Here is a 71,388-nt window from a genome sequence, read left to right as displayed (position 1 = left end):
TTTAGTGACTCAGTAGGTATTCAGATTTAGTTATTTATCTTTGGATTTATTGAGATTTAGCCAGTTATCTTTGGGTCTTAGGCTGATTTCGTCATTTATCTTTGGGTTTTAGGCTGACTTAGTAATTTATCTTTGGGTCTTAGGCTGATTTCGTCATTTATCTTTGGGTCTTAGGCTGATTTAGTCATTTATCTTTGGGTCTTAGGCTGACTTAGTAATTTATCTTTGGGTCTTAGGCTGATTTAGTCATTTATCTTTGGGTCCTTGGCTGACGTAGTAATTTATCTTTGGGTCTTAGGCTGATTTAGTCATTTATCTTTGGGTCTTAGGCTGACTTAGTAATTTATCTTTGGGTCTTAGGCTGATTTAGTCATTTATCTTTGGGTCCTTGGCTGACGTAGTAATTTATCTTTGGGTTTTAGGCTGATTTAGTCATTTATCTTTGGGTCTTAGGCTGATTTAGTCATTTATCTTTGGGTCCTAGGCTGACGTAGTAATTTATCTTTGGGTTTTAGGCTGATTTAATCATTTATCTTTGGGTCTTAGGCTGATTTAGTCATTTATCTTTGGGGTTTTGTTTCATTTGAACGATTTATTCTAGGTGTAGCTTACAGAACATAATGCAGAATAGCTCTACTTTTAAAAGTTTTTAATTAAATCTAATTGATGTTATACAGTTGAAGTTCATAACTATATAAAGTAACTGTCTCCCTGTTTGGTCTCTTTCTCTCACTCAGATATCAATGAGCTGAACCTTCCAAAGACGTGTGAGATTGTGTTTCCTGATCAGGATGATCTACTGAACTTTAAACTCATCATTTCACCAGACGAGGTCACTTCTACACTTCTGTCACTCTCAGTCTGATCAGTGTGTTACATTGCGTCTTAGCGAGGCAGCAGTAATGATTAATGATGCCTGTCATTGTCCTTAGTTGTGGTGAAATAGTGACTGCAGTAAAAAAATCAAAAAACTAAAAAAAAGTTAAGTGCTGAAGAACTTACAGAACTGCATTGTAACTTCTTAGAACATCCAACATCCTTAGCACAGGAACTATGTGCCTGAAATTGGCTTTTCTTTCGAATTTTACATTTCACTTTAATAGGTGCTGCTGTTAAAGGGAAATCCCACTATTTTCTAAAATTAACTGGTTAACATGTTGTAAACAGAGAGATTCAGAGGGTTTGGTGTGAAACGGTTCAGACGTCTTTACAGTGGTGGTGATGGGAACCAGGCGTCGCCATGACTACAACACAGATATAGACACTTTATTTACCATCCAGAACCACTAGAGAACCTACACGGGTCTTCTGAGCTTATATGGAATGTTGATGATGGACAACAGTGGAAAATCTGGAATACTGAGTTTTCTTTGGGGACTATTTTGCCGCACAGCGCCCTGCATGTTTCCCTCCACCATGAATGGAGTTGAAGTTCTCTAAACTCTCATAAAAAAGCGTCTCAGTCATCAGGCAGGGAATTCAGAACCAGTTCATGTAGGAACTTTCTGTGAGGAGCTTTTAGAGGGGGGCGCCTGGTTCCTATCACCACCACTGTGAACAGCTCTGACTCGGTGAGTTTATCTAGAACAGAGCGTTTCACACCGAACTGCTCTGTTTACATCTATACGTCTTTTAATTATGCAGAAGTTTAGAAAAATCTGTGGAATTCCCCCAAATGTGAGAAAGCTATGCATTTCGCCAGAACTGATTTGCAACCAATACATATAAATATGAAGCTCTGTTTTTATATTGATACCATTCATTGCTAAATGCGACCTTGATGATGGTCTTGGTTGGTGCACCACATGGACATTTAGGTGTATTTTTATATGTATTTATATGTATTTGCTTTACAGGGCTTCTATAAAGGAGGGAAGTTCGTGTTCAGCTTTAAGGTAAGAATCCCACGAGTCATGGACAGAAAAGCAAGTAAACGAGCACTGCTTCTGCAGACAGCATTCTCCTGTGTGTTCTCAGAGCCACGACTCTCAGAACTTGTCTAAACTTACCCACATGCGTCAGAAAAAGCAGCGTTTGTGGCTGATTAAAAAATAATATCTTGAAAAATCATTCCATTCAGATAAGAACACAAAAATGATTTGAAAACACTCAACTGTGAACATGTATGAAGTGGAGTGATGGATGTGATCCACAACTAATCAACTCACAACTCTTGTGACTGAATACAATCAAATCCTCACAGCAATGTTCCAACATGCAAAGCTGTTCTAGAAGAGCAGAGGCTGTGAAGTTTCTAGCTGGATCTAAAATGTTAGAATTTGTTTTCAGCATTTATCTTTAAAACGTAACCAACCTTAAACGTCCCATAACACATTAAACGTACGTTTAAAGCTGCACTACGTAAGATTTTGTTGTCAGAACCAAAAATTCCTGTTTTGATATAAGCGGTAATAAGAAACCAACACATTTACATATATCTGCCTATTCAGCGCTTAGCAGTTCAGCCCCTCCCACTCACACTGAGGCTATAAGGAGTGTTTCAGCCCAGATTGCTTTTTGAATGAGGCTCAATACAGGACAGCCAATCAGAACAGGGCTCATTTGCATATGTTGGTCTTAAAGGCACAGTAACAAAAACGACTGATTAATTCGAATCGATACGGCAATGGTGGAAATGGTCATGTAGAAATGAATTACGACTTTTGTTACAAAAAACACACGTTACAAGTTGACCCTGGAGAAAAAAATAAAATACATGAAAGATGTAGATTATGGGCCCTTTAACGGTAACTGGAATCCCTCATTGTCTGCAGTTTGAAATGAATATGTTATAGCAATCTGATATAACATATGGTCTGATAGTTGCTAAGAAGATCACTTTAAGGCTGTGGAAGTCGACCATCCCACCTACTTTTAAAATGTGCCTCTCAGAAGTAGCAAATGTGTTGCATGTTGAGGGGCTCAGATATGTGTTGTCTGGTATTTTGGAAAATTTTTTTAAAAGATGGAACCCTTTTTTGGAGTACTTGGCCAATGTGCATAACCTCTAGCTGCTTTATTTACCTATTATTTAATCCATCTTATTCATTTCCACTGCTCAGTTGATTCTGTGGCTGTTTGTGAGACTACTGTAGTGTGCCCCTTGTTTTTACTGTGTCTGTTATTTTATTTTATTATTTTTATATATTTTTTTTTTTTCTCTCTCTTTTTATCTTTAAAAATGCTCAATCATTGTTAATATTATGGAAGCATGTAAAGTGAAAATCGAATAAATAAATATATTTTAAAAAATATATTAAAAGCCGCATGAATTCCTAGCTGGCTGTTCAGACGGAGTCGCACTGCCGCACATCGGTGACGGATCGGTGTGTTTATCTGTTCACACTGATGCTCAGACACACGTCTGTGTCACACATGAAGAAGATGATCAGATTTGGGCACTTTTACCTGCTGTGTGATCGAAGCCAAAGTTAGAAGAAAGTGATTCATTTACATTTATTTAGCTCAGCGCAGTACAGTATGATTTACATAATCTAATTACTGTGGGAAATAATTGCTACTATAATAAATAATTGTGATTAGGTCAAATAATTGCAATCAGGTGATTATGTAATAATTGTGACAGGCCTACCCGCAGGACCAAAAAATAAACAAATAATGTGCCCTGTGCGTAGAACCATCGGCCGCAGAACTGCAGATTTCAGTCTTGGCTCCTAATAATAATAGAAATATGTTTTTATATACGTTATTATATATTTTATATTTCTCAAACCTGCAGTGGCTTTACAGAGGGGGGAAAAGCCATCAGTGAGCAGAAGAATGAAAGTGCTGAGAAAAGAGATTTGAAGGAGGACAGTGAGCAGTACTGTATTCCCGAAGTTCCCGTGACGCTGAAAGATTCCGATCCGTTTTCCGTCTATAAAGTTACTTGCGTTTACTTTTGCAGCTGCAGCTCTTCAGGATTACTTCTGACCCCGTTTCTTGCTTTCACAGGTAGGACAGGGCTACCCTCACGACCCACCTAAAGTGAAGTGTGAAACAATGGTGTATCACCCCAACATCGACCTGGAGGGAAACGTCTGTCTAAATATTTTAAGGTACCCTCTAAAGCACATAATTGCAGATATCCTGTTATACTGTTATATCTACTGTATCCTCAGTGAGTTAAATTAAGTAATTCGCCTGTTTTCTTTCCTCTTTCAGAGAAGACTGGAAGCCTGTGTTGACAATTAACTCCATCATATACGGACTACAGTATCTATTCTTAGTGAGTGGACCTTATAAATCACTTTTTTCCCCTTTTTTCTCTTTTTCAGTTCAGTCCAGGTTTGTTGTCAGTAGGAAAGTGTCTACAGTAATGAAGTTCGTTCAGGCTTTTCTCAGGTGCATAATAATAGAATAAAACACAGTGTGTCCTGCTCACTATGTCCGAAGGTTCACAGCCTCACAGTGTTGAGACTTTCACATTTGTTTACTGTTTTTTTTGGTGATTTATAAGAAAGAACAGTCTTTGTTGAAGGGACAAATCATTTTCTTTGAAGACATTAAGATGAGATGATACTGATGAATCCCAGCTTAACCAGGGGACCAGCCGTATGTCTGGAGAAGTGAAGTTTATTCGATTGCGCGCAGGTACCAGACACCCAGCCAGCCCGCAAGACACTGGGCTGATGCCAAGATTAGGCTCATAATCTGATTGGCTGAGTAGCGCCACATGTGATATTTACAGCGCATGTGATTGGCCTGAGAGTCTCCCGGCCTTTAAAGCTACCATAAAGGCTAGAAAAGCTACACCGAGTAAAAAAAAAAAAAAAGACCACCCTGTCTAAATTAAATAATCCTCCATAGTTTATCAGTTATAGGTCCCGGTCCGCATAGGACAGCGTCTGGGTCTGGACTCGAACCGTGGTCTGCCTATTAGTACCTCTGATCTAGTGTTTTTTTTTCCTTATATTAAGTGAATTATTGTACTATTTTAAAGGGATAGTGCAGTGAAAAATCTAAATTCCCCAGTCCCTCCCTTTACTACAAATGCAATTGATCCGGCATGTTCAGTTTTGGGAATGTCCTTTAGTTTTAGTACTGGAGTTATAAGTAATGGAAGCTTCTACTTCACCAATTAGCATTCATCAAAGCATGTGGAGGTGTTCAGTGTCTCTAGATTGTGTGACTCTGGATTCTGACTCTGTAAGAATCACTGTTCTCTATAAACATGGACTAAAGTACATTAGCATAGCTAAATGCAGCAGCAGCCAGCTGGAAGCCTGAATTTGTCCACCCTTTAGTCCATGTTTAAAGATTACAGTATGTTCTACAGCAGGGATTTGGGAAGGTCTTTTAGGTTGGAGGTGTAGAAATTTTAAGCAGTGAATTTATTTACTTTTTTTCTCTGAAAAAGTTCTGAAATGGCACAACTTGCTATAAGAGGCGAGAGATGACATACCCGACACTCGATCTGGAGAAAACTTGTTTAAAATGTGAGATGCTATAACATTAGATAGAGATACTTTATTTATATTCAGAAATTAGGCTGCTAATATCGCTTGCATTTTAGAGACACCCCCAGAGTGACCTCGTCGATGAGGTAAGCGAATCAAAAATGCAGCGTTAACTCACGGTGCACGGCTACGGCAGATTAAGTTAAGTGATACTTTATTAATCCCAAAAACAGGGAAATCCCACCTCCGCATTTAACCCATCCGTGAAGTGAAACACCACATACACACTAGTGAACACACACACTAGGGGGCAGTGAGCACACTTGCCTGGAGCGGTGGGCAGCCCTATCCACGGCGCCCGGGGAGCAGTTGGGGGTTAGGTGTCTTGCTCAAGGACACCTCAGTCATGGACTGTCGGCCCTGGGGATTGAACCGGCAACCTTCCGGTCACAGGGCCAGTTCCCTAACCTCCAGCCCACGACTGCCCCCAATATGAATATCTTTATTCATTATGAATAAAGAAAAAATACAAACCCTAAAATTCACCCTAAAATTTGTTACAATTTTTTTTTCAAGAAGTATTTTTAGCGGTTGCAGTTAAATAATCCTGAAATCTGGAAGTGCTTCAGCTCCCTCAGCACCCCCATTTCCCTGTCCCCGTCCCTGTCCCTGTCCCTGGCTGCTACTGATGTCACCTGTGCTGATGTACTTTATTAGAGATACTGAACAACATCTCATGCTTTAAGGAGAGTAGATCATTTAGGCCATTTTGGAGAGGTCAACATCGCTGCTGGACTGCATTCAGTACCATTACAGAGCGGCAGTTTAAGATTCAAGAGTTTTATTGTCGTGTGCGCAGCAGAACAGGCAGTTACACTGTACAATGAAATTCTTACTTTGCTGTTTCTCCATTCACCATATATACTCTTAAGAGAATAAAAAAGAATAACTCTAAAAAACAGTAGTAAAAAGTAAAAGTAAAAAAGTGTACAGTGTGTGCAAAGATGAAATAAAATTAGCTACACGTACGTATGTGCAAATATGTGGAGCAGCTGTTCATAAAGTGCATCAAGTGACAGATGTAAACAGATGTAAACAATACTGTTCTGTGCAGTAATAGATGTAAACAGTATTGTTCTAACAGCAGCAGTGCAGTGCAGGTAAGGTGCAGTTATTGAGTGTGAGGTTAAATCAGTTCAGATTGGGAGGGGGGAAGAGGTAGTCAGTGAGGTGTTCACCAGCCTGATGGCCTGTGAATAGAAACTGTTGGTCAGTCTAGTTGTCCTGGACTTCACACTCCTTTAGCGTCTGCCTGAAGGTAGGAGTGTGAAGAGTCTGTGCTGGGGGTGTGTACTGTCCCTGGTGATGTTTTGTGCCCTTCTGATGACCCTGGTGTGATAAATGTCCTGTAGTGAGGGGAAGGCTGCTCCTGAGATGGACTGGGCAGTTTTGATCACACGCTGGAGAGCCTTCCTGTCCTGAGCAGTGCAGTTTCCATACCAGACCGTGATGGAGCTGGTAAGAACGCTCTCGACTGTACTCCTGTAGAAGGTGCTGAGAATTTTGGCTGGCATGCCAAATTTCCTCAGTCTTCTCAGAAAGTACAGTTGCTGCTGGGACTTCCAGGTGGGACCAAGTGAGATCCTCACTGATGTGGATGCTGAGGAATTTGAAGGTTTTCACCCTCTCCACCTCAGTCTCACCAACATACAGGGGTGTGTGTAGCTCCCGCTTCCTCCTTGGATCAACAATCATTTCCTTGGTCTTGTCTGCATTCAAGGAGAGATTGTTGTTATGACACCAGGCCACCAGCTCAGCCACCTCCTTCCTGTACGCTGTCTCGTCCCCACCAGTGATCAGTCCAACGACTGTAGTACCATCAGCGAACTTGATGATGCTGGTGTTGTTCTGGGAGGACACGCAGTCATACGTGAAGTGTGTGTACAGAAGGGGGCTCAGCACACAGCCCTGGGGGACCCCTGTGCTCACTGTTTTTGTGCTGTTCTTAGGAAAGACATTGTCCAAAATGACACTATTTCAAGAATATTACTCTCAGAAAGTGGGATAGGATTCTATAACAGAGGGAACGCAGTGCCCCACGCTCATGTCTCTGTGATGTTTGTGTAGATATGGCCGTGTGGTTAATGAGGCCCAGAGAACCTGTTGCTGTGATTGTTTTTCCTCTGGTTTTATATGAAGCTTATTTCATTTAATAGTCTATTCAGGGGGTCTTAACTTTATGTAGTCATTATTTATTTACAGTGATGGTTAAAGCTTTGTGGCGGTCAGTTACAGCATTCCTTAATGTCCGTGTAGATTCATAATAGATTAAGCACCTTCTTACACGAAGCTGAAGTCAGATTCTTATTTGCCGGCTTCTTGTTCGAGGTTTCCCGTTCCACCTTAAATGGTGCAGCAGTTACTTTCTGGTGTCTGAAGCTGCGCCATTTAAGGTGGGACGGAGAAAATTTGAACAAGAAGCCGGCAAATAAGAATCTGACTTCATTTTCGTCCTTCTGAATGTGTTTTGGGTGTTTATTGTATCTTTATGTGTATTAAGTTTAGAAGTGATTCCCACATTGATGGATTTGCTGATGTGTCTGATTATTAGGGCTAATTATCACAATCAGTTATTAAAGAAATAAAAGCTACCGAGAGCCGTCCATGCAGCCTAGATTAGCACCGTACTAATTGCTAAATATATCTTTTATTGAGTGTTGGTTACGTTAGCCTCGGAGCTCCAGTGCTAAAAAACTATAGAAGCAAACTTCAGACACCAAACACGTCTGAACTGATTGGAGTAAGAGGGGGAAAACAGCTGAACTGTCCCTTTAATGTTGCCAGTACGTGAGTTTCAGTATTTGACTTGCTAAACTACTCCGTTTTGTCCTTCTGCGCCCCCTACAGGAGCCAAATCCCGAAGACCCGTTGAACAAAGAGGCTGCGGAGGTGTTGCAGACGAACCGGCGGCTTTTCGAGCAGAACGTCCAGCGGTCGCTGCGTGGCGGATACGTGGGGGCCACCTACTTCGAGCGGTGTCTGAAATAGTGCCCCGCCCGGCCGGCCGGCGCTCCATACCAAGACACATTTATCGTTTACACACGCTGACTGACACTGACGGAGAGCGGAGGGGGGGCAGGCGGGGGTGGGAGGGGCTTTTTTGGAGGTGGGTGGGGTTTTAAAGACAGGTGAGGCTTGAACAGTCAGTTAAAAAAGAAAATAACGTTGCTCGGAGATGGCCGAGGCGATAGATATGCCACTCTGCTGGTGCCCACTGTTTTGGTTTGGATTTTTTTGTTTTGTTTTGTTGTTTTTGGCTGAGCTGAAACGCGGCGTCCGATCGACAGGTGAAATAAAACGCAGACGCTCCAGTAAGTGGAAGAAAATTCTTTTTTGCTTTGTTTTGGTTTTGTTTGTTTTTTTTCCCCCTCTCTGACATACATTCTATAGACGTTTCTTTGCGGAGACTGGCCGAGCTCGGCAGACGACTGAGGCTGAGCTCCACCGGGGCAGAATGGCACACGTATTCGACTACGCATACGTATGTATCGATAGGAGGACCCTGACACACACAGACGCACGTCCAGGACAGACTGACGGACTTCTTGACTGACTCAGAGACACATAAACGGCGGACAGGTTCAGTATGCAGGTTTGGCTCTAGAGGATTGGGAGATCATTTGTTTTGTTAAGGTTTTCTCCATGTGTAATAGTGGAGGGAGGGAGTGTTGGGGGGGCGGGCGCATAGTGTTGGATTTTTGTGAAGAGGGTCCGGTTTGGGTTGGGGGGAAGGGGTTGGAGGTGTGTTGGGCAGGGTGGCAGAAAATGTTACAATTCTATTGTGTATATTGAAATCCCAGCTGTTCACAATGACTGCAATATGAATTATGTTAAATAAAATATGGACTCAAATGCCTACATATGTATACACACATACACAGACACCAACATCCATGTTTGTCACTACAGTCACGTGTTTCCTTTCCATCATGGTTGCTAGCTTATCTCTACACTGCTGGAACTACTTTCTTTGGCGGAAGAAGCCGCTAATAATAAAATATGTATGTAAAACAACATTTTGGGCTTTTTAAAATGTTTTTCTTGAACATTTCTGTGTGTCATATAACTAAGCAGTAGAACACTGGAGGTGGAATAAAGTCACAACCGAGCCAATCCGGGACCGAACCACAGCCGCAGTCTTATCCGAGGTTTTATACAAAGCTTCACAAACTAAAAAAATGTGTAGCATCATTTTAAATGTGTTTCACTATGAGCCGTTTCTTCCGCCAGAAGAAGTAGTTCCAGCAGAATAGACCCCCTGTAGAGCGGAAGGTTGTGAAACTGCAGGAAAAATGCTTTTCAGCCAATCAGGCGCTGTCGGCGGGGCAAACGGATGAAGATGACATGGCACACAGGTTCTCCTGACATAACTTCTTGTTCTAATCCAGTTCAGGTTCTAGGTGTTCTGCTGGTATGTTGGAAGCAGGAACAAGAATAAAGATAGAAAGCCTGGATAGAAGCGCTCTGGAATGTAACCAGATCACTGCGGTAATAATGGAGAAAAGTGGAGAATTAGGAGTTGTTCCGTCATTCAGACCAAAAAATAAATAAATCTGATTCCCCCCAGTTACCTTAAATATCCTGGTAGCAAGCATGTACTGGTTCACTGGCTTGATAAGGTCGGCACCCCGCTGACTGTTTACCACTGCTGGTCCACCCTCGGACCACCCAGATTACAGGCCTGCATACAAAGCTGTAACTGGTTTTTAACCTTCTCAAGCTGGACTGAGACTTATTTTGGAAAATGCCTGATATAAAATGGTTTTGTAGAAAATGTTGACACTGAACTGGATTAAAATGATTTACTCAACTAATTTCCCAAGCGTAACTAAAGAAAGGAGTGAAATATGAGTGAATTGGGCTGAGTGATCAGTGGAATTTTGTCCAATACTCTGCATAATTACTGGTGGGCTGCCCAGAAAATGCAGAGCAAAACACCAGTGGACCACCAGCTCTGCCATCAGTGGGCAAACAGTGGTCCACTATCCTCACACATAGTGGACCAAGACGAGTTCTTATCTGTAGGATGGAGGAAAATATAAATGAAAGCTGGTGCAAAAGTCCTGACTTGGTGCTACAACACCTTCAGAGTTTGGGCCGTTTCTTTTGGCAGGTTGGAGCCTCCATGTACGAATCCCTGCTGGAGGCATCACATATAAATGAAAATAACACGTGGAAACAAGATAAGTCGCTGCCACAACTTGATACAGTGTGGGCCTTACTAAGTTGCGGCCACTTATTAGGATCTCGCTCCCACGCCTTACTAAGTCGTGGCCCTGACTTAATGATCTCATTCCCACACCTTATTAAGTTGTGGCCATGCATTATTTTTATTGATACAGAAAGTCGCAACCAGGGCTCCTTAGCCATGGATAGCCTGCTGAAAAAACCAGCAGGGCCCAGAATGCATTTCACACTGGTCTAACTGGGCTGTCCAGCTTTACGCTGGTCTGGTGCTGGTTTAGCGGCGTAATCATACAAAGCAGGATTTCTCAGTTTAGCCAGATAACTTGAGCCCAAACTCAAGCCTGTCCTGTAGACGAAGAATTGAAGGACATTATTGGACAGTCCTCATGTTCCTGGTTAGCTGAGAAAGCCTGCTTTGTGAAATAGCCCAAGAATGCTAGTCTATGCTAGTTTTCCTTCTGCTGCTTCAGACTTGTTCTTCGTGATGATTAGATTGTTCCTCAAATAAAAACAAATTATTACAATTATTTATGTGACATTTTATTAGCTACAAGTTTATGATTGTGAGATTGTGCGGCATCTATTTAGCTTTGACAAAAAGTAAATAGGCTGCTATTGTTTTTAGCTTTGCTAACGTACTTTAGTCCATGTTTGCAGGTATCGGGGAGCCTTAAAGTGTCAGAAACCACAGAATCAAGACTGCTAGTGATTATTAAACAGCTCGACACTGTTTGAGGCATGTAGTTAGCGCCATGCTAATTGGTATAAGCCTCCATCACTCGTCAGCTACAGTCTCGTAGCTCCAGTGCTAAAGCTAAAGAAAACAAACGTCAGAAACCAAACAAAGCCAGTTAATGAAGACAGCTAATCATCTGCTCCAGTCTTGTTCTTCATTGCAGACATTGTATTTTAAATAAAGACCAATTATTAATCAATGATTTATGTGACCGTTAATTAGCTACAGTTTTAAAACATAAACAAATATTGGTTGCTACTGTGTTTAGCTATGATAACGTACTTTAGTCCAGGTTTATAGGTGACAGTGAGTCAGAAACCTCATAATCAGGACTGTTGGAGACACCTGAACACCTCCACACACAGTCTGAGGTAATCTGTGTAGTTAGCGCCATGCTAATTGGTGTAAACCTCCCTGAGTCATTAGCTAGCCACATTAGCCTTGTAGCTCCAGTGCTAAAGCTAAAGAAAACAAACCTCAGAAACCAAACAGCTAATGAAGACAGCTAATCATCTGCTCCAGTCTTGTTCTTCATTGCAGACATTGTATTTTAAATAAAGATGAATTATTAATCAATGATTTATGTGACCGTTAATTAGCTACAGTTTTAAAACGTAAACAAATATTGGTTGCTACTGTGTTTAGCTATGATAACGTACTTTAGTCCAGGTTTATATGTGACAGTGAGTCAGAAACCTCATAATCAGGACTGTTGGAGACACTGAACATCTCCACACACAGTCTGAGGTAATCTGTGTAGTTAGCGCCATGCTAATTGGTGTAAACCTCCCTGAGTCATTAGCTAGCCACATTAGCCTTGTAGCTCCAGTGCTAAAGCTAAAGATGCAAATTAAAGAAGACCCAACGGAGTAAATTTAAGGTAAACAGTGGGGAAACTAGACTTTCCACCAAAATGTCACTATAAAATATGAGGTTTTGTTCGGAAAATGCTTTAAACGTGGCTTTAAAGTCGAGGCAAGTCAGCTTTATTGTCAATACTACTGTACAGACAGGACATACAGTGCACTGAAACTGCGTTACTCTCAGACTCCGTAGTGTAGCGATAACATTAGATGGTAAACAGGAAAAGTGTGAATTTAAATAGACACTAAAAAAACACTAATTGTAGAAAAATGAAATAATAAAAATGTATACAAATATAAGAAGGTCCTGAAATGAACACTAAAGTGACATAAGGCACATTCAGATTAAGGTCTGAGGGGATTAATAGTGCAAATATAAACAGTCGTGCAGTTAGACTGAGTTTATGGAGCAGTTAAAGTGATGTTCAGTATTGGGGAGTGGGGGGGTCAGGAACCTGAGCTTATATGGAATGTTGATGATGGAAAACAGTGGAAAATCTGGAATAATGAGTTTTCTTTGGGGACTATTTTGCCGCACAGCGCCCTGCATGTCTCCCTCCACCATGAATGGAGTTGAAGTTCTCTAAACTCTCATAAAACAGCGTCTCAGTCATCAGGCAGTGAATTCAAAACCAGTTCATGTAGGAACTTTCTGTGAGGAGCTTTTAGGGTACAAACCACTGTGAATGACTCTATTGCTTATTTATTTGAATTATGCAGAAATCTTTGAAAAAAACTGTGAGATTCATGATGGAAAAAAATTAGCTGAGGTTTTACGCAGTACACAAAACAAATTTCTAAAGGCCTTCTCCCAAGCCCAGTAGTCTTTCACCTTCAGGATACATCATCTAAAGGGTGTTTTAGTCTCACTCCAGAAATACCGCTGCATCGCTGTAAGAGGTGAGCAGGTGTGTTTACAATACATGTATCATGATGTATTATGTATTATGACAATGTAAAGAATGTAAAGATGATGCAATGCATTTGACATAATGTAAAATAGATGTAAATAAAGTACTGATGATGTGAAAAAATAAGTAAAAATATGATGACGTGAAGCGTATGATGTAATAAACATATAAAGAATGTATCAATTGCGAAGTAAATAATGTAAGCATGCTGTAGTACATATGATATAATGTAAAAAATGTCAAGAGTGTAACTTAGTGCAAATATTTGTAAAAATTCTCACAGAATTATGGAATTGTAAGGTGTAGAAAAAATGAAAGAAACTCATGATGCAAAGCATATAACATAGTATGAAACATGTAAATAATCTAACAATGATGCAATCCGTATAATGTAAAATAATATATTAAGAACGTAATGATGATGCGAATCATATAATGGGAAGAAATGTAAAGAATGTAAAAATGTTGAAATATGTATGATGTTATGTAAAAACATGCAAAGAAAGTAATGATGACATAAGTGAACAATGTAAAATATAGTTTAAGATTGATGTTTACAATATCATGTAAAAAAATCAGACAGTAATCAGATAATGGGGAAACTCCAGGTCTACAGGAGTCAGACAGTAATCAGATAATGGGGAAACTCCAGGTCTACATGAGTCAGACAGTAATCAGATAATGGGGAAACTCCAGGTCTACAGGAGTCAGACAGTAATCAGATAATGGGGAAACTCCAGGTCTACAGGAGTCAGACAGTAATCAGATAATGGGGAAACTCCAGGTCTACAGGAGTCAGTAATCAGATAATGGAGAAACTCCAGATCTACATGAGTCAGACAGTAATCAGATAATGGGGAAACTCCAGATCTACATGAGTCAGACAGTAATCAGATAATGGGGAAACTCCAGATCTACATGAGTCAGACAGTCATCAGATAATGGGGAAAATCCAGATCTACATGAGTCAGACAGTAATCAGATAATGGGGAAACTCCAGATCTACATGAGTCAGACAGTAATCAGATAATGGGGAAACTCCAGGTCTACATGAATCAGACAGTAATCAGATAATGGGGAAACTCCAGGTCTACAGGAGTCAGACAGTAATCAGATAATGGGGAAACTCCAGATCTACATGAATCAGACAGTAATCAGATAATGGGGAAACTCCAGGTCTACATGAGTCAGACAGTAATCATATATCGGGGAAACTCCAGGTCTACAGGAGTCAGACAGTCATCAGATAATGGGGAAACTCCAGGTCTACAGGAGTCAGACAGTGATCAGATAATGGGGAAACTCCAGGTCAACATGAGTCAGACAGTGATCAGATAATGGGGAAACTCCAGGTCAACATGAGTCAGACAGTAATCAGATATTGGGGAAACTCCAGGTCTACATGAGTCAGACAGTAATCAGATAATGGGGAAACTCCAGGTCTACATGAGTCAGACAGTAATCAGATTTCTGCTTTACAACCGGCCAATAAACTCACAGAAGAAGTAACATAGAACTCAGACATCGTACTGCAGCTTTACCTAAAAACATGAACTTCATCATCTCCAACAGTGTTTTACTGTAACTTGCGACGTCCGCTGTCTGATCTCACACAGACTGAGAAATCCGATAGAAATCAGAGTCAAAGTTTACAGCACTGAGAAATCTGATTACTGAGCTGAAATCCAGCCTCTTTATCAGATTCTTAATCAGATTTCTAGATCGGAGTGTGGTGTTTACATGACCATTTGAATAATCAGATAACTGCAGAAATTTGATTATGATCGGATTGTTGAGTGCATGTATGTGCACTCCATGACACAATGCGTGTGACAGTGTAAAACATTACTGACTGTAAATAAGATGTAACGCCTATGATGTAATGTAAAAAATCTAGATTGTAACAATGTAACAACGAACTAAGATGTGAAAATATTTATAAAAATTCCCACGGAATTATGGATTTGCAAGGCGTGGGAAAAAGTAAGAATATTTTGCCATGATGTAATTTTCCCACAGAGCTGGGGTTGGGGTGGTGGTTGGGGTAGCTTGAATGCTTTCCCATGATGCATATGATGTAATGTAAAAGTATGTAAGGAATGTGCTGATGCAATGCTGATAATGCAATGGCGAGGTGGAGGGATGTGGGGGTGCATGGTTGATAGACAGTGCTTGATGCGTGACTAACAGGTGAGTAGGTGTCTGAGGTTCTCTTCACGTAAACAATGTATAAAAGGGAGGACCGTGCAGCGGTCAGACTATTACAACCCCTTGTTCCTGTCTGTGGGAACCATGGACCTACAAGATGGACGACAATGGTCCTTCAGGCGGAGACTCTTTAAGAAAGTGGAGCTACCGTTCATTCATTCAGAGCACCCTGCAGAATGAGGGAATTCCGGGTTTCCTGTGGACAAACAGTCTGAAACGACTGAAACTGAAGGAGCTGCTTCTCACAGCAAGCAAAAGCGTGATGACTGCATTTCTACAGCATGGCATTCTCGGGTCCTGCTGCTCCAGCATCATCCAAGAAGAGTGTACAAGTGTTGAGGAGGGGAAGGAGAGATGCATGCCTGATGGAAATGCCAATGATTGCAAAGTCGGGGGAGAAGAAGAAGAAGAAGGAGAAGAGGAAGAAGAAGGTCTGACTGACTGTGAACAGAAGACAAAGCAAAAAACCAACACATTCCACGCTGCAGACAGACTGTCCAGACTGCGCCTGATGCAGGGATTTTTGAGAGTTGTTGTTTTCTGTCAGTGTTGGCTGCCTGTCTTCAGATGTGTTGAAATGGAGGAGGATTGCCGTTTCTGAGGAGTTGTATGTGTTAAATCAGGCCGTCCTGAAAACAAACAAAGTAGATGAACTGTGTTCAGTGGTCCTGCAGACGAGACATCCTGAAGAAGAATATGAGAGCGTGAGCCCTGAAGAAGACGATGAGAGCATGAGCTCTGGAGAAGACAATGAGAGCGTGAGCTCTGGAGAAGACAATGAGAGTGTGAGCTCTGGAGAAGACGATGAGAGCGTGAGCCCTGAAGAAGACGATGAGAGCGTGAGCTCTGGAGAAGATGATGAGAGCGTGAGCCCTGAAGAAGACAATGAGAGCGTGAGCTCTGGAGAAGACGATGAGAGCGTGAGCCCTTAAGAAGACGACGAGTGCTTGAGCTCTGGAGAGGACGATGAGAGTGTGAGCTCTGGAGAAGACAATGAGAGCATCAGCTCTGGAGAAGACAATGAGAGTGTGAACTCTGGAGAGGACGACGAGAGTATGAGCTCTGAAAAAGACGACGAGAGCATGAGCTCTGGAGAAGACAATGAGAGCGTGAGCCCTGAAGAAGACGATGAGAGCGTGAGCTCTGGAGAAGACGATGAGAGCGTGAGCCCTGAAGAAGACGACGAGTGCTTGAGCTCTGGAGAGGACGATGAGAGTGTGAGCTCTGGAGAAGACAATGAGAGCATCAGCTCTGGAGAAGACAATGAGAGTGTGAACTCTGGAGAGGACGACGAGAGCATGAGCTCTGAAAAAGACGACGAGAGCATGAGCTCTGGAGAAGACGACGAGAGCATGAGCTCTGGAGAAGACGACGAGAGCATGAGCTCTGAAGAGATGACGAGAGCATGAGCTCTGGAGAAGATGACGAGAGCATGAGCTCTGGAGAAGAGAACGTCCGGCTGGTTGAAATGGCTCTGCAGGAGCCCGGACTCGACATCTATGATGTGACCGGTAAGGGAGGCATTTTGTTATCCCTTGTGAGCTGAACACACTGATGTGTCTACACTCTCAGAAATAAAGGTACTAGACTGTCTCTTGGTCAGCTCCCCTCTCGTCACTGGGATGGAACCATCAAGGCTCCATCTCAGTGCCTTTAGTCAGGGAACACAACTGAACCATAATCCACTGAAATGATCTGTTCTAAGCTGTACTGACTCCACACACCCCACCTCGCCTCCAGGCTTTTATTCTACTGTTTTGTTTTAAAACATTGGAAAAAACTTATTTGAGAGAGAGAGAGAGAGAGAGAGAGACAGACAGACAGACAGACAGACAGAGGGAGGGGACATAGAGATAGAGACAGGAAGGGGGGAGACAGAGAGAGAGAGAGACAGACAGATAAAGAGGAGGAAATAAACAGAGAGACAGAGCGAGAGAGAGAGAGAGAGAGGTAAAGTGAGAGATGGAAAGACACAGAGAGAGGGGGAGAGACATAGGACTATTGAAGAATGACAAAAGGTTCTATTGTTTGAACATCAGAGAGAAAAATATTCTGAATGAAATTAAACTAAAACCCAAAAACAGAGTGAAGAAACCTCAGCAGAGGAAACAGCAGAGGTATTGGATGTTCTAGCCAGCCAAGGAACTGGATGTTCTAGCCAGCCAAGGAACTGGATGTTCTAGCTAGCCAGGGAACTGGATGTTCTAGCCAGCCAAGGAACTGGATGTTCTAGCTAGCCAGGGAACTGGATGTTCTGGCTAGCCAGGGAACTGGATGTTCTAGCTAACCAGGGAACTGGATGTTCTAGCTAGCCAGGGAACTGTATGTTCTCGCTAACCAAGGAACTGGATGTTCTAGTTAGCCAGGGAACTGGATGTTCTAGCCAGCCAAGGAACTGGATGTTTTAGCCAGCCAGGGAACTGGATGTTCTAGCTAGCCAGGGAACTGGATGCTCTTGCTAGCTGAGGAACTGGATGTTCTAGCTATCCAGGCAACTGGATGTTCTTGCTAGCCGAGAAACTGTGTGTTCTAGTTAACCGAGTCAGATACAGGAGATAACACGAGTGAAAGCCAGTCAAACACAAAGACAAAGACATTACATTGCTAACGTTACTACAGGCTCATGGACGGGGGCTAAGCCTGTATGTAGGGGGTCTGTGGTCATGGACCCCAGCTGATTTTTTCAAATGACCCCAAAATGTTCATCTTCAACCTTTAGAGCAGAAACTCTCAGAAAATGTATCACAAATGGCTCTTCGGCCAAATCGGCTCACGGTAGATCAGCCAGTTTGCAGTCTGTATTAAACACAGAGCCAGTGTGACTTAATCACCGTGTCCATCCACAGGTCAGGCAGAGGGACTGGGGTCAGTGCTGTCTGTTCACCTAGTCCAGCTGCAAGGCCTGAAAATCTCACTCAGATACACAGATTACAGTTCAGTCTCAGACACAGAGGGATTTGCTCTGTAAGCATGTTTAATAAGCTCGGTGACAAGTTCATGATCAAAGAGACAAATATTAATTAATTAAATGTAACATCAATTTTAATTGATATCTTAAACAACTCTCCCTCGCTTCCTCCTTTACCGCTAACCTCCATCAGTCCTGCTCCTTCAGCTTCTCTCTCTCCCTCGCTTCCTCCTTTACCGCTAACCTCCATTAGTCCTGCTCCTTCAGCTTCTCTCTCTCCCTCGCTTCCTCCTTTACCGCTAACCTCCATCAGTCCTGCTCCTTCAGCTTCTCTCTCTCCCTCGCTTCCTCCTTTACCGCTAACCTCCATCAGTCCTGCTCCTTCAGCTTCTCTCTCTCCCTCGCTTCCTCCTTTACCTCTAACCTCCATCACTCCTGCTCCTTCAGCTTCTCTCTCTCCCTCGCTTCCTCCTTTACCGCTAACCTCCATCAGTCCTGCTCCTTCAGCTTCTCTCTCTCCCTCGCTTCCTCCTTTACCGCTAACCTCCATCAGTCCTGCTCCTTCAGCTTCTCTCTCTCCCTCGCTTCCTCCTTTACCTCTAACCTCCATCACTCCTGCTCCTTCAGCTTCTCTCTCTCCCTCGCTTCCTCCTTTACCGCTAACCTCCATCAGTCCTGCTCCTTCAGCTTCTCTCTCTCCCTCGCTTCCTCCTTTACCGCTAACCTCCATCAGTCCTGCTCCTTCAGCTTCTCTCTCTCCCTCGCTTCCTCCTTTACCGCTAACCTCCATCAGTCCTGCTCCTTCAGCTTCTCTCTCTCCCTCGCTTCCTCCTTTACCGCTAACCTCCATCAGTCCTGCTCCTTCAGCTTCTCTCTCTCCCTCGCTTCCTCCTTTACCGCTAACCTCCATCAGTCCTGCTCCTTCAGCTTCTCTCTCTCCCTCGCTTCCTCCTTTACCGCTGACCTCCATCAGTCCTTCTCCCTCGCTTCCTCCTTTACCGCTAACCTCCATCAGTCCTTCTCCCTCGCTTCCTCCTTTACCGCTAACCTCCATCAGTCCTTCTCCCTCGCTTCCTCCTTTACCGCTAACCTTTATATATAATATTTAGCGTTTATATTTAACCTTTAGCGTTATAATATATAATTATACAATATAACTTTATATTGTACTAACACTTTGTTTATATATCCATGAATATTTTATATTGTACTAACACTTTGTTTATATATCCATAAATATTGCATATTACACTGACACTGTGTTTATATATTCATAAACATTACATATTACACTGACACTGTGTTTATATATCCATAAATATTGCATATTGCATTGACACTTTTATATATCCATAAATATTTTATATTGTACTAACACTTTGTTTATATATCCATAAATATTTTATGTTGTACTAACACTTTGTTTATATATCCATAAATATTGCATATTACACTGACACTGTGTTTATATATTCAGAAACATTGCATATTACACTGACACTGTGTTTATATATTCAGAAACATTGCATATTGCACTGACACTGTGTTTATATATTCATAAGTATTGCATATTGCACTGACACTGTGTTTATATATTCATAAGTATTGCATATTGCACTGATACTGTGTTTATATAGTCATAAACATTGCATATTACACTCTGTCTGTTTATCTATCTGTTTGTTTGTCTAAATACCCGAGGGCTGATCATTCTGTGCCGCAATAATATATAATAATATTATATGTGAGTGATTTTAAATATACGGTATGCAAAATATGAAAAACACAAAGATGTATTATCGCCTGAATTTTTATTGTCCAGGCTGGGTTTCATAATGTCGACTGCACTGTCTGTGTGGAATCATGACTGAATGTCTTTCAGTAAATTAATGATCATGGTAATAGTAAATTAATTATAGTTAATTGTAGGTTTGCTGCCACCATCAAGCGAAAGGAAGCTCCGCAACATATTGGCTGGAATATCAGTTAATCGGGCTCCCAGGGCTCGAGCGGTGTGGATCTGTAGGGCTGTTCAGACTAAACCGACGCCGTCACTGTGCTGAGTGTGATCTGTGGCTCGCGTTAGTGAATATTTTGTTTCTTGTTTGTTTCAAAGCCGCAGACTCTCACACACGTGCATGATGCACCCTCATACTGACCACTGTGCTCTTCTAAATGACATTACTCGTTCAGTGTTATTCAGGTTGTCTGGTGTGAAGTGTCATCACATCATAAATACGCTGTCTAAATAAAAATGTGCCCTTATTTTGTTCACTTTTCCTTTTCTACATCATCAGAGCGAGACAGCTGCAGTTTACATGACATTCAAATTTCATGATTGGACTGATAGAGATTCTCCACTATTGCTTGGAATAATATTTACATTAACTTATTAGGATGTTGCTACATGTTTGCTATGGTATCCCAGGCAGTTGCTAGGGTGTTGCTATGTGGTTGCTATGGTATCCCAGGTGGTTGCTAGGGTGTTGCTAGGTGGTTGCTATGGTATCCCAAGTGGTTGCTAAGCTGTTGCTAGGTGGTTTTTAGATGGTCAATATGGTATCCCAAGTGTTTGCTAAGCTCTTGCTAGGTGGTTTTTAGATGGTCACTATGGTATCCCAAGTGTTTGCTAAGCTCTTGCTAGGTGGTTTTTAGATGGTCACTATGGTATCCCAAGTGGTTGCTAAGCTGTTGCTAGGTCTTTGCTAGATGGTCGCTATGGTATTTCAGGTGGTTGCTAGGGTGTTTCTAGGTGTTTGGGATAGTATCCAAGGCTGTTGCTAAAGTGTTGCTAGGTGGTTGCTATGTTATCCTAAGCAGTTGCTAAGCTGTTGCTAGGTGGCTGCTAGATGGTTGCTATGGTTTCCCAGGTGGTTGCTAGGGTGTTGCAAGGTGGGTAGTATGGCGTCTCAGGCAATTGCCAGGGTCGCTGTGGTATCCCAAGTAGCTTCAAGGGTGTTTCTAGGTGGTCGATGTGGTACCCCAAGTGGTTACTAGGCTGTTGCTAGATGTTTGCTATGGTATCCCAGGTGTTTGTTAAGGTGTTGCTAGGCGGTTGGTATGGCGTCCCAGGCAGTTGCTAGGGTGTTGCTAGGTGGTTGCTATGGTATCCCAGGTGGCTGCTAGGGCGTTGTTATGGAACTCATTCAAACTCGCACAAACTTTTGCACCCCACACAGTCTTATGGGAAAAACATTTATCATTTAATGATGATTGTGTGAAGCTCACACAATGAGTTAGCGGACAAAAATCATCGTCATCATCATCATCATCATCATCATCACCCTACAAAGAAGAAGTATATACTGTGGAAAACAGTTATGAACAGAGAGCATTAATTATATAATAATTCAAGTCATAAAATATTAAATAAACAAACATCAAATAAACACATCAGCATAGATTATTATTATTATTATTATTAATAATAATAATAATAATATAACGTATTTATTTTCGAACACTTATTCAAATGAATCGTTAAATCGCCTTTGAGAACCAATCGCCGCCGCTCGGGGAGCGCGCACGCTGAGTCACGGGGCCGCGCGCGGAGGGCGTAGGGTTCAATTATTTATTTATTTGTGCCGCACCGCGCATGCGCGTGATCGTACCGCGGGAGTCTCGCGGGCCTTTTTTTCTTCCCTCCGCACGCGGGGCAGAGCGCGAGCTGCTGTGAGCGAGGAGCGGAGCGGAACGGAGCACGCGGAGCGACGAACACCCAGCCGAGCAAACCAGCGGAGAAGCGGAGAAGCGGCCGCGAGCAGAGAGCGGAGAAAGGGCGGGAGATTCCCCGAGTGTGCTTTAGTGTCTGATCCGCAGCGCGTTAGTGCCGCTCGTTAATCCGGGATGGAGCTGATAACGATCCTCGAGAAAACCGTCTCTCCAGGTGCCGCTTCAACTCACAGCCTCTCGAGTCCCCTCCGGGCTGCTCCGCGGCGCCACGTTCGCCGAAATCCCGCAGAAATCGGGGCGAAATTCCCCGCCCGGGCGGCTGACAGCCGGTCTTCGGGCTCGGCTCCGCTAGCAAGGCGGCTAATGCTGCCGCTAATGCTAATGCTAATAAGCTGAGGCCCGGCTCAAGTCCGTTTCCCGTTCGCCAGCTTCTCGTTCAGAATTCCGCCGTTCAACCTTAAACGGCGCGGCGGTTGCACACCGGTACGCCGGGCGCCGGAATACCAGCTGCTCCGTTTAAGGTGGAACGGGGAAATTCGAGCGAGAAGCTGGCGAGAGCGCTGTGAGTAGGCTCGGGGCGGATGTGCTAACTTGGCTCCGCTAGCTCGTACGCAGAGCGGGTTGGGGTTGAACTTGTTGGGTAAAATAACCACATAACTCGGGATTAATAACCTGTTTAAGTCGGGAAACTTTACATCTAGGCTGACTCGGTCGCGGTTACTCGCGGTAGCTGGCGTTAACTGTGAGGTCGCGAACGCCGGCCCGTTAGCATGTTAGCCCGCTATGCTAGGCTAACCAGCCTAGCGCGGGTTTTTTGCTTGTTAGCCTGCAGGTTTGGGTTTATGTTGCAGCCGTGAGGCGCCGTGGCGGCTCGGTGGCCTCGGGAAAAATGTCCAGATGGTCGTTGGCGCTTCCTGGGCGCTGTTTTTGTGGTGCAGGGCGATTTAACGTTTATCAGGGAAGTTGTGTCGCCAGCCGGTGGGCTAACGTGCTAAAGCTAGCGGCTAGCCGGCTAATTAAAAGTTTATGGGCGCCCATTCGCGCCGGTTTTAGCCTCTAAAGGAGGATCATCGGCCCGGTTCGATCGTCCGACCCGGTATCTCCTTCATGGAGACCTCTGTGTGTGTGTGCGCGTGTTTTAACCGCTGTGTTTTGTGTTGGGATGTGTTGGAGGCGCGGTTGTACCGGGTGTGTTAACGTTAGCGGATACCGGGGCAGATTGAGCTCATAGCCGGCGGGAGGGAGGGAGGGGGGGGGCGGAGGAGAGGGAGGGGGTACAATGGGTTACAATGAGATCTAGACTCTTTAAAAAAAAAAAATCTTTAGTAAAGGGAGTGGTTCTCTTTAGAACTGAGTTCTACACTCTTTAAAGGTTTGGTTCAGTGGTTCTGTAGGACAGGGAGCGGTTCTGTTTGGAGCCGGGAGTTTTATATAGAACCATCTGAGTGCTTAACTTAAATGGGTCCTTGCATGGTGAAACGGTTCTTAGGGTTCATGGAGAATGTGTTTGTGTATGGTTCTGCACCAAAAACCGGGCTTCTGTTGTTGCGATGTCGAGCTATAAAAATAGTGTATATATATTCTGTATTGTAACTCACTCATCAGTCTCAGGAGCTGTTTTACCGTGTAAAGAACCGTTCTCCTCACTAAAGAACCCCTGAGGAACTGTCTTTTTATGAATGTAGATGGCAAAAATATGACTATGCATGACGGTGCGATGCTTTTTTGATTTTGGGGTCAGTTGGCACAGAGAAAAAGAAGCCGATGGTGCTACAAACGCCACCAAATGCAGATTTTTATTAAATATTTGCCGTACTTTGTTGCACTAAATCAAGTTAAATGAGGCTGATGTTGCTCTCTGTATAATGAAACTTGCCCTTGCTCAGTGTCTACAAGTGCTAACAACATACACGATCAGTTCAGAAAAGCATGTTGTATTATATTCTGGCGTAATTCATCACAATAACATAAATATTGCGATATTTTCCAACTCTGTATTTAATTTTTTAAAATTATATGACTAAGAACACTGTAGCTGGTCAGCCTGGTGAAGTTCAGACTGCAGATTTGGTTTAAAGTGTCTTCTGTCTCATTTCCTACAGATCGAAATGAGCTGGAGGCTGCGCAGAAGTTTTTGGAGCAGGCGGCGATCGAGAACTTGGTAAGTTTCTGATGTTGATGAGAAGGTAAAGAGGGTATTTTTGGCCACAGCGTGTGGAAAGCAGCCTCCACACTGTTGCTCCTGAATGGAGCCTCGTCGTTAGCAGACCGCTGGGCCCCTGTTAACACCCATATCACTGTGATTGCTAATCCCCTGAATTTAACCTCGGATCCTGCTGCAGATGCCTGTGTGCGGTCGATGTCTGCGGTGATCCATTAAACCGGTCAGACTGGAAGCTTTATTGTTCAACATCGTATAAAATATCAGATTTTTCTCTTCTGAATGCCAAGTCTGTTGTTTTCTGGCCTTTGAATTTGTTGCCAGGTGGATTGTTATGCATTTTTACGGTTCAGACGCTTGCTCAGTGGGTTGATTTGAAAGAGGAATGATCTATTAAAGCCTTTACATTATTAACATCATTACTTTTGTGGTGACAGTGGTGCTCACCCCTGCCAAGGTGGTCCGCACTGACCGGTGTCTGAGCTTGGTTAATTTAATTAGATGCTGTTTAGCTGCTGCACGTCATTCCACACCATTGTTATCATTTAAGACCTCATTCTGGTGATTATCAAAGTTTAGCCAATGAAACAGCATCTGATGCCAGGTGGACCAGCGTGGCCAAGATGACCAACACAGACACAAGTAGCCATCTAGCCCTTGAGCTTTGTGGTCAGAGGCACCGGACATTAGGCAGTATTGACCCATGTTAAACTATCATAACAGTAGCTGCAACATCGTAGTGAGCATAAACAGTACATAACATAAACAGTAAACATTTTTCAGGGTGTGTTGCCTGTGAAATAACTTCTGTCAGCAGTAATTCAGCTCTCGTTCTTCTCCCCTGCAGCCCACGTTCTTGGTGGAGCTCTCCAAGGTGTTGGCCAATCCTGCTAACACCCAGGTAGCCCGAGTCGCTGCTGGCCTGCAGGTGAAAAACTCCCTCACATCCAAGGACCCTGACGTGAAAGCGCAGTACCAGCAGAGATGGCTGGCCATCGACGGCAACGCCCGCAGGGAGATCAAAAACTATGTAAGGAGCCTCTTCCTGCGGCGTTTTAAATGTGGACGACGTCATTTCTTGCTTCTGTTCCAATGTGTGGCGTTGTGAAGAGGAACTGTCGTACAGATAGACAGTACAGAGTACATAAGGGTCCTGCGGGGGTCTGTTTGATTCTTTTCTTTGCACAGCATTCGAGGTATTTCGATTGCTCCCAGGTCTGAATGTGCACGGTAAGCATGGTATATAATAAAGGGTAAAGCAGGAGGTTCGCTTACTATGCAAGTTACAGTAATGACATTAAAAATGTGGCGGTGATCATAAACTACTGAGAGTTGAGTGGACAGTGCTGTAATTCAGGAATGTCGTATTGCAGTTCCTGGTGACGTTTTTTTCATTTCAGTTTTGCTAAGGCGAAACAGAGAAAAGCCACAGCAGTGTCGTGATTAAAGTGATAAACTATAAATACAATGACTTCCATTCTGTTTCAATCACTGCACTGCAAGCCCAGCTACATGGGACTTATGCTCCAAGTTGGTTAGTGAGCCGACGGTATCCAGAGAATGCTCAGAAAAGGATATTATGATAAATTATCAGATAAAATTGCCTCATTACTCACCAATACAGTATACAATGTGTACAAATTGAAACGTAATAGCTCTGAGAGTATCCAGTGAGTAAACTAAACACACTGGTTCATTCTATATATTTATGTATTCCTTGCATCAATATTGCATAAATGAAAGGCTGAGAATGTGCTTTACGTTAATGTTTGTTAATGTAAGTTGTGCCCGTTTGATGTCCTCTGTACAGTTGCTGTATGTTCATGTCTCTGATCTGTTTCCTGTCTATAGCGTGCCGTGGGATGGGCAGTATGGCAGATAATATAATGTGCTGTTGTGTATATTTTCAATTTCCCAAGATATACATCCTGATATTTAGTTTTAAGGTTCGATTTATCAAAATCTGCGGCACTAAATCTACTTAAACGGGGCTATTTATGCTTCTTTTATTTGTTTCTTTTAAAATGTGGTAAGAGTCAAAAGGCAGATGTGAAATGGATCAGAAGTGCAGTTGAAGATGCTGAGCCTGTCTGGTAATGGATCGAGATGTTAAACGTTGCAGGATTCCTTTTAATGTAGGTAAATTCTCTCCAGCTCACCTTTTTCTCTCCGCTTTGCTCTGCAGGTGCTGCAGACTCTGGGCACAGAGACGTACAGGCCCAGCTCGGCCTCGCAGTGTGTGGCGGGCATCGCGTGTGCCGAGATTCCAGTCAGGCAGTGGCCGGAGCTCATTCCCCAGCTGGTCGCCAACGTCACTGACCCCAGCAGCACGGAGCACATGAAGGAGTCCACGCTGGAGGCCATCGGATACATTTGCCAGGACATTGTAAGTGCCCCCCCCCCCCTGCTTTTTTAAAGCCCGAAATCGCTTAATCATGCTGCTCTTCTGAAATACAGGAATTTTTATGACCACCTCAGGCATTAGCCGATAATCACCGGGGGTCGTGTCGCAGGAATATCCTACCTCTTATCTTTTTTTTGGTCAAATATAATTTTATTTGTAGAGTTCCTTTTATATCAAGCATAGTCACAAAGCAGCTTTACAGAAAATCTGGGTTTGAGCCCCGAGTAAAACTCCCTCAGAGGACGAACCACTAAGAGGATCCATGGCTCAAAAGGGGAGCCCATCCTTTTCTGGTCAACACGAGACGCCGAACACAAAGAGCGGTTTGAACATAGGATAAGATTTTGCAGTTAATATAAAGTAATAAAAGTATAGAAACGGAGGGGGCAGCCTGTCATTGGAGAGAAGTGTTTCAATGTTAACTGAGGGCTTAGAGGCTGATCAGAGCAACACTGAGAATCACTCACTGCTACCAGTGAAAACCAGTGGCTGCTGTTAAGTGTATTCATGGTTTTTGACTGAAGACACTGACCGCTGTTAGCAGCTTATCATGATGATCTGAGATGCCTGAGAAGCTCAGTGACGTGAGAAGCAGCATCTGTGGTGAGTTTGAGTCTGCGTAGCCCCAGAAACACCAGGTCATCATGACACACTAACTTTAGGATAACCCCGTAATCTTCCATTTGTCTGTTCAGGCAGCTGTGACAGTCAGAATAACTAGTCAACTATAACTAGCCTATGATGCTACATAAGTTTATATTGCGTACTAGTCAGTTTGCCAGCTGGTTTTAATTTCTGCATTTTAAGTCCCGGACATGTTTTCCCAGTTACCTTTCATGTATGTGTTAAATTTGCTGAAAACCAGCCTGTATATCACACTGATGGCAGGGAGATGCTACAGAGCGGAGTGTGTGCTTGGGAAATGGAGACTGAAACTGCGACGCGGTGATGCCTATTAAACAGCAGGGGGCGCTCTCACAGTATTCATAACAAAGTTTCACACTTTAGTTTCACTAAATTTTCAATGTGTTCACTTCTCAGATGGGCGCGTTTCGTGCTTGGTTGTCGACTTCAGCTGAATTATTTACCATTTCCTAACTTGAGAACATTCTGTATGATAAACTATAATTACTAATGTAATAAGATTCTTTAATATAAGTTTGTGAAATTTTATCTTGACCCATCAGATCTTAACATAAGACTAAAGAGATGAGGTTTCTGTAATGAGACTAGATACGGCTGATTGTGATGCACTGCGTTCACAAGATAGTGGTGACTGTCAAATGCCCCTCTTGTGGTTGATTACGTGGTGTAGTTTTAGTTGAACTTTAAAAGAAGGTCTAGGGTGGGGCCCAAGTCACGTCAGTGTGGAGGAGAAACTAAGTAACTACCGTCAAGTCAAAGTTTATTTGTGTAGCGCTTACAAGTTGCCACAAATCAGCTTTACAGAAAAATCCATGTCTAAGCCCCCATGAATGGCAAGGGGAAAGCTCCCTAAGAGCGAGACTCCAAAAGGGGAACCACTCATCCTCTGATTGACACCAGATACCAAGCGACGTTAGGATAAAATATTAAAATACAAAACGGGGGGAGAACAAGTGGAGCGATGGTTCTTATCCAGAGCTGCACAGCCCAGCTCTAAAGACCCAGTAGAACCAGAATGTTTGTTTAAATCACACACATTTTTTTTCCTTTTAAAATTGCTGGTATTAAAAAAAAAACCAACTTTCACGTTTGAGGTTCTTGCTTACACGATTTCGTCATCTTGAATAATTAACACTGATCTCTCTCTGCCTGCAGACTCCCCTACAGTCGTTTACCCTTAGAAGGTTTGATATTGAAAGTTCCTGATGCTCAGTTTGTCATTAGTGAGGTCAAAAAGGGGACAAATGGATGACTGTAATCTGTTGTCTGCTAATACAGGCTATTAAGTAAATTTACTCCCATCTTCACGACATCTTTAGCCTGTCGTAAGGCGAGTGAATTCATTTTAATGAGCAACTACAGGAATGTTTTCTTTTCTCATTACAGCACTCAGCACTGGCCGTTAATGCACTCTGCAGGGTGTTTATACTGCAGAGGGACGCTGCAGACTACAGTGGCAGTGCTTTTCTTTTGGAAATGAAAAGAACGATCAGCACTTTCACCAGCAGTTGTCTGCTGTGCTTCGCTGAAGTTATCTGATCTAAGCTCAGGAGTTAACAGCTGAAGTGTTTGAGAATAAGCAGTGTGGCGTTGGAGCTGTAGTGATGGAGGAATTGCTGGCTGCTGTTCTTGTTTGATGGTTTGGGTCCGTCATTTTATCGTTCAGCAGGCATCAAAAGAACGTTGTAATTCCCGGTTGTTTAAAAAGTGTCTGAAAATGGGAATTTGGTGGCATGTAACAAATTATCTGTGCACACTGTGCTTAAACAAATTGCTACACCTACGTTGTGTTTTGACAACTGACAAGCATTTTTATAAGGGTTTATTGCGAGCAATGTCAGTTTGATTTTCAGCAATGAAATGACAACCAAGTAAAGCTGCTTTTAGAGCGGAGTTGGAACATGCCTTTATCGATGTTGGTGTTCAGCCAAATTCCACCAATTTTTCATATTTTCTAACAGTGTTTGAGCTGTAAACACAGATTCAGAGGGTTTGGTGTGAAACGGTTCAGACGTCTTTACAGTGGTGGTGATGGGAACCAGACGTCGCCATGGCTACAACACAGATACAGACACTTTATTTACCATCCAGAACCACCAGAGAACCTACACGAGTCTTCTGAGCTCATATGGAATGTTGATGATGGAAAACAGTGGAAATTCTGGAATAATGAGTTTTCTTTGGGGACTATTTTGCCGCACAGCGCCCTGCATGTCTCCCTCCACCATGAATGGAGTTGAAGTTCTCTAAACTCTCATAAAACACCGTCTGTCATCAGGCAGTGAATTCAGAACCAGTATATGAGTATGAGCACTAATGTATTGCTTTACAAAAGCGCCTCTCCAGTGTCGATTGACTAGCTGCTGTGTTAGTAACTCCAGGTAAGTACGGAGAAGCGTTCAGCAATTGCTGGTTCTAGTTGACTGTGTTCCAGTGATTTGTTGCACTGAGTCGTATGTTTAAGCAGAGATGTATAACTAAACTGAGTTGGACTGAAAGCCTTCCAGGACTGGGCCCATGCTTCTCATAACTGCAAAACCTTTACTGCAGGAGTGCTAAGCCCTGGTCCTGGAGCTCTACCAACCTGGAGTTGATCCAACCCACCTGGCTTTATTATTCAGATGTCCCTGAAGGCCTTCATTACCTGAGTTAGGTGTGATGGACCTGGAGAGCTCCAACCATAGTCCAGGATTGGCTCCCTGCTTTATCTGGTGCATTTGTCATGCACCAAAGGCTTGATGTCACCTCTGCCACAGTAGCGCTCAGGTTTCTGACGACCTCTACCTGAGATTTAATCCAGTGTGTTTCTTGTTTATTTTCTCTCAGGACCCAGAGCAGCTCCAGGACAGCGCCAATCAGATCCTCACTGCAATCATCCAGGGCATGAGGAAAGAGGAACCCAGCAACAACGTTAAACTTGCCGCCACCAACGCACTTCTCAACTCCCTGGAGTTCACCAAAGCCAACTTTGACAAGGAGGTACTCCTTCTTTGGTTTTATATCCACAAAGCTCCACTTCTAGAGGTCTGCAATTTTCTAATTATCAGCTGCAATTAATTGTAGTTAACTGAGCTGCTGATGGGCCTGATGGCCATCTAGTGCCATACTTACCGGTGACTACAATATCCAGGGCTAGAAGCTGGCTTCAAGTTCCAGATTTGAAGATCTGTACATGTATTGAAGATGCATATCGCATATTTTTGCAAGTGTACAACGAATATAAGCAAAGTAGTTTGCTGCTGTCTAAGTGTCCGCAGCTAACAGGTCATCTTAAAATTATTTTATTGTTTAAAGTCAAATCAGGAGGTTTTTGTCATTCCATCTATGCACAAGTGGAGCGAAATTGCGTTCCTCCAATACCAACACGGTGCAACATGGAACAAAATAGACGGTACAAAGTGCAACGTCAAACGTGTGTGCAAAAAAAAATGTAACCTAGAAACAGAACAATAAATGCGATAATTAAAACAGACGTTAGACACAGTAAACAGACCGGATAGTGCAGCACTCATTTCTGAGCTTCGGGTAGTGAGAATAAGGTGCAAAGATTGTTTAACATGCTGTGATCTGAGTTTATGCAGTCAGATAACATACATGAGCACAGCAGTTACTGAGGTAGTACTTAAAGTGGAGCATCAGAAGAGGAGTGTGTGAGTGTAGAGCAGAGGTCACTAATAGGCTGACCACACTCTTGAGTCCAGGCCCAGACGCTGTCCTATGCAGACCTGGACCTATAACCGATAAACTACGGAGAACTTTTCTAGTCTTTATGGTAGCTTTGTTCAGTCCCTGTGAATTTAAAAACCTGAGATTGATGGCACGGATGCTCTGGTACCTTCTGCCAGACGACAGCAGTGAAAAAAGTCTGAGTGAGAGATGGATGGGATCGTCCACAATGCCAGTGGATGCAACATGTGGTGTAGATGTCCGTGATAGAGGGTTGAGAGACCCTGATGATCTTCTCAGCTGTTCTCACTATTCACTGTAGGGTTTTGCAGTCGGAGGCGGCGCAATTCTCAAACCAGGCGATGATGCAGCTGCTCATAATGTTCTCCACAGCACGTATAGTGTTGTTTTTACTTGTTATTGTGGGAGGTGTACCAACGCACCTGCACGAGACAAATTTAAGCAAAGTTTAGTCTCCTAAGGTGATCATACATTCATACAGCTGAATCCAGTCGCACAGTACGAGAGGCAAGGACAGGCACTGATTAATGGTCTGATTATCAGTGTCAGAGGCACCTAATGTGGGTAACACTGTATTTGGATGGTGCTCGGTAGATGCTTTGCAATTGCTCAGTATATCTTTGAGGAAGCTAAATATCCATTAAATGCAACTTGAACGTCAAGTTCAGTGTGAAAGTTTATTAAATCTGTCTCTAACCTGAAACCTAACCTCATGGCAAAACCTACATCTACTCCTAACCCTAACCTTAATGTTGATGATCAACTGAACATCACCTGAAAGTTTGTTAATGATGTAAGTATCTGTAGGGGACCATCCAAATAAAGTGTAACCCTAGTGTGTGTGTGTGGTTGGTTTCCTCGGGTCTAATATACCAGCCTGAAAGGCTTGATGGTTGAGTTGAATCATCAGGTACGTATATGAAACTGGAAAACACTCAACGTCTCTGTATTCTGATCGTTTTGTCTGTTTTCTCCCTCCCCAGACGGAAAGACACTTCATCATGCAGGTTGTTTGCGAAGCCACACAATGCCCCGACACCAGGGTGAGTGACGCTGACTCCGATTACACCCAAAAAATTGGACGTGTTATGTTTTGAAAAGTGTAGTAACTTGATGGATTCTCCTCCCTCACCAGGTTAGAGTGGCTGCGTTACAGAACCTGGTGAAGATCATGTCCTTATATTATCAATACATGGAGACGTATATGGGGCCGGCACTCTTTGCGGTAAGTGTCCAGCTAGATGGAGCTTGTTAGGCTTTAAAGCGCCCACGTCGTGGAACTTTCTCAGTTTGTAGAGCAGGTGAAGTAAAAAATATCATTTTTGGAAATTAATCTGAAAACGGCTGGCTTTGGATTTGTGATGCCACAATAACCAACGCGTGTGCACATCCAGCCTCCAGCCTTTGACTGCCTTTTCATGCTGAGGAAGGAGTGTTTCAGGTTGGGCTGCTTTTTGAATAAGGCACAACACAGAAAAGCCAATCAGAACAGCTCATTTTCAAATCAGCCTTAAAAGCACAGTATCAAACAGTCTGGGGTGAAGTTAGGAAATGGTCATGTAAACTCTGTTGTAACATTTTGTACATAAAACCACAAAGAAAAAGGGACCCAAGGGGGGGGGAAAGTTCAAATGTAGCATATTGGTGCTTTAAATGTCTTGGGTATTATGGCTTTGATGTACACTGTCAAGGGAATGCACCGCTGCTCTGAGCATTTGCTGTTTATAACAGTCTGCTGTCTTCTGGCTGTGTGTTTAGATTACAATAGAAGCCATGAAGAGCGATATTGATGAAGTTGCCTTACAAGGAATCGAGTTCTGGTCCAACGTATGTGATGAGGAAATGGATTTGGCCATCGAGGCCACAGAGGTAAGTGCCCCGAGCGCTCTGCTCTCACTGTTCCCACTGTGAACATCATTAAGGAGAAACGGTTAATTCTGGCCACATGAGCTGATTGGTTGAGAAGTGTTGTAGCTGTGCTGTTGTTTCACCATAACAGCATGTTTTTTCACAAACACTATCACTCCACTGAGACGCCGTTGCTAAGCAACGACTCCAACAGCTATAGGAGACTCTCGAGCCATCTGAACGTTTTTACTTTGCCACAAACAGAAAACGGACACTGTTAAGGTCACGTTTGACTGACGGTCGATTTGGTCCGACTCTGAAGACGAGACAACACTAAATTCCCAAACTGTCGTCACCACTGAGCAGCTTTTCAGTAGGCAGCTGTGACAGAAGAACAGCTGAACAACCTGGAATCAGCCAGAAATGAACCCAACACCATTCGCCAAACTAAACGGGCTGTAAGAAGCTTTACAGACCGGCTGGAACAAAACAACATTAATACTGATTTATCAAAAATTGACACAACTGAGCTAAGGACATTGACATTGTGGCAGTTTTGTGGCTCAGTTCGTACTTCAGAAGGCGAGGCTTACAGCAGACGGAGCAGCAAATGAGGCGTTTGTTACTCTGACGTAGCAGCAAGCTGCTTGTTAAGGAACTATAACGGCCAACACAGGAGAGCAAAGAAAACAGCGCTTTTAGTTGCCGTTTCTCATTTATGGCAACTCAGATTATTTGTGAGGTTTTGACACTTTGCAGACTTCTTTAATAGCTTAACTCTTTTTCTGCTTTCTCTTTTTGAAGACATATTTTGGTGCATCTCTACTAAATCATTCAGTAGTAACTTCAAATTCTGTTTTTAAATAGGCTCGCATTTACACTGGCTTTGTTCTGCCTATAGATGACTCAAATTGTCTGTGCTAGACTGACTGGGATGAGATGAATTTAAAAATAATAAAAGGGCAAATATTTACCCTCACAGATGTTAGTACTCACATTCAAACGTAATGCTAATACATTAAGTTACATTGTCAGCTAGAGAATTTTAGGGCATAAATATGTAGTTTACTTCATTAAAATTATCTGGGTGTCTTAATTGCCCCATGCTTGTTTTAAGGGTCAAAGAAGTTGAGTAAAGGGTCGTTTTGGGCCCCGATTGTATCTCTGTGATACACCTGCTATTGGAGCCAAGTTCTGGTGTCATTACGACCCTCATTCTGACTCTCATTCTTCTCCCCTCTTAGGCATCAGAACAAGGACGACCCCCAGAGCACACCAGCAAGTTCTATGCTAAAGGAGCTCTGCAGTACCTGGTGCCCATCCTCACACAGACGCTCACCAAACAGGTGCTCCTCTGAAACACCACCTCACTTCATACCGTACCACACACTTCATATGCGGGAGTATGTATTTAATCAGTTAAGCAGAAAGGTTCACATGGTTTGAATTGGGGCTGTCAGACTATTAGATTAATAATGGAATGATCTATAGATATTCAGATCTAATCAGGCCAGGCTATAAAAATGGACTTCAGTGAACAAAATAGCATATGAAGCCTTTTTTTTCCTCTCCAGTCTTTTCTTATAGCAAATAAATGAGTGTGATATTTATAATGCAGTACACAATATACTGAAAATTAAAAGTGGAAGCAAGAAAAAAGAATTTAAATACAGTAAATAAGAAATCAGTAGCACTTTTATCAGTATTATCCAGATTCCTTTATTGATCCCAGGGGGAAATTGCAGTTGTTACAGTTGCAGCCATTTATGTAAAAATAAACACTTTACTAATAATTTAAAACAATATAGAGAAATTTACAGTATGTACACCAGATTTAAGTACTTAAGAATATAGTAAGGTGGCGGTGATTGTGATAGTAATATGAAACATCAGGTATAAAGCAGTTACAATTATTTAAATGATTTAAATGAAGTTAGTGATTTAAGTGGTATCAATGTTGATACCAAAGGTGACGCACCCCAAACATTTTTTAAATTTTTTTTATTTAAATGAGCTAATCTTTCAAGGGGGAGGATATTTTATATTGTTTTATACCACAGAGTTCCTAGAACTAAGACTAAGGTATCAAAAGGTGCAGATATATGTAGCATACAGAGCATTTAAAAAAAAAAAACAATTATTGTAACCGGGTGCATCAGCTAGGAAGCTATTAAAGACTTAAACCCTATAAAAATTAAGCGCTGTGGGCTGGACTCCCAGACCCAGGTTATGCTAAAGCCTGTACTAAATGGGGATTTTAATAGTGAAACACCATTGGTATTGCAGTTTAGCCTATGACTAGGCTTAGTCCATAAATGTGTCCATCAGACTCTGTTCCTTACTTTAAGAGAGCAGTAGGAGATTTGAGCTAGTCCAGGTAATCACTGCTGATTCTTCCATTAGGTAAACTTCAGTGTAATGACACCTTTAGCTCAGTAAAGGGATCTGATCATCTTTCAGCAGTTGTGTTTCTAGACAGAATGGTGCACTGTATCCTGAGGCTGTGAAGGAATCAAATACGTACACCCAGCCGTCTCGTACGTTCTGCAGGTGTTGATTAAAAAGCCGTAAATTCAATGACTTTTTCCTCAGATGGTTATCTGGGTTCATCTCGAGTCGGCAGCTTCTCAGGGGTGTGACTGGAAGAGCGAACTCTTTCACTTTCAGTTCAGAACAGGGCTTTCAGGACTTTAGGTGGCCTTTAAAGGCACTAGGGGGCATGAAGGTTAATGTAGTCATTCTGAGGAAAATAAAGAGGGCAGAGCAGTTCAGAATTAAGGTTTACTCTAGGAATACACACTGGGAATCTACCTGACTGGAATCTCCAGGCTTTAGCCAGTGTGGGCAATCGGCTGAGTAATTACGTTGGATCTGCTGCAATTTTGAGATGGAAAAGATGCCGTTGCATGATTATACGTGACTCATTGTACTAAATAGCCAGTCACATCATCTGATGCACTTTGTTAATAACGTTATTGACCTTTTAATGAGACAAAACGGCAGCTTACCTTCTTAAACGAAAAATCAGTAACATGAAATATTGTGGGGTGTTTTTTGTTTATTGTGCTAGAAGTATTGCCTTTAAGCAAATTTAATAATTAATTTGTGTAAAGGCTTGTACTGGTCATTGATCCTTGTAGTGCTTCCTTGATTTGCCCCACTTCAGAATTTGCTCTCCGATGGTCACGCTGCGTTCTCGAGCCTAGTTTTCTTTTGTGTGAACAGGACGAGAATGATGACGACGATGACTGGAACCCCTGTAAGGCGGCTGGTGTGTGTTTGATGCTGTTGGCTACCTGCTGCGAGGATGACGTGGTGCCACACGTTCTGCCCTTCATCAAAGAGAACATCAAGCACCTGGACTGGCGTTACCGTGACGCCTCAGTCATGGCCTTTGGATCCATCTTAGAAGGACCTGAGCTCAATCAACTCAAACCCCTTGTTATCCAGGTGAGTGATAACCAGATAACCAAACTTACTTCAGGAAAAGACTATTTTGCTCTTCTCATTTTAGATTTTATTCCTTTTTTTTATTGAACTTTTCAAATACCACACTTTTTTTTTAAAGACCGTTAACCTATTCGTGGTTTGACCCATCTCTAGAAACAGAGGCTGAAGCCCAGCTGCCACTGGACTCTTAAATACAGTTCTAGTGAAGCTTTTATTCTACAGCAAACTGGAGCTCCAGTTCCCCTCGAAAGCCTCCACTTTAATGAGAACCCACGAGTTGTATGAATACGAGCAAGAGGCTACAATCACAGAGGAATTGAACCATTCAGTGTACATGATCAGGCATAGCATTCTGACCACCTCCTTGTTTCTCCGCTCCCTGTCCATTTAATCAGCTCCACTTACTGTATAGCTGGACTCTGTAGTTCTACAGTTACAGACTGTAGTCCATCTGTTTCTCTGATACTCTGTTACCCTGTTCTTCAGTGGTCAGGACCCCCACATTTCAATCAAGCTTAAGTAAGATCACGTTTGAGCAAATAAGAGGACTGTGTACATCTGAGTTTCAATAACTACGCTATCACTGTTCTAACGATGATGGTCTTTATTTTAAGCAGTCCTTTTCCTGTAGGGGACATGCAGTGAGAACATTCTCTGTGCTTGTTTACGCGTTTAATACAGAAAGTGCTTATGATTTTCATGACATGATTATTTTCAGATGTTTGGTTCAGAGGGTGTGGGCCGAAGAGCATTTATGCAAGATTTAAAATATTCGCTGATCGCCTGGCTCTGCGCTCTCTGGGTGGGAGAGATGGCAGGAGTCCCTTCATCCCCGTTACTTAGCAACACAGCAGCCAGTCAGGTGTCAGTGCTGAGGGGTTCAGTGTGCTGAGGTACAGTGTGCCACTACACTGACAGAGCGTCGAGTTTGATGTGCTTTAGAAGTGGTTTGTGTCGTCTTTCGCCCAGATTTGTGGAGCTGAATTCATGCTTTGGCATCCAACTGTTGTACAATAGACATTTAATGGTGATTGATGACTCATCAGGGAGAGAGTGAGCAACAGAAGGTTTTGGGGTGACTAATATTTTGCTTTCTCTGTTAAGTGGAGATGTTAAGATTCACAAAATTCATAGTTTGGCTCAATATGATGGCGTCTCCATTCAGGTATCAATGTTGAAAAATGTGTGGAACGAAACCCACCCCAGGTGTTGAACTGAAAGGCTTGTATTAATGAAACAGTGCAATACATTGTTGCTCTCCTAGTATTGAGTTTAAGCTGCGCTAGAGGTTAGGTTGTTATAGGTTGAAGTTGTTAGATTAACCTCTGTCTGAATGACTGTGGATCATATGAACATTAGAGGCTTTTTTTAAATGAAACAGTAGAAGCCGTATCGCCCCCTACGCTTCCTGTAGTGTATTACAGTTTGTCAGAGCGACTGTGTGGATCATATGAACATTATAGAGCTTTTTAAATGAAACAGTAGAAGCCGTATCGCCCCCTACGCTTCCTGTAGTGTATTACAGTCTGTCAGAGCGACTGTGTGGATCATATGAACATTATAGAGCTTTTTAAATGAAACAGTAGAAGCCGTATCGCCCCCTACGCTTCCTGTAGTGTATTACAGTCTGTCAGAGCGACTGTGTGGATCATATGAACATTATAGAGCTTTTTAAATGAAACAGTAGAAGCCGTATCGCCCCCTACGCTTCCTGTAGTGTATTACAGTCTGTCAGAGCGACTGTGTGGATCATATGAACGTTATAGAGCTTTTTAAATGAAACAGTAGAAGCCGTATCGCCCCCTACGCTTCCTGTAGTGTATTACAATGTCAGTGTTGCTGTGTGGCTCACTTTAGCATATTTTTTTTTTTCTTAAAATTGGGAATGCATAAATATGGTAAGTGTTGGCTGATGTGGGTATCTGATTTTTCATGTCTGGTGATGCAGAGTTATGTTGGGAAATTGGTGCTCAGTCCACCTGGGTTAGTGTATCTATATTTAAATTCTTTAAAGTGATAACCTTGCATCACCCAAACGTCCTGCTCCTCTGAATGACAAAAAAATAAGTTAGAAAACTGTCAATACTTATAATTGATACTGACTTGTTGGCTCTGTGAGCTAATCCCACTGGAAAGATGCGTGCACCAATTCATGTCCACCGTAAGATTTGCTGGCTTTAAGATACGGAGTGCAAGTGGAAAAAATGGTCAGATCTTCTGCATGGTCAGCATTTCCATAAAACTGCTAAAGTTTTCCCTTTTTTTCCCCCAGGCTTCCCGCTGTTGGATCGGATGTCCTGTACAGCACTGACCTCCTCTTACTGTCTGTCTCCCTGCAGGCGATGCCCACCCTGATCGAGCTGATGAAGGACCCCAGCGTGGTGGTCAGAGACACCACAGCCTGGACAGTTGGCCGAATCTGTGACCTGCTGCCCGAGGCCGCCATCAATGAGATTTATTTGGCTCCTCTGCTGCAGTGTCTGATAGAGGGGCTGGGGGCCGAGCCGCGCGTGGCTTCCAACGTCTGCTGGGTAAACACCACCTCATTAAAGCCGAAACTGAGTCGGATTCGCTCAGACTGTTCCCAAATGGAGCTGAATTATCTTTTTAGCAATAGATGGGTTGGTTTAGAAGAGGCGTGAAGGCTGTAGGGCACTTTTCAGATACCATATGGTAATTACTTTGCATCTGTAGTATCCGTTACAGTAGGTAAACATATTGGTGAACAGTTGATGCTGAACGATTGGCCTGCAACATTTTTGATGACTCATTGTTTCATCTCAACATTGAGTGATTTGGTCACATCTTTCGCGGTTTATCGTAAAGCCGTTCCTGTAAAGCAGGGTCGGCCACCCAAATGATTAAAACAACCCTTTTGTCCTTTCAACAAAAATCAATCCACAACGTTGTCCATTGTACTGTCTGTGCTAATGTTCTAGTATAGACTAAAAAAAATAATATAAACAAAAACTCCGACTTACTTTGCTCTGCTTTAGCTCAGCTGTAGCCGCTTTTCTCGCATCTCTCAAAGTCGAACAGTTTCTTGTAAAACGTCTCTAGACATTCAACTTTGTACGAGGCTGAAGTCGCTTCTCATTCGCCAGCTTCTTGTTCGAATTTTTTCCCGTTGCATCTTAAATAGTGCCTGAAATGCCAGAATGTACTGCTGCACCATTTAAGGTGGAACGGGACTATTAGAACACGAATCTGGTGAATGAGAAACTGACCTCAGCCTTGCAACCTTGTAGTGTTTGTGTTTATAATCAGTCCAGCTGGTTTTCCGATACGTTTAATCTGCAACGAGAAACAAAGTCCATTCATGTCCAGATTATCGATGTCCGTCCTAAATCTCTCTCTTTGCCGTTTCGTAGCTACTAGCTGGGTGAGACTGTCGTCTGTGTTGCTATGGTGACCAGCCGTCTGCGCTGATCTTCAGGGTTAAAGGATGAATCAGCAGTTCTACATTAACTCCAGCGTTTAAGACCATTTACTGTTAAACTGTGTTGAAGGATCAGCAGAGCTTTATTTTACTGTAGAGGAGGATTATTTTATTATTACATACTGATCTGATTCAGCTGTAGAGCCGCGACAGGGCAGTCAGAGAGCCGCATGTTGCCGACCCCTGCCCTAAAGGGTTAGTCTTAGCTGGACACACCTTGAACAGCAGATGTTTCTATGACAAATAGAGAACATCTGTGGTGGTTCACAGCACATCAGTATAACACTGAGTGATTGGTTTATTTGCATATTACAGTTTAATTAAAATTCGCTCATTGATATGCTTTTCTAAGCTTATTGTGGATATGGTCAGTAGTTACAGAACCCCGATCAACCGTCTTATGAACATGAATGCTAGGCCTGGATAATTGGGTGTAATTGAAGTGCTGTATATGACCTTGTATACAAGTCACTGAATTCATAGTTTAGATGGTATTTTAATAAATGGGCACTACTGATTTTTTTTTATTTTATTTTTTTGTGTATATGCCTTAATCTCATGATGCATGTTGTATATGACGAGTGAGAATTTTATCACACACCCCTGATTACAACGTAGCTCTGCCTCAGAGATTTAGCAGAAAATAATTACCTTCTTTCTTCTTAACAAGGTGATTATTTTCTCTTAACGCTCACAATGCCGCAGGGCTTTGGGCTGTGTGGTCTGACTTGGGCTTCATATAAGCCTGTACTGCTACTGGACTGTGGTCAGCTGCTGTGTAGCCAAAAAAAAATCTAAATTTAATCTCACGTTTTGTAGCTGAGGTCTTAACAAATGTAAACGTGAAGGTGAAATGGGCCGTTTAGTGACGACTGTTCCTCCTGCTGCTGTGAAGTTTGGCGTGTCAGGATTTTAGGTCGTCACAGATTAAAGAGCCCCTCTAACCCAGTGTGTGTTTCTGTCCACTCTGGATATTGAGGGGCTCAACACATTGTCCACGTTGCACTGGTAGGGTTAAGCCCTAATGGAGCTGCAGTCATATTTATTTAGGCTGGTGGCGACGAGCGGTTGAATCCACTGTGAATCTGCAGTGTGTGTAGTTTTACAGTCGGACAGTAATAATTGTGGAGTGATGTTAATCCAGTATGATTGCAGTACTGACTCTCTTCCAGTCCACCTCCTGTTAATGAGACAGCAAAAGCTGCTAATGGACAAAGTTGTGAGGCATGTTTTCAAACGTCTGAAAATTTGGTGAAATTAGTTTATCCCAAACTAACTGGGCAATCAAATCCCATGAATTATGCAACCTCCTTTGGGGGGAAGCAAATCCACCTACAGAGGAGATGGTGATGCTTCTGTTGAATGGCAATTTGCAGTTACAGATTAAAGGTAGGACTTGAATGTGCTCTGTGTTTTTGCAGGCTTTCTCCAGCTTGGCTGAAGCCGCGTACGAAGCCACAGATGCTGCCGAGGATCAGGAGGAGCCTAGCACTTACTGCCTGTCCTCATCTTTCGAGCTAATAGTCCAGAAACTTCTAGAAACCACTGACCGGTAAGCTGCCCAGGCCTTGGAATGTGCAATGATGTGCCAGTGCAGGATGGTTTTGAGGCTGTTGCTTTAGTGTCTTATGACTTAAGTGTTCCCTAAGATGTTTATCGGTACTTTTTCCAGATGAAATCCGTATCTATTTATTTAAGAACAGTAATCGTCTGTGGTCACTGTAAATTTTAAAATTTGATTGGTTAGATTTTGTGCTCATGTCACAAACGCCGCATAATTTGGAGCTCGTTTGACTTTAGTCAAGACAGTTCACTGATTAAAATCTGAAAGGGATGTCTTGTAACGTTCAGTGTGGTGAAGGCAGGAGGTTTACAGAAAGTCCTGCCATTAAGTGCAAAGAGCAAATTGTTGGTGTGTGTGTGTGTGTGTGTGTGTGTGTGTGTGAGAGAGAGAGAGAGAGCTATTCCTGTGTAACGTGTCTCCTGTGCTCCATCAGACCGGACGGACACCAGAACAACCTGCGCAGTGCAGCCTACGAGGCTCTGATGGAGATAGTGAAGAACAGTGCTAAAGACTGCTACCCTGCCGTGCAGAAAACAACACTGGTCATCATGGAGCGACTGCAGCAGGTTCTGCAGATGGAGGTCAGTTCCACTGGAAGGGCAAACAGAATGGCCTGGTTCATTTCTTTGAGCATTGGATGCTCTAAATCAAGCAGAAGTGAGCGGAATCATTATTGAGTGACGACTGTTCCTCCTGCTGCTGTGAGGTCTAGCTCGTCAGGATTTTAGGTCGTCACAGATTAAAGAGCCCCTCTAACCCAGTGTGTGAGGCAGTGGGGCTGTCGTCTGTACACTCTGGATACGACGGGGCTCGACACGTTATTTAAACTGTAGAGAGAGAATCGTTTAGGACTGTCGGCTGTTTATCAGTTTAGCTTTAACAGTCCATTTTTGCTTGTGTTGCCATTATTTATTTATTTATTTATTTATTTATTTATTTATTTATTTATTTATTTCCTCCTGTGTTTCGTTCTTCCAATGAAGAAAAAACTTTTCTGGTTTTATTTTTCATACACACACCCACACTCCTACCCCACCAAGCATTTTCTTCAGAACATAAGGGGAGTGGTCTGCAATTTCCATGGCTTATTTGGATTTCCTTTACAGATGAATGGGCCAATTAGCGATCTTTGAAATTCATCTTTTAATTAATTTATTTGAAAGGAAACCCAAAGTTCACCCTGTGTGGGATAAATGAACACATCAACTGCATGAGCACATTTCCAGAACTTTCCATTCGCCAGGCACAATATAAACATCACTTGCTCTTAAATGTCTTAACTGGCTTTTTCCTGAAGGTAATGATGAATATGGGTCATTTTTGAGCCTGCATGAATTTTTGTCGGGTTTTGGGGGTGGAGAGAGCATTAAGGCGCGTGTTGTGAATGTGGCCTTTATGTTCCAAAGTCTAAAATAATGACTGTTAATGAGCTTCTAAGGAAGCCCGGGTTCAAAACGGGTAGCTAGCGGAGTTGCTGATGCCGGTGCTGAGGAATTTAATGTTCTCCCCTGTTCCTGCAGTCTCACATCCAGAGCACGTCAGACCGGATCCAGTTCAATGACCTCCAGTCTCTGCTGTGCGCCACGCTGCAGGTCTGTTTCAGCAGTTTTCTGAACCTCTCCGTTCGGCCGTCTTTAAAAGTGAGCCATGTTGCTCCTCCACCCTCAGTGACTTTAATCTCTCCTCTGTCTCCTTGTCCTCCTTTTGTCCTAAAGAATGTACTGCGGAAGGTGCAGCACCAGGACGCGCTGCAGATTTCGGACGTGGTGATGGCCTCACTCCTGCGAATGTTCCAGAGCACGGCCGGTTCGGGCGGCGTTCAGGAGGACGCGCTCATGGCGGTCAGCACTCTAGTAGAAGGTCAGGAAGCCGTTTTAACACTGTTTGAAAAGACGGATGTATATACTTGTTTACATCAGCATGTGTGGCTTTTTATTTCAAGGAATCCTCAGCGTGCCTGTTTCTTTCCTTTTTTTTTTTTTTGTCTTCGGTTTCTTTTTTGTTTTATTTCTTGTCTGGTTTTTCTTTTTCTTTCTTTTTGTCTTTTTTTTTTTTTTTTTTTCTTGTCTTTCTTTGTCTTAACTTCTTTTTCTTTTCCTCTGTTCCCTCCTTCCTCTCTTTGCTACAATTGAGTCAAATGCCCAACCTCTATCAAAAACCTCTCATTTGTAGCTCCACCCCTCTGTAGTTAGACTGCAGTTTGTTAGCCATCCTCTAGACCAGGTTATTATTATTATTATTATTATTATTATTATTATTATTACTTCTTTTTAAAATGTATTTATTTTATTTAACCCTATGACCCCTTTTGTGTGGATAGTAAGTGGGCCACCAGTCAAATGTTGATCCAAATGTTGATGTCCCATATGGTGGTCTTGTGAATGGGTTAGAGGGCAGCTGATAAACTCTGTAGGACTAGATGCTCTGTGGTCTGTAACTAGGTGTTTCTGATATAATGGTCGGTGACTAACTACAAGGTAGGTGGACATAAAGTGGACGTTCACCCTATGTTCTTTTCCTCTGCAGTTTTGGGCAGTGATTTCTTGAAATACATGGATGCCTTCAAACCCTTCCTGGTTATTGGACTCAAGAACTATGCTGAGTATCAGGTAGATGGCTTTTTCTTACGTGCTCTTGTATTGAAAGATCTTGGAAATGATGCTTATTCTGAAAGAATTAAATGAGATTAGCGAGTGACTGACGACAGTTCCTCCTGCTGCTGTGAGGTCTAGCATGTCGGGTTTTTAGGTCGTCACAGATTGAAGAGCCTCTCTAACCCAGTCTGTGAGGCCGCAGGGCCGTTTCCATACATTCTGGATATGATGGGACTCGACACTTTATTGTAGGGATGCACTGAATCTTGGCCAAAATTCAAGGCCCTTACTGAAGTCGGGCCTTTCAGTAGGACCTTAGTTACAGAATTTACTCAATTATTACAGTGGCCTGCTAGAGCTTTCTGAACAAATCACCCCGGAAGTAGCCGGAATTGTTCAGATGCGTCACTTTTAGATGAGGAAGTTTTAATCACTGTCTTATAGTACCTTTTTGAGCTCTGGTTCTGAAAGTTACTCTGAATAGGCCTGAAAGATTATTTTTATATTGAAATTGCAATTTACAAGTGCAATTTTCAAATCACTGAACTGCGAGTTTTGTAAATTATAGCCCATGTTATCAAAACTGTCCAGGTTTAAGAGGGGAAATTTAACACAGTACCAGTTACATAATGCTTGTGAAGGCAGACCGTTCAGAGGCAACCAAATTTCCATGTTGACATCACAACCACAATTTAATGGCTTTTTGGCTTGCTAGATTGTTTCAAGCCTCAAGCCAGAAAAAGTGGATATTCTGTTGGTCTTGAATGAAAAAAAAAAAGGGTCTGAATCACAATTTAGAGAAAATATTTGCAGTTTATTGAAATAAGTCAGAATCACTGTTAGATATTTTGCCCAAATCGTTCAGACCCAAGCATAAATGTGTTGGATCCTGCTGATGTGGGTTCGTGTGGTTTGTTTTGTTTGTTTGTTTGTTTGTTTTGTTTGTTTGTTTGTTTTTTGCTTTAAATGGCAGACTTATTCCAAAAATGCTGTTTTTCATGATAACGGCAGAGCTCTGTAATTGTTAGATAGCTTTGGAAAACCATGTTATACATTTTATTTTACAACTTCTAGTATTTAATATTTTAGCAAGCTGTTTAAAAAGTCCTCTGGTTCCCTCAGTTCTTTCCCAACACAATGATTAGGCCCTTCTGAAACATCAGCATTATTACTTCAAAGCATAAAATGGCTAATTAAATGAAAACCTTTCTCTTTTTTTTGTGTTCAGTGGCCTATATTTCAGTGCATCTCTCCTTTATCACTAGTGGGATTCATTTGTTCAGAGTTGTGGGTTTGTTAGCTCTGTGCGTTTAGGCCTGCCAGCCTGAGACTCCTCTTGTGTATCTGCAGGTGTGTCTGGCTGCGGTGGGTTTGGTGTGTGACCTGTGTCGAGCCCTGATGGCCAACATTTTGCCTTACTGTGATGAAATCATGCAGCTGCTGCTGGAGAACCTGGGCGTAAGTGTCTTTATATAAACGGCTGGTCATCTCGTCAGTGAAGCTGTTGCTGCCCTCTGCACTGCTGTAAAATCTCTCTCTCTCTCTCTCTCTCTCTCTCTCTCTCTCTCTCTCTCTCTCTCTCTCTCTCTCTCTCTCTCTCTCTCTCTCTCTCTCTGTCTGTCTGTCTGTCTGTCTGTCTGTCTGTCTGTGTCTCTCTCTCTCTCTCTCTCTCTCTCTCTCTCTCTCTCTCTCTCTCTCTCTCTCTCTCTGTCTCTCTCTCTGTCTCTCTCTCTCTCTCTCTCTGTGTGTGTGTAGAACGAGAACGTGCATAGGTCTGTGAAGCCCCAGATCCTGTCTGTGTTCGGTGACATTGCCCTCGCCATCGGAGGAGAGTTTAAGAAATATTTGGAGGTCGTGTTGGACACACTGCAGCAGGCGTCTCAGGCACAAGTGGACAAGGTAACACATTTACAGCCCTTGTTTTAAGGGTTAATTTCAGGTTGTAAATCTTGGCCTTCGGTTTGATTATATAGTGGATCATGGATTTCACCAGTTTCATTCTATTAGATTTGCCATAGTGCGTTTAGTTGACAAAGAATCCATACTTTATTCTTTGTTTGGAAATCAGTACAGTAAATCTGCTCCTTCAGACTGCCTTTTTGCACTTTACTCCATCCTGAGTGAATTGCCACCCTGTTTAGTCCTCTGTGAAGATGTTGATTTGCTTTTGAATGCCTTCATGTCAAGACCAGGACCCAGTTTCCCTTGCCTGGATTAGGATTACTGGGGCCTCACCCTTGAGCCAGGCCTGGGGGAGGGGCTCCTCGGCGAGCGCCTGGTGGCTGGGCCTTTACCCATGGGTCCCGGCCAGGCTCAGCCCGAAAGAGCTACATGGGACCACTTTCCCCTGGACCCACCACCTGTGGGAGAGGAGCTTATGGGGGACTGGTGCAATCTGGATCAGGTGGTGGCCGAAGGCGGGGGCCTTGGCGTTCCAATCCCCGGCTACTGAAACTGGCTCTTGGAGCATGGAATGTGACTTCTCTGGCAGGGAAAGTGTATGAGGCTGAGAGATACCAACTAGATATAGTTGGGTTCACCTCAACACATGGCAGGGACTCTAGAACAGACTCTCAAGAGGGGTTGGACTTTAAGTCCATTCCTGCCCGATGCCTCTCACCCTGGACAACCCCAGAATGGAATACCCATAGCTCCCCGGCTCAGTGCCTGTACATCGGGGTTTTCTCTGGTGGACGAGAGGGTTATTTCCCTGCGTCTTCGGGTTGGGGAACGGGCTCTTACTGTTGTCTGTGCTTATGCACCGAATGGCAGTTCAGAGTACCCAGCCTTCTTGGAGACCCTGCAGGGGGTATTGGAAAGTGCTCCCAGTGGGGACTCAATTGTCTTGCTGGGTGACTTCAATACTCACATGGCCAATGACCTGGAAGGGCGTGATTGGGAGGAACAGCCTCCCTGATCTGAACTTGAGTGGTTTTTTGTTATTGGAGTTCTGTGCTCGCCACAGTCTGTCCATAACAAACACCATGTTCAAACACAAATGTGCTCATGGCATCAGGATGCCTTAGGCCGCAGTTCGTTGATTGACTTTTTGTAGTTGTGTAGTCGGATTTGCAACCATGTGTTTTGGACACCCAGGTGAAGAGAGGAGCGGAGCCATCAACCGATCACCACCTAGTGGTGAGCTGGGTCAGATGATGAGTGAAAATACTGGACAGACCTGGCAGACCCAAACGAGTTGTGAGGGTTTGTTGGGAACGTCTGGCAGAGGAACCTACCAGAAAGATCAACTCCCACATCCGACAAAGCTTCGACCGCATACTGAGGGAGGCCGGTGACATTGAGTCCGAGTGGGCCTCAATCCCACCAACGATCCTTCCCCAGAGTAGACAGAGCTTGGAGATCCGAGCGAGGGTCTGTCCATCATTTGGGCTGAGGTAGCCACAGTGGTTGGAAAACTCCTTGGTGGCAGAGCACCGGGGGTGGAAGGGATCCGCCCGGAATTCCTGAGGGCTCTGGATGTTGTGGGGTTGTCTTGGCTGACATGCCTCTGCAACATCGCATGGACATCTGGGGCGGTCCCCCTGGAATGGCCGAACGGGGTGGTGGTCCCTCTTTTTAAGAAAGGGGACCGGAGGGTGTGTTTGAACTATTGGGGTATCACACTTCTCAGGCTACCTGGTAAGGTCTATGCAGGGATACTGGAGAAGTCAGACTGATAGTTGAATCTCAGCTAAAAGAGGAACAATGGGGGTTTCACCCAGGTCGTGGAACACTGGACCAGCTTTTTATCCTCACCAGGGTCCTGGAGGATGTGTGGGAGTTCACCCAACCAGTCTACATGTGTTTTGTGGATTTGGAGAAGGCGTTCGACCGCATCCCTCAGGGGGATCCTGTGGGGAGTGCTCCAGGAGTATGGGGTGAGGGGCACGTTGTTACGGGCCATTCAGTCCCTGTACAAACGGAGCAGGAGCTTGGATCTTATAGCCGGCAGTAAGTCGGTTTGGTTTCCAGTCAGGGTAGGATTCCGCCAGGGCTGTCCGTTGTCACCGATTCTGTTCATTACTTTTATGGACAGAATTTCTCAGAACAGCCAAGTGGCGGAGGGTGTCCAGTATGGTGGCCTCAGGATTTCACGTCTGCTTTTTGCAGATGTGGTCCTGTTGGCGTCATCAGGCCGGGACCTCCAGCTCTCTGGACCAGTTTGCAGCCGAGTGTGAAGCGGCTGGGATGAAAATCAGCACCTCTAAATCTGAGACCATGGTCCTCAGTCGGAAAAGGGTTGAATGCTCTCTCCAGGTCGGGAGTGACTTCTTGCCCCAAGTGGAGGAGTTTAAATATCTTGGGATTTTGTTCACAAGTGAAGGAAGGATGGAGCGAGAGGTTGACGGGCGGATTGGTGCGGCGTCTGCAGTAATGCGGGCCCTATACCAGTCCGTCATGGTGAAGAGAGAGCTGAGCCAGAAGGCGAAGCTGCCAATTTACTGGTCATTCGACCACCTATGGTCATGAGCTTTGGGTAGTGACCGAAAGAACGAGATTGCGGATACAAACGGCCGAAATGAGCTTTCTCCGCAGTCGCCGGGCTCTCCCTCAGAGATAGGGTGAGAAGATCGGCGATTTGGGAGAGGCTCGGAATAGAGCCGCTGCTCCTCCACGTTGAGAGTAGCCAGTTGAGGTGGTTGGTGCATCTGGTAAGGATGGCCTCTGGACAGGAAGACCCAGGACACGTGGGAGGGATTATACCTCTCGACTGTCTTGAACGCCTCTGTATCAATCCAGAAGAGTTGGAGGAGGTGGTGGGGGAGAGGGAGGCCTGGGCCTCTTTGCTTAGGCTACTGCCCCCGCGACCCGGACTCGGATAAGCGATTGAGGATGGATGGATGCTTTCATGTCTATATCTTTGAAAACATTAGAATGGACCACCCTGCCAGTTACTATAGGCTGATTTGTGTGACTAATATTTTTGTAGCTGCTCTCTGATTGATCAGTGTTGCTTGCCTGTGCATTTTAAGGGAAAATGGATCCATGTTGTTTTCAGAAAATTCCCCATGTAATGTTTTTTGATGAAGTTTTATCTCTCATTGCAGACAGACTATGATATGGTTGACTATTTGAATGAGCTGAGGGAAGGCTGTCTGGAGGCTTACACAGGAATCATCCAGGGCCTAAAGGGAGACCAGGAGAATGTGCACCGTGAGTTCACCTTCAGATATACATCAGCATGGTTGAACACCCTGATTGACCTTTGGTACACACACACAGGCAGCCACTGACATCGCAGAAAAAATGTTTTAAAGCATACACAATATTCAGCCATCCATATGGAAACTAAGCTGCAAAATTAATGATTTGAGTTCATTTTTTTTGTGATGTCTTCATATTTAAATATCCACCCATTCAGCCTGCAGCTGTTTAGCTCCACCCACTCATGCTGAATTTACAGGGTAGTCAACTAGAACAGAGCTCCTTTACTTACAGCAGGGTTTATATACCTCCAGTTTTACAATCCTGCTTTATTTCCCTCCTATTAGCTGATGTGATGTTGGTGCAGCCCCGTGTGGAGTTCATCCTGTCCTTCATTCACCATATCGCTGAGGATGAGGATCACTCTGACGGAGTCGTGGCTAACGCTGTCGGCCTCATTGGGTAAAGCATCGCCCCAGCCCTGCTGCCTTTTTAGTTTCTTTAGTTTACCTCTGAGATGTAACCAATAGGGTTTGTTTTGTAGACGTGGGTTAAACCTCTTGGATTGACCTGCAACATCCATGGCATTTCAGTTTAAAATCCATATTTAGCCTAGGGTCAGGCTTAATCTGGGTCTGGAAAACCTTTTATTATATCATTTATTAACCTTCTGAACTCTTAAGAACTACACTTTAATTTTCAAACATGTTAATTTTAATAACTACATAACTTGCACATTTGTGTATAGTAGTTAGTCACGTAGTTGTTGCTGATTAATTCATAGTAAGTGCAAAACTACACAGCAGTTCATGGTTTAGGTGTTTATCATTTGGTTGGTTCTGTAGTTCCTTTCATGTCAGGGCTGCAGTTTACTTGCTTTTATCTTCACGTACACATGCACGCTTCAGCTAGCAAGACAACACTAGCCACATTTACCTGCAGGCTAATAATCCGACTAATAGCTCAATCAGAATAGAACACGTCCATGTAAATACCTCGGTCAGAATAGTCCAGTTGAGGCCATTCAGATTAGTTTCTATCCGATTGATCGAGGTGGGTAATCCTGTAAATAATCCGTTAAATAGAATAATATCCGTGTAAACGCCTGTGTCCGATTACATTCCCTATCGGAAAGTTTAAGTCCGTTCTGCATGTGCGTCGCGTCACAGTGAGAGTTTATACCGTTCAACACGGCGGAGCAGAAACTGGTCTGCAGAGGAGACGAAGTTCATGCTCTGATCTTTAAAAGACGGCGGTGGGACGGACGTCCAGCTTATGTGTCTCAGAACACGACGTCTTCCTCTCGGCCTTCTTTAATAAGGACACGTGAAGGACGTTTTCCTGAGTCTGACATCATTTTAAAGCAGTTAAAAACACAATCACTGCTCACTGCTGCTCATCTCACTCTGACTGGACTCGCGTGATGCCGGTTGTCATGGTGACTTTAGATCGGATTACTTGTAGTGAGCATGTAAACGATGTTCGGTCAGATTGGTGAGTAGAGTGAGAATAAACGCCTCAGTCTTAACCTGTAATCTGAATGAATTCAATCATATTGGCAAAAATCTTTGCATGTGAACTCTTAACATACTCAAGTTTCTACTTGTAAACAGTCACTGATTTCGCTCCAACTGTTCTGGTAAGCGTGTTTATTGCTGAGGATTGGCAAGAAATGTCAAAACTAAGTAGTTGCAGACAAGCTCCATCAGCCTCTCTTCAAAAGGTTTATAGTTTAGTGTGCTACTGACGTCACTGATCATATTGCGGGATACTACCCCTACTGTTTATACTGGCATTGCTTCTTGTGGATGTGTTGGGTTAACTTTGTGCAACATGCACTACCATCACTTTGAACTAACACAAGATACGTGCTTATGCGTAGGTAAAAGCAAGTATACTACTGCCCTTAGGTTGAAATGGATGTTTTCAGGCACTTAAGTGTATTCATCTAGTATAATCATTATACCAAATCTTAGTTTAAGAATTTAAATGTTAATATACATTTTAATTTAATTGTAAAAGTTTAACTGTACTTATGAGTCTAGCTCTTTCACTCTATTCTCATGACTTGAGTGTGGCTCAGTAAATGATGAGGTTGCCAAGTCTCCTTATTTCTTCTGTTTTTAGTGACCTGTGCACGACCTTTGGTAAAGACGTGATGAAGATGGTGGAGATTCGGCCCCAGATTAATGATCTGCTGACCGAGGGCCGGAGGTCCAAAACCAGCAAGACCAAGACTCTCGCCACATGGGCCACGAAGGAGCTCCGCAAGCTCAAGAGTCAGGCCTGGTGGGTGGACTGATCATTGCATACATCAAACACCGCATGCAGTCGGGCTCAGACGATGTGGTAGTAATACAGGCAGTAGCTAGGGGGCGCAATCAGGCAGTGGTATATTGCTCACGATATCACAAGCCGAAGTCTGTTTTCTTCGGTTGGAATCCAGATGTTGCGCCTTTCCATGTGTAATTGTGTGGTTTCTCTCAACGGTCCTCCTCCTCTGTTTCAGATCTGTCGCTGATTGGGGGGAACCTTCCAGAACCCTTGAAGAGAAGCGGCCCAGTGGAGTTAGTTGTGTGTTTTGCACGCGCGTGTGGGAGCAGAAGAGCAGTATGCGCTGAGCTGAGTGTCTGAGAGTGAGCGAGAGTGAGAGAGAGAGAGAGAGAGAGAATGAACAAATGACATCACACCACCTTCTGAGTACAATTCCAGCAGTCAGTCGCCGGCAGACGAAACAGCGCCCCCTGTCCCTTCCTCCTGAAAAATACAATGAAACAAAACCCTTTCCCTTCTCATCCTGATCCCCTTCTGCCCTTCCTCCTTCACCTGTGGACTGACCGACACCAACAAGGACACCACGACCTGGATTCATTTTCTCGCTGTAGCTGGCTAGACCCTACGTAGGCACTTATTAAACGACATAGTCAAACTGGACCTTGACGAGCGTGAAGAGGAGGGGTTAACCGCCGAAACGTGTGCTCTCTTGGTCATTCTGGCGACGAAAGGACTACTTCACTCATTCAGTGGATACGCGTGAACCCCCTTCCTTTTCTTTTTCTGTTTGGGTTTTTACTTCATAAGCACTATGGCTTCCGACGTGGAGGTGGTACCTGTTCACGTGTTCGACAGCGAGGGAAGGGGAATGGAGTCATACAATAAACTGCCATTGCGCGACAGGAAAAACGAAAACGATCGCTGCTGGAGTTGACGATGGCCAAGGCCGGAGCTGACCGGCCTGCCCGAGAGTGTGTGTCTGTGTGAGTGAGGGGAGGGGGTCCGCTGTCTCTACTTCACCCCCACCTCTTCTGTTCTTTCAGCTAATGAGAAATAATAAACGATACGTAGCTTTTGACGCAAATTCAGTGAGTATATACTTCTGAAGCCTATGTAAGGGAGAGCCGAGGGTGTGGATGATTGGCAGCAGCACTTCACCGAATCAAAAAGCTGCTCTTCCCTTATTTTCTGCAAGTCAATCACTGATGAGTGTTCATTTTCTTTTCCTTTTTTTTTTTTTTTTTTTTTTTTTCTTCCCTCCTTTTCCTTTGCTTTTCTTTTTCCCGGCCTCCTGGTCATCAGTGTGGGGCTCTAAGGTCACGCAGATCCTTTTCATTAGCCTTTGCGAGGGGCATCTCTGAGGCAAAAGACTGGTTCTTACTGTTTTAGCACTATTGGGAATGCACAAGGGATCATTCGTCTTAGGCTGAAGGTGAAAGCACTTCGATTCAACTCAACACACTGAGGTCTCGTTCATTTATATATATATATAATTTTTTTTTATTATTGCAGGAAAAAAAGTGCCAAATTAATTCAGAACAGGCTGGTAGATTAAATTTGTGCATTGATGCAATGTAGAATAAATGACGATGCATTCGCCTTTTAAAAAAATGAATAAAATGCAAAAAAACGAGCCTGTAATTGACCTGTCGATTAGAATGTGCTTGGGTTTTTCTGCCCCGTTTAAGCTCTTTTGCTGCACTTGGTTGGGAAAGGGAGACTTCCAAGCTTGTTTAAAAAAAAAAATAAAAAAAAGAGAAAGAATCAGATGTTTGTATAAGGTTATATTTTTCCATTGCTCTTGAAAGAACCCAAAATAAAATGATATCAAACATTCCCCTATCGGTTGTGGTACTTCGGGTCAATTTGTTTTTTGTTTTTTTTTTCTTTGTTTTTGTTTTTGTTAACAATATGAGCCCTGGTTTCCACAGCAACCAGTCATGAACAAAGACCCGTAATCAATTCCTTGAAGCAGGACTTTTTTCTTCTCCTATTCTTGTACTTCTTATCCCACTGTCCCTCTTGAATTTCGCAGAGAAAGTGCCCCCTTCCGAGGACGTTGTAAACCGTCAGGATGATTTTACCTGCTTTCATAGTGTTAGGATAATTAACTGTGTGGGGAAGGAAAGAGGAGCATTCCAGCTTGGTCAGGTCACTTTTGCAATGTTCACATTGCACAGGTTGTGAACACTCAAGCCGTCTTGTGCTTGTAAAGGTCCTTATAAAAGCTAATAAATGAGTAAAGTCATTCAAAACTGTCGTGTCCCATTTTTAATGCAGGCTGGAACTGTAAATGCACTAGTTTTGCTTACTTACCATGTAATATACACTACAAAGTACTATATCTGCACACTCACTGGCCGCTTTATTAGAAACACCCCCCTGTGCTTCCACTCACTGGCCGCTTTATTAGAAACACCCCCCTGTGCTTCCACTCACTGGCCGCTTTATTAGAAACACCCGCCTGTGCTTCCACTCACTGGCCGCTTTATTAGAAACGCCCGCCTGTGCTTCCACTCACTGGCCGCTTTATTAGAAACGCCCGCCTGTGCTTCCACTCACTGGCCGCTTTATTAGAAACACCTGCCTGTGCTTCCACTCACTGGCCACTTTATTAGAAACACCTACCTTGCAGTTCCACTAACTGGCCACTTTATTAGAAACACCTGCCTGTGCTTCCACTCACTGGCCACTTTATTAGAAACACCTGCCTGTGCTTCCACTCACTGGCCACTTTATTAGAAACACCTACCTTGCAGTTCCACTAACTGGCCACTTTATAGAAACACCTGCCTGTGCTTCCACTCACTGGCCACTTTATTAGAAACACCTGCCTGTGCTTCCACTCACTGGCCACTTTATTAGAAACACCTACCTTGCAGTTCCACTAACTGGCCACTTTATTAGAAACGCCCGCCTGTGCTTCCACTCACTGGCCGCTTTATTAGAAACACCTGCCTGTGCTTCCACTCACTGGCCACTTTATTAGAAACACCTACCTTGCAGTTCCACTAACTGGCCACTTTATTAGAAACACCTGCCTGTGCTTCCACTCACTGGCCACTTTATTAGAAACACCTACCTTGCAGTTCCACTAACTGGCCACTTTATTAGAAACGCCCGCCTGTGCTTCCACTCACTGGCCGCTTTATTAGAAACACCTGCCTGTGCTTCCACTCACTGGCCGCTTTATTAGAAACACCTGCCTGTGCCTCCACTCACTGGCCGCTTTATTAGAAACACCTACCTTGCAGTTCCACTAACTGGCCACTTTATTAGAAACACCTACACTCTTTACACTCACTGGCCACTTTATTACAAACACCTATTTCTGCTCACTGGTCACTTTATTAGGAACACTTGTGTTTCCACTGAAACTGGAGATTTTATTAGGAACACCCACCTTGTGCTTCTATGTAGGTGTTCAGTTACTGTAGTCCAGAGATCACCGGCCTTCCTCCTGGAGATCTGCCTTCGTGCAGTCTTCAGCTCCAACCCTATTTGATCCCTCCTGACCCATCTGGTCATTAATTAGCGGAAGCAGGTGTGTTACAGGTGGGTTTGAGCTGAAACCTGCAGGAAGGAAGATCTCCAGGAGGAAGGCCGGTGATCACTGCTGTAGTCCATCTTGCTGCATAGTCCCCGTCTAAGCCATTCATCACTGGTCAGTTTCTGACCACTGGGCTGCACTGTTGTCCAGATAGTATTTTGGTGGTGGTTCATTCTCAGCACAGCGGTGACACTGATGGGGTGATGTGTGTGCAGTGCTGGTACGAGTGTATCAGACACAGGAGTTTTTACACACCTCAGTGTCATTGTTAGGTTGAGAGTGACCGCAGAGGAAGAACTCAAACTACACCAGCAGATGAGCTGCAGTCTCGAACTGAATACCAGCGAGGTGGAGCTGCAGGGGAGGGGTTTCTGATAAAGTGGCCGGGGTGATGACATACTGAGCGAATGCTGTTACAGTGTTTGGTGCTGAATTGCACCAGACTGACCCAGAAACCGAGACTCTGTTAAGCCAGGATTTCGCCCGATGACGCCGTTGGGGCTGTGTAAAGCTGTGAGGTTAAAAAAAAAGTCGATTAGAGCTGAAATTCTGATCTTCACCTAAAAAGGAAAAGTGGAGTTTTGCTCACAGCAGCAACTGAACACATGCAGCTGAAAGCTGTTATATAATGTAATCCATAGACCCAGACAGGAGAGTCGAGATCCTCAGCTCAGCTCCGTGTAGTACTGATTTGGGAAATTTTTCTCTGGAAGTCAAAGTTTATTTATGTAGCGCTTTTTACAGCAGGTGTTGTCACAAAGAAAAAGTCTTTACAGAAAAATCCGGGTCTGAGCCCAAATGAGCGTCGCCAGTGGCGATAGTGGCAATGAAAACTACCAAGACTCACAAGGGGAACCCGTTATAAAGGGGTATAAAGTATAAAGTATAATAGTACAAAGCGGGTAAAACAGGTGGGGCAGCGGTTAATTAGATCTAGTTTATGCAGCAGCAGCCGGAGGTTCAGCTTATGAGGGCGATGATTGCACAGCATTGTACAGCAAGAAGCTCAATTGGTGGTCAAGCCGGTTCAGAAGGTTGGCGAGCAGTGGCGCCCGGTCAAGGCAGAAAAGGCAGCAGCATCAGATGCACAGGATGGGCAGCTGTTCAACTCTGCAAAGAGAGGAAAACACACAGAGTCGGTTCTGTAATGAGTGACTGACCACAGATTTCAGGGTTAAGAGATGTCGACGCCCCTCCACTGCACCGTCAACAAACCTGAGTGAGTGAATGAGGCAGCAGGGCGATGCAACCAACGCTCCCAGTTTACCATAATCCTCTATGTCCGTGAACCCTCAGATCTGCACCTTTTGTCTAACAGGAAACACTAATTACCAAAGGCTCCACTAAACAAGTGGGTTTTGGCCTAGACTTCTAGGTACCAGTAGTGAGCAGCACCTTGTGATCTAAGTAGGCGAGATGGTTCATAGTATGAGAGAAGGTCACTCAGGTACTGAGGGACGAGTCCGTTTAGAGCTTTATAGGTCAATAATAGAATTTTATAATCAATCAAATAATTTACCTGGTAACCAGAATGAAACTGAAAAAGGTGCTCATATTTTTATCTTTTCTTTTTTAGCTAGGTTCAGTCTTTCCAATATGGATAGCAGGTCTTTTAGTGTTGCTGCTCCCAACCTCTGGAACTTCATCAGGTCGCTCTTCTACCTTTCTCTCCATCTTCAGATAAAAACCTGCTTTTTTCTGCATGTTCTTATTCCCTCTGATACTGTGAAGTGACCTTGGGTTTGTGAAAGGTGCTGTCTAAAGGTCTAACGTATTATTATTAACGCTTTATCGCCCAACGTTGCCTCAGGGCAACATTACACATATTTAAAGACAACAATAGGACTAACAGTAAAGGAAAGAGTTTGAGTGAGTCAATAAAAGACAGGTACTTGGTCATACTACCTCTTAGCGGGCACTTTTAAACCTCTTATTTTACATTCTCTATCATTTTTGTCTTGAGAATTTGCATAAATATGTTTGTTGCTTAGAGGCAACATTGTGCGATGGAGGAAATAGTTTAGCCAGTCACAGACCAGATCTCACCACTTCTGCCTCTATATCATTTCTCATTTCTCTGTATCACATCACATCAATGCAACTTACTCTACAAGGACCCCTGCACGAATGTTTTACGTTTTTCATTTAATAATCAAGTCTGAAAAAATCAATCAAGGCCCACTTTATGCAAGAAAAGTGAATAAATTTCATTACTCTCAATGTGTCCAGTAGAGGGTTAACATTATTGCTGTTATTCAATATGAGGATTTACAGAACAATAGAACATGCAGCAATTTAGTAGCCTTAGCTGTCAGGTCAACAATAAATAAACTAATGATAATAATAATAATAATCAAAATCAATAAACAAAATAAGAAATGGCTGTAACTAAAAAATGTTAAGAAGTGTGTTTCCCCAATACAACAGCTGTGCTGCTGACAGAGGAACCGTTTATCTGTAGTTATTGAGATGGAACTGAATACGTATTGTAAATATTTATTCAAGTTACTGTAATTAAGTATCTGCATTCAGTCCAAGTTACTTTCTGTAAAGACAGTATTCAGAAAACAGCTACACGATACATTTATACTCTCTTAAAAAAGGTTCTGCAAGGGTTCTGCAAGAGAAAATGTCTCTATGTAGAACCATGAACACTCAGAGAACCATATGTTTGATTAATTGGTTCTCTGCACAGTGAAACTGTTCTTCAGATTGACAGAATGTGTTCTGTATAGCACCAAACTGGGTTCTTTTAATGTTACAATGACAAGCTTGTTTTCAATATCTCAACTTATTTTACATGTGATCCCAAGATAACAGGTGTTTTCTCAATGTCAAAGCGTATTTTTCTTGCAATCTCAAGATAACAAACGTTATTTTCTCAATGTCACAACTTATTTTTCTTGTGATCTCAAGATAACAGCCCAGAAAATGACCTCATGGTCTCTTTGGGCTTCTGTGGAAGTGTGAGATCCTGGATGTGTTTGCCTCGGATGTGATTCCTGCTGTCGCAGGATCAAAACTATGAAACCTACTTTATTCACAGCTGTACAGAGGAGCTTTTCTGACGGGGAACAAAACCTGCTGTTCTCCACTGCAGCGCTGCTCAATCCAAGCAAATTGAGCTCAGTCTGAAAACACTGGTATGCATCAATCTGCTGTGCACCCGTCCCCTTTCCTGCCGGCTCTCGCAGTTTCACTCTGTAGTTCTACAGTTACAGACTGTAGTCCATCTGTTTCTCTGATACTCTGTTACCCTGTTCTTCAGTGGTCAGGACCCCCATGGATCCTCACAGAGCAGGTACTATTTGGGTGGTGGATCATTCTCAGCACTGCAGTAACACTGACATGGTGGTGGCGTCTTAGTGTGTGTTGTGCTGGTACAAGTGGATCAGACACAGCAGTGCTGCTGGAGTTTTTAAACACTGTGTCCACTCACTGTCCACTCTATTAGACACTCCTACCTTGTCGGTCCACCTTATAGATGTAAAGTCAGAGACAATAGCTCATCAGCCAGTGTCTGTACAGTAGAGCAGCAGGCCTCCAAATAAAAACAAACAAACACTTCTTACATCTTCATCTTCATCTTCACTTCACTCTGGAGCCCCCCGACCCCCGACCGAAACACACTACACACAACATTAGAACTGGAATCATCCCAGTTTATAATGATATAAAGGACATTTTTATTGATTTCATCTTCTTTATTTAACCTTTATTTAACTAAAAAGTCTCTTGAGCCTTTTCTTTTTCGAGGGAGACCTGGGGGCGCATTCTCAAAAGCTTTATATTAATAATAATAATAATAATTATAATAATAATAATATTTTTATTTATATAGCACTTTTTTCATGCCAGTGGCAGCTCAAACTGCTTTATGGACAGGTGATAAAACATATTTACACAAGAAATCATTAGCATTTATTAAGAAGAAATCTTCAGCTCCTCGGGACCACTGGTGGTTCCAAACCAAAGTTTGTTTTTCTACTGAAAGTCGACCCATTTTTCCCCAAATCTGGGTTATAAAATATAAACAGACGGTGTCTCTCACCAGATACACTCTGTGTTTGCTGCAATTGTTACTTCTGTTATTAAGTTTAATGCACTCAGAGGAGCAAAACAGGAAAAACATCAAAACAAGAGTTTAAAAAATGAGCAAAAGATTCCGAGCTGAAGGAGGAAGAACCGCCCAACAGGAAAAGAGCCTCCTAGGAAGACATGATGACTGTGGGGAGACGGACGAGGAGCAGCGTCGGGGATACATTTGTATGCTGACCTCATCAACGAGGGCGAGTCTGTCGTAAGGCTAGGAAAACATTTAAGAGCATAATGTTTTCAAGAATAACTTTGAGTTATTTATGAGAAAATAATTAAGAAAATAAGAGAATTCTTATGAAGTTCTTTAAAGAATAAAATTTTTACTTACTTTTTTCTTAAGAATGAAATGAAGAAAAAACACATTGAAGAAAACACTGTTGTGAATCCTCGGAGCTGTATTACTAATATCTAATATCTTAGCTGCTTTGTTGTCATGGTAACAAGACTGAAGTTAAGAGAAAATGGTTTTACAGAAGCTAAGTTGCCAAAATATCCTAAATATAGTTAAACTGTCTTCACTTCTGTTTAACCGTCTGTTTCTATAGTTTTATGCAGTGATGGGCAGCTCAGTTCACTATAACCAGCATAATGAGCTCCATTTATTTCTACAGTAAAACGTGGCTTTCACTGGGAGATGTTTTTCTTTTCTAACTCTGCGTTTTAAAAATCTCAGACGCTGCCGACTCGAACTCCCCCGCCCCTCTGATCACCTTCCTGTGTTAATGTTGATTTTGTCTGTTTATTAGGAGGTGTAACGTTAACATGCTCGGCTACAGTGTTTGGGAAATGGAGACTGAAACTGTGGTGATGCTCTGATAAACAGCAAGGGGTGCTGACACATTATTAACTTTAGCTTTAGTTTTATTTCACCGTTCTTTTTACCTCGGTAACGGTAGCTAATATAAGCTGTCTGGCTAACTAGCTTGATTATGTGTTTTCATTTCAGCTGTGTGTGTACGGTCGGTTGCTAGGAAGTCAACAGTTGATTGTCGACTTAAATCGAGCAAGATAAGATTTCCTAACCTAAGATAAGAAAAGATGCTGTAGGATAAGATCGGATTCTTAAATTAAGATCAGATTTGCTTCTGTAATTCGAATGTGTGTAAAATCTTATTTTGACCCGTTGGATCTGAATTTAAGACAAACGGATAAGAATTGTCTGTAATGCGGACGCTGGTCCCAGCCAAGACACTGCACCATTACCAGTTACAGGAACTGCCTCTGTGTCTCTGTCCTGATTGTTTGTGGCTCATTGTTTCTGCTGCCGTTGTGGTCGTTTTTGCCGTGTGTTGTCAGCTCTTCTTTTTTGGGTTGTTGCCTAAGTGAGTTTGTTGGTTTCCTGTTGTTATTTTGTCCTTCTTCTGTATTTCTCCTTCTTCAGGTGGCTCCTGCTGCTTGCCAGGCCACCACAGTGAATAAGGATATGTTCTCAATGACTTGCCTGGTTGAGTTAAAGATTAATAAATAAATAAAAATGAATTTTGCTCTCAAAATAAAAATTTTATTTACTGTTTTTCACTGAACATGTGAAGCAATGTGAAAACCGTACAGGGTGATTCAAAAAGGTTCAAGCAATTTCAAAGCGCCATATTTTAACAACCGTGAGGCGCTGAGGAACCACACTCCAACTGTAAGAGGGGGTCAGAGAGTTTCTGACTGGCTCCTTCAGTCTGAGAGGAGCTGAGACCCCTGAGCAGAACGTTCTGCGTTCTCCATGTCAATAAGAGTGAATCCGTCAGAACTGAGCAGCGGGATTTTCATCAGCAGTGAAGCTCCAGCAGCTCAGAGCGTTCGGCGCTGGTTCCACAGCACTGGATGATCTCCGAAATCCCACTGAAAGAGCTGTGAGAGCAGCGACGCCCGACACGCTCAGTCCAGTCTGGGATGAGTTTGACTGTGGTGTTGATGTCGTCCGTACAGCTGGAGGAGGTTCAGACTGAGACCTTGTACAGTTACATAATAAACTTCATGCTCATTTACACCGTTTACAGCTCACTGCACTGATCTGTGATGATTTACAAGAGAAATCAATCATTTTGAAATCAGATCTTTTTGAGTCATCCTGTATAACAGAGGTTTTATTTTGCATTTTGGCACATATTCCTTACATCACTATGGAAAAATAATGACAGTGTACAGTGCAGTTCACATTTTTCCACTACAGTGATTCAATTTGGCACAAATTCCTCTCCACAGATTTTCACCATAAAGCCTAATCGATGTTTTATTGATGATCAACTGGCTCACAACTGGGGGAACCAGAAGGGCAGGCAAGTCTCACACAACCCTGTAAACATAATAAATGCAACTCAGTTATTTTAGTTTACCCATTTATTAAAATCACTGATGCAAATCTGCTAACATTACTGTTCCTTGTCTAATCCTGAGTTACTGAGATCAGTCTAGTCCAGACCAGTCTAGTCTGGGTCAGTCTAGTCTGGATCAGCCAGTCTGGATCAGTCTAGTCCAGACCAGTCTAGTCTGGGTCAGTCTAGTCTGGATCAGCCAGTCCGGATCAGTCTAGTCCAGATCAGTCAGGCTGGATCACTCTAGTCCAGACCAGTCTAGTCCAGATCAGTCAGTCTGGATCAGTCTAGTCCAGACCAGTCTAGTCCGGATCAGTCAGTCTGGATCAGTCTAGTCCGGATCAGTCTATTCCAGATCAGTCAGTCTGGATGAGTCTGCCCAGACCAGTCAGTCTGTATCAGCCGGTCTGGGTCGGTCAGTCTGGATCAGTCTATTCCAGGTCAGTCAGTCTGGATCAGTCTAGTCCGGATCAGTCTAGTCCAGATCAGTCAGTCTGGATCAGTCTATTCCAGATCAGTTAGTCTGGATGAGTCTGTCCAGACCAGTCAGTCTGTATCAGTCGGTCTGGATCGGTCAGTCTGGATCAGTCTATTCCAGGCCAGTCAGTCTGGATCAGTCTAGTCTGGATCAGTCAGTCTGGATCAGTCAGTCTGGATCAGTCTATCAACTTATGAATATAATTATTTTTGTCAATGTTATTTAGTATGAGAGCGCACCTTCACACTAAATACTGGATGTGAAATACAGCTCGGTGGACACTCTTTACACTGACAGGACTGTTTGGGTTAATCTGTGTGGATCACTGACCATTAGAAAGTACCGCTAACTGTAACTCAGATATGATGTTATTTAAGCTTCAACCTGAGAAGCAGCTTAATTTTTTGAAGTCAACTAATTTTAGTTTTCAGTGTAGGGTGGTCCTGGCCCCCTCCGGCCACCCCTTGGTACTCCTATGAGGGGTGTTCTAGGAACTGCAGAGCTGATTATGACCCTGAGGCTGTGAGAGTGTCCAGACTGTGGATCGTTGTTATTTCACACCAGTCTTTCAGGGTAGTGACCACACTGAAACCTGATGGTCCCTAAGAAGGGGAACAAACTTCATGCTGCCTTCAAGTCGTGTCTGAACTCAGATCCATTAAGCTTCATGATCCAATGTGAAAAATTAGAAACAAGGGCTTACAGCGCCCCCCTGTGCTCAGAGACTAATAAATATATCAAAACACATTTTTATATGTGTATATTTAGTTATATATACACTACTCACAAAAAGTCAGGGATATCTGGCTTTCGGGTGAAATTTCAGGATGAACCTAAAATGCACTCTAACCTTTACAGGTGAACTTCTCCAAACTTCTGAATGTGCATGTCCAGCTGTTCAGTGTTTCAGTACCTTTTGCACAACTTGCTGTTCTCTAACAAGGAGCTTCATGGCAAGGTGGTGGTGTTACAGTTACAGTGTGGGCAGGCATGTCTGCTACTGAGAGCTGATTGGTTAGTGTTACTGCTACTGAGAGCTGATTGGTTAGCGTTACTGCTACTGAGAGCTGATTGGTTAGTGTTACTGCTACTGAGAGCTGATTGGTTAGTGTTACTGCTACTGAGAGCTGATTGGTTAGAGTTACTGCTACTGAGAGCTGATTGGTTAGTGTTACTGATACTGAGAGCTGATTGGTTAGTGTTACTGCTACTGAGAGCTGATTGGTTAGAGTTACTGCTACTGAGAGCTGATTGGTTAGCGTTACTGCTACTGAGAGCTGATTGGTTAGTGTTACTGCTACTGAGAGCTGATTGGTTAGTGTTACTGCTACTGAGAGCTGATTGGTTAGCGTTACTGCTACTGATAGCTGATTGGTTAGGGTTACTGCTACTGAGAGCTGATTGGTTAGCGTTACTGTTACTGAGAGCTGATTGGTTAGCGTTACTGCTACTGAGGGCTGATTGGTTAGCGTTACTGCTACTGAGAGCAGATTGGTTAGAGTTACTGCTACTGAGAGCAGATTGGTTAGTGTTACTGCTACTGAGAGCAGATTGGTTAGAGTTACTGCTACTGAGAGCTGATTGGTTAGTGTTACTGCTACTGAGAGCAGATTGGTTAGCGTTACTGCTACTGAGAGCTGATTGGTTAGTGTTACTGCTACTGAGAGCTGATTGGTTAGTGTTACTGCTACTGAGAGCTGATTGGTTAGCGTTACTGCTACTGAGAGCTGATTGGTTAGCGTTACTGCTACTGAGAGCTGATTGGTTAGTGTTACTGCTACTGAGAGCTGATTGGTTAGCGTTAGTGCTACTGAGAGCTGATTGGTTAGCGTTACTGCTACTGAGAGCTGCTTGGTTAGCGTTACTGCTACTGAGAGCTGATTGGTTAGCGTTACTGCTACTGAGAGCTGATTGGTTAGTGTTACTGCTACTGAGAGCTGATTGGTTAGCGTTACTGTTACTGAGAGCTGATTGGTTAGCGTTACTGCTACTGAGAGCTGATTGGTTAGCGTTACTGCTACTGAGAGCTGATTGGTTGGCGTTACTGCTACTGAGAGCTGATTGGTTAGTGTTACTGCTACTGAGAGCTGATTGGTTAGAGTTACTGCTACTGAGAGCAGATTGGTTAGAGTTACTGCTACTGAGAGCAGATTGGTTAGTGTTACTGCTACTGAGAGCAGATTGGTTAGAGTTACTGCTACTGAGAGCTGATTGGTTAGCGTTACTGCTACTGAGAGCTGATTGGTTAGTGTTACTGCTACTGAGAGCTGATTGGTTAGCGTTACTGCTACTGAGAGCAGATTGGTTAGAGTTACTGCTACTGAGAGCTGATTGGTTAGCGTTACTGCTACTGAGAGCTGATTGGTTAGCGTTACTGCTACTGAGAGCTGATTGGTTAGTGTTACTGCTACTGAGAGCTGATTGGTTAGAGTTACTGCTACTGAGAGCTGATTGGTTAGCGTTACTGCTACTGAGAGCTGATTGGTTAGCGTTACTGCTACTGAGAGCTGATTGGTTAGTGTTACTGCTACTGAGAGCTGATTGGTTAGCGTTACTGCTACTGAGAGCTGATTGGTTAGTGTTACTGCTACTGAGAGCTGATTGGTTAGTGTTACTGCTACTGAGAGCTGATTGGTTGGCGTTTCTGCTACTGAGAGCTGATTGGTTAGTGTTACTGCTACTGAGAGCTGATTGTTAGAGTTACTGTTACTGAGAGCTGATTGGTTATCAGTGTTTTATGCTGCTCTGTGTTCTGGTAGCTGCTGCATGTTTATATATTAAAGCGTTTGCAAACTATTATTTTGCATAAAAGCTCCATAGGAGCCCATTCATTTTGGACTCGCTCGGCAGCGCCCTCTCGCGTTCACTGCAGCTAGGCGCCCTACATAGTGTGCACTTTAGTGTTCACTTCAATCTGCTTGTTGGAATGCGCGGATGCAGCGCGAGTGTGTGTCACTTCCGCCACCCACCGCGAGCCAGTGAGCGCGCAGCACTGCCGCCCTGCACGAATCCGCGCGCACGCGCAGCGTCAACGGAAATGATAGAATAATAAATAAATAAATAAATAAATAAATAAATAAGGGGCGCGCGCGCGCACACACACGCACGCACACACTCAGGACAAAGCGAGTCTGTGGCGGAGCCTCGGGGTGTTTTAGTCCGCGCGGGAGGCTCCGGAGCGCGGAGCAGCTGCAGCTTCATGTAAATAAACAATAATCAATAATAATAGCGATAATAGCTTATGATGAGCAGCGCGCGGGACGCGTCTCCCGATTTCGTGCTGATGCGTTTGGTTTCCGCCACCGAATACGAAGACGATCCGGTGGGTTCAGGGCTGGGCAAGACGGGGCACCTTCATCATCATCATCATCATCATCTTCAGCACCAACATCACCATCATCATCTCCAGCATCTCCAGCATGGCCTCGGCATGGCCGGTGGATCAGAGCGAGACGGCCGCTCAGAAGCAGCAGGTCAGCTCATGGTTCTGCAGGACCTCCTGGGTCCAGGTGACCCCAGTCTGGACGGACCTGGACCTGGGCAACCCGGTTTAGGAGATGCTGGCGAGCGCAGCTCCAGCCTGGAGGCTCCAGCGCAGAGGTTCGAATGGAGTCCTGTTTTCAGACTCACTAAAGTCTCCAGGGAGGTTTCCGAGAGCCTCTGCCAGAAGCACCGGCTCATCTCAGATGCTCCGGACTGGTCACCTTTAGCGGACCAACTGGGGACCACCACCGCCCGCAAGCCCTCCAGCACCGCAGCTGTGAGCCCTGACCTCCAGGACCCGGTCCTGAAACTGGCCCGCAGGCTGGGGGAGCTGGGGAAGGGAGATGTCCTGCAGAAGGATGGAGATGTTCCTCTGTGCACCTGCCAGAACGTGCCGGGAGCCCAACCCGGAGAGGACCCGAGTGAGACCAGCGACGCCCTGCTGGTTCTGGAGGGTTTAGGGGCGCAGGGAGAAATGGGCAAAGCAGGGTGCCGGGACGGTTCTGAGGGCGACACCGGGGCTCAGAGCGCTCCCCAGCAGAGCGGAGCCAACGCCGGTCAGGAGCAACACCAGACCTTCTCCAGCAGCTCCCTCAGCGGACTCATGAACCAAGTGCACCGCCTGACCCGGGAAGCCTGCTGTGACCCACGGTCTCCAGCGGAACCTGGAGGAACCGGGATCCACAGTAGCCCTCCAGGTAGGAGATGAGGTGTTAAGGTTCACTGCTGCCTTGGCTGGTGAAATAATCTGAATTCTAACAATAATAATGATAATCCTAATCATCACAGTGAACGTGTGGAGCTCCTTCATACACGCAGCAGCAGCTCAAAGTGCTTCACAGTGAAATAGTTTACAAAATGAAACAGAAACACACAAAAAAGAAAACAGTAAAATAATAACATCTTCAGTACGTCTAATATTTCTCAGGACGAGGCTTCATAAGACGCTTTACCTCGTCTTTAGACTCGTTTCAAGTCATCTTAAGGAGCAAAATGATTCCAGAATTTAAGACAATTTCACTTCCTTTAATCATAATTTTCACGCTCAAAATAATCTTATGAAGTATTATAAGAAGTTTTCACGATATAAAATTTGAAAACAAGTAAAAATAGGCTGAATATCTCAGACTCCTCCCGAAACAGACTCATAATATAAGATATTATATTTATTGACTGGATTTAATGGCCGCATTGCCAGTTTTATCGTCACAGATTCAGTCATAATGCGCTGAGCACGTACACACACACACACACACACACACACACACACACACATACATATATATATAGATATATGTGTGTGTGTGTGTTTCTGCTTATATATATGTGTTCATAACAAAACCTTGTATCTCTAAAATGGTCACTTTACAGGAGAAGGAAAAAACCTACTTTGCTTTTAATGGAAGTCAATGGAACCAGAATTTTTCCAAGTAATTTTGGGCCGTTTCTTTTGGTCCATTCATCATGGAATTCACACACGATGTAAAGAGCAATGGGCACTTTCAAATCAGGCCAAAAATTGAAAAGCGACAAAATTCCGAGGTGTATGAGGTTTTGTCGCGACCGCAGCGAAATGTGTGTGCACTTCTAGATTGAATTAGTTAGTCAGAAAGTTACAATTAAATCATAAGTTTCATATGTAATGTTAACTTTGTCAGAGTGGTTTTATGGTATGAGGTCAGCAGAAGTTCCTTTTATTGTTTGTCCTTTGCGGCTGTAAACCGGAAATCTGTTCATGAACTTCTCCACGTCCTGAAACATCCGAATGGGTCTGAATTCACCTCATTTAGACCAGCTTTACACGCTCAGTAATAAACGTACTAGACTGACTCTGGGTCAGTGCCCCTCTCGTCACTGGGGTGGGACCCTCAGGGCTCCATCTCAGCGCCTTTAGTCAGGGAACATAACTGAACCATAATCCACTGAAATGATCTGTTCTAAGCTGGACTGACTCCACACACCCTGCCTCGCCTCTCGCTTTTATTCTACTGCTCTGGTTTAAAACATTCGGTTATGAAAAGGAACAAATACCAACTTTTCACCTGGAGGAACTGATTTAACCATTTAATGTTCTACTCAACTTTGGTAGAGCACATTTTGAGTCACTATATAAGCCACAGACTTATATAGTGTGGACATTAAAGGGTTTAGGTCCACAGTCAGACCTTAAAACCACTGTAGAACCTTTGAGGGAACATTTACACTGTTTGTACCTTGATGAAGGAAAACGTACCTGAACAGAACCTTCATTTGAAACCGTGCAGGGAGACCCGAATAAACATAATAACCACACTCTTAAAAGTCAATATGCCGGAAAGTGACGCCTTAGAGGAAAAAGAGACCAATACGTAGGAAGAACCTCTTAAAGGCTGGAGGAACCTTCACGTAACGTGAATGTTCTGCATCAGTTTTAATGTCCTTCCTGTTTCTTCTTCTGTTAACATTATGTGAAGGTTCTTTAGGAGGGTGCTTTATAAAGGTTCTTAACTCTCAATCAAATGTTTTGCAGGAGTGGTTCTCTAAAGAACCATCTGTGGGCACTGGCTTCGCTACGGGTGGTCCACGTTTTGACAGTGTGTGTTGCATTTCGGTTGGTAGCAAAAGCCTAGACTGTCTGAGTAGAACCACTGCTCTAGAGAACCAAGAAGTGGTTCTTCTGTGGCATCTCACAGAGAACCGCATTTGGCACCTTTGTTTTTAAAAGCAAAGTAGCCGATTGGATAGCGGCCCATTGTTATTTATTATTTTATTTGTTTATTTGTTTGTCTTTTACAAATTGTTCTTCCTGTTCCTTCTTAAAAGGGAACCAATTTTTTCATTAAATACTTCAGATGTAATGAGAGCGGTTTGGTGTGAAACTCTCCGTTCTAGATAAACAGACTCAGAGCTGCTCACAGTGGTGGTGATGGGAACCAGACGTCCCTCTAAAAGCTCCTCACAGAAAGTTCCTACATGAGCTGGTTCTGAATTCACTGCCTGATGACTGAGACGCTGTTTTCTGAGAGTTTAGAGAACTTCAACTCCATTCATGGTGGAGGGAGACATGCAGGGCGCTGTGCGGCAAAATAGTCCCCAAAGAAAACTCATTATTCCAGATTTTCCACTGTTTTCCATCATCAGCATTCCATATAGACTCAGAAGACTCGTGTAGGTTCTCTGGTGGTTCTGGATGGTAAATAAAGTGTCTGTATCTGTGTTGTAGTCATGGCGACGCCTGGTTCCCATCACCACCACTGTAAAGACGTCTGAGTCCCTATAATCAACCATTTCACACCAAACTAATTACGCAGAAATTTTGGAAAGTCGGTGGAATTCCCCTTTATATATTTGTGTTTTATGTATTATTAGTGTTATGTATGTATTATTATATTATATAAATATACAAATAATATTGTTACATTACATGTTTATACATTAGTATATAAACATTATTCTAAGAAAAATCATTGCTTTCATAGTTTGTATCGCTGCAGACAAAGTCATGTAGGATACTGTGGGAATGTCGTTTGGTCTGATGTTGAATTTTTTTATTGTTTCCAGTCCAGGATGCTGCGGCCAACGTGCAAGCCCCCCTTAGTCGGCCCCCTACACCCAAACACGTGGGTTCACCTTTGACCTTTGCGGCCTGCAGCAGGGAGCGGGACAGGGCAGGCCAGCGGAAGTCGAGGAAGGGTTCTCTGAAAGTGTGCCTCAGCAAACTGTTCCGCACTAAAAGCAGCGGCAGTGCAGGCAGCAGCTCCAGCGTGGGCCACGCCGCCGACAAACGGCCCTCACTGGCCTCCTCCACCTCGTCTGGGGGCAGCTTGGTGGACGTGTGGGGCTCCAGCAGCACTGACCCCGACACGGGCAGGTCAGAGCATCTCCGATTTCATTACTCTAACTCCAAACACTCAGTTATATCAGTATAAATACACAGGTAGAGCGTTTGGACTTACTGCCCTATTTAACTGTCACTTTGAAACCAAGCCAGTATTGCAGGGCAAGCCTAGCATAGCCTGACTTCACTGGTCACCAGTATTAAGTGATTCATCATTGTGTATTGTTTGCATCGTTATGCTGAACTGCTTCAAAGCTGGGACTTTAAACTGATCTTGGACTTTAGACTAAAATCCCCTGGTTTGAGTGATTAGTTAGGATTATTTCATTAAAACAAAGATTCCAACGTTCCATTTTGCCATTAATGAAACATTCGTAATGCTGCCGAAAGTTTATCAAATGTTTCGGTGCTGGCAATTTGAGCTCGTTTTGAGCAGAACTCAAAAGTTCTGTCTGGTACATGACCAGCAAACACAGATTTGAACAGCTGTTCACACATAAAATCAGAGTATTATTTCATTAAAACATTAAAAAAAGCGCTTTTCTTAATGGTCCGCACTAACAGTGGGATCTGTCCTCCACTTGAGTAAAAGTACTAAAGTATTTCCCTTCAAATGTACTTAAGTATAAAGTAAAAGTACTAAAAGAGTAATTCTGGCTCTGATGTCCTGTTATCATTTTTATAACCAGACTGGCTTCATGAACTCATTTCAGGTGAAAGTCCTCCAGCGTCTCTCTTGGTAAACCAGTCTTTTAATAGAACGTCATTAATTAGTGACGCTGACGTCTATTAAAATGATCAGAAGCACAAAACACTGAAGGTAAACAGTTTCCATCAGGGAGAACCGAGTGGCTCTGAAATCACTTTTTACACACAAGCAAAGTTTCAGTTTCAGATTTATTTACAACTTAGTTCCAAGTTTAAGTTGAATAAAAACTGGCTTTAAACTCAGGATCACAGATGAGCTCCTTTACTATGTTGATCTGTAGGCGTCTGTTCATAAACATAAACCAGCCCAAACTCATTTACTATAAAATGAAATGGTGTTTGTAGAAATTCAGAAAAAAGCCGCGTCAGTCTCGACTGCAGTGTGGACATATTTCTATATTGAGCTCTATTTACACAAAGTTAGGTTAGTTCATCATTTATGTTGAACAGACTCTCCCAAAGTTTTACGCTGCTGCGCTGACGTTGAACCGCGTGCTGCACTGGGTCGGTATGACCGACAGGTCAAAACCAGCTCTAAACAAAGTGACCGCTGGGCCCTGATTGGTGCTCTGGCTTTGCGCTTCTTTCGTTTTGACATGTTACGTTTTTATACACACAGAAACCAAAAGGAACGACAGATTTCTCAAAATGTAGGAGGAAAAAGTCGGATATTAGACTCTGAAATGTAGTGGAGTGAAAGGAAAAAGTCGCCCAGAACGGAGAAACTTCAGTACAGATACACCAAAAATACTAAAGTACAGAAACTAATTACATTTACTCAGTTACTCAGTTACTATCCTGCAGCCAAGGCATGTTTGGTGTCTGAACATTGCTTCGTTAGTTTTAGCACTGGAGCTATGAGAATAGCAGTTGTATGTATATGTACTTTCAATTTTATTAACCCATTGAATGTCCAGGGCCCACCAGCAGGCCCAAAGTCTTCTTACACACTTCTGTAACTTATAGAACAGCCAGTTTGCATTGAAGTCCCTGTAGTTACTGAATAATAAGCCTTAGAATGTAGGAAGCCAGAGATTTGAAGGGGTTCCCTTTAAAAAAGGGAAAAAATAAAACAGAAGTTGTGGTATGTAGTGAAAAGTTTGGACACGCTACTGAGTCAGTACTTGGTACCACCTCATTTTGGCAGACCATCACAGCTTGCAGATGGTTTCTGTAGACAGCTAGACTCTTTCTGTTCTTCTTTTAGGAAATTTTCCTTTCTCTTACTGTCAGATCACTTCCAGTTCTGGAATATTCTTGGGCTGTTGTTATCTGGGTGCTAACTCACTCACCATAGGCTTCAGGCTGAGGCTTCAACCTCAGTAAAAGTTTGTTTTATCAGCTGTTCTCCTGTAGAGTCTCTGTTCTAGTGCGGTTCTGTGCACTTCTTCACAGTAGCTGAGATCTTCCTCGTCTCCTCTTCTGTCTTCAGTGTAAGGAATGAGGAACAGTCACTCTTCACTCCAAACTTTTGGGAAACTGGTCGGGATTTCAGGTTTTCAGATCTGCTGCAGCTCATTGGAAAGTTTTTCAGAGGAATCCGGGCAGAGTTGCAGTTTCTAGGCTAAGAAAGGACCAACTGGGTGAACCAGGCTGCTACAGCGCCACCCTGAGGCAGAGCAGAGCTGCAGGTCTAGTTAGTTAAGATCTCCAGATACTGAAGCTGACTGTGGGTGAAGCAGATAAACGATGACATCATAACATCATAATGAGTTTATTTTCTGGGATCCCCTGAATTTTAATTAGGAGACTTCAGGGGGTCTGAGAGCACAATTGGGGGTCCTGGGGGGGGG

The 71,388-nt window shown here is 43.4% G+C and overlaps 3 protein-coding genes and 2 non-coding genes across 6 annotated transcripts in view; all 5 read left to right on the top strand.

Annotated features, from left to right (window-relative positions):
- Nucleotides 1-8,534, top strand: part of ube2m (ubiquitin conjugating enzyme E2 M) — a 15,622-nt gene extending 7,088 nt beyond the window's left edge. The window contains exons 2-6 of the mRNA XM_017716959.2: nt 738-832; nt 1,857-1,895; nt 3,955-4,058; nt 4,165-4,228; nt 8,307-8,534. Of these exons, the coding sequence (XP_017572448.1) occupies nt 738-832; nt 1,857-1,895; nt 3,955-4,058; nt 4,165-4,228; nt 8,307-8,447 (443 nt within the window). The 3' untranslated portion in view covers nt 8,448-8,534. The remainder of the gene's footprint in view (nt 1-737; nt 833-1,856; nt 1,896-3,954; nt 4,059-4,164; nt 4,229-8,306) is intronic.
- Nucleotides 8,535-21,895: 13,361 nt separating this feature from the next.
- Nucleotides 21,896-53,410, top strand: kpnb1 (karyopherin (importin) beta 1). Its single transcript, XM_037535473.1, has 22 exons — nt 21,896-22,158; nt 24,047-24,105; nt 24,953-25,135; nt 26,291-26,491; nt 29,981-30,133; nt 31,825-31,884; nt 31,977-32,066; nt 32,600-32,710; nt 33,934-34,035; nt 35,915-36,139; nt 38,479-38,670; nt 41,000-41,130; nt 41,576-41,723; nt 42,663-42,734; nt 42,858-43,002; nt 43,669-43,751; nt 45,087-45,194; nt 45,492-45,635; nt 48,785-48,890; nt 49,229-49,343; nt 51,009-51,170; nt 51,391-53,410. Coding segments are annotated over exons 1-22 (2,631 nt in total). The 5' UTR covers nt 21,896-22,118; the 3' UTR covers nt 51,392-53,410.
- On the top strand, nt 40,445-40,570 carry LOC119262623. Its single transcript, XR_005129779.1, has one exon. It is a non-coding gene; the product is annotated as a small nucleolar RNA SNORA79 (small nucleolar RNA).
- On the top strand, nt 41,821-41,961 carry LOC119262625. The gene has a single exon (XR_005129781.1). It is a non-coding gene; the product is annotated as a small nucleolar RNA SNORA79 (small nucleolar RNA).
- Nucleotides 53,411-64,692: 11,282 nt separating the features above from the next.
- The window catches only part of LOC108415926 (suppressor of cytokine signaling 7-like), a 55,184-nt gene continuing 48,488 nt past the window's right edge, over nt 64,693-71,388 (top strand). For both annotated transcript variants that reach the window (XM_037535476.1, XM_037535475.1), the window contains exons 1-2: nt 64,693-65,768; nt 68,611-68,920. In XM_037535476.1, the coding sequence (XP_037391373.1) occupies nt 64,829-65,768; nt 68,611-68,920 (1,250 nt within the window). In that variant the 5' untranslated portion in view covers nt 64,693-64,828. The remainder of the gene's footprint in view (nt 65,769-68,610; nt 68,921-71,388) is intronic.

The sequence above is a fragment of the Pygocentrus nattereri genome, chromosome 27, assembly GCF_015220715.1.
Source record: "Pygocentrus nattereri isolate fPygNat1 chromosome 27, fPygNat1.pri, whole genome shotgun sequence".
NCBI lineage: Eukaryota > Metazoa > Chordata > Actinopteri > Characiformes > Serrasalmidae > Pygocentrus > Pygocentrus nattereri.
This window is presented reverse-complemented; position numbering and strand designations above follow the sequence as displayed.

Coding starts and splice junctions, on each gene's coding strand:
- kpnb1 (XM_037535473.1), top strand. CDS start 22,119: ATGGAGCTGATAACGATCCTCGAGAAAACCGTCTCTCCAG. Junction 32,067..32,599: donor TGGGGCCGGCACTCTTTGCG/GTAAGTGTCCAG, acceptor CTGTGTGTTTAG/ATTACAATAGAAGCCATGAA. Junction 41,724..42,662: donor AGCAGGTTCTGCAGATGGAG/GTCAGTTCCACT, acceptor CTGTTCCTGCAG/TCTCACATCCAGAGCACGTC.